Source organism: Paramormyrops kingsleyae, unplaced genomic scaffold (assembly GCF_048594095.1).
Source record: "Paramormyrops kingsleyae isolate MSU_618 unplaced genomic scaffold, PKINGS_0.4 ups44, whole genome shotgun sequence".
Lineage (NCBI taxonomy): Eukaryota > Metazoa > Chordata > Actinopteri > Osteoglossiformes > Mormyridae > Paramormyrops > Paramormyrops kingsleyae.
In genome coordinates this window covers 71548-143636 of record NW_027325982.1, presented here as the reverse complement: position 1 = coordinate 143636, position 72089 = coordinate 71548, and the positions used below count along the sequence as shown (strand labels likewise).

The following is a 72089-nucleotide window of genomic DNA, read 5'->3' as shown; positions in this document are numbered from 1 at the left end:
CTTCTCATGTACAATCTGTGACTGCAGCCGACTTTGCTAGTAATCTGGCAGCATGAAAATCCATGAAAATTTGTTGTTCCAAGGAATATTTCTTAAATAATAGTTTATTTTCATTTTTAATTCTTCATTCTGCAAATGCAGATTTGTTTGTTTAATAAATGGTGTTGTTCACAAATCTACTAAAAGTCATTTGAGAACATGGCAATTCACTACTTTTCATGGTTCAAGGGCCTATAAACATGCACTTATCTAGTTGAAGCTGGATTTGAACCAGCAACCTCTGGATTACAAACCCACATACTTAGACTACTGAGCTATACACTTACACTGAACTAGTCTAAGTTGTAACTTTTCAAGTGGAATGAATTGCAATGTACCTGACTATTATACTCATTAAGGTCAGTTCATTTACAGTTCCTACTTTCAAGAGCCAGCCACCAATCTAATTAATTTTTAAGTACACCTCCTGTAATATGTAATACACGTTTAAGTTCATTTCCAGGTAAGCATTTCAGGCAAGGCAGTGCTCATTGACACAGATTATAAAGTTTGTTTCACTCTGCAGCTCCTGGACCTGCCCACTCTCCTGAAGACCAATAGCTCTGATGTATATTTGCATAGCATGACAGGGTACTGCCTTTGTTTTAACCTTTCACCATGATGGTGTTGAATAGGGCAACCGTATAAATACCCAAGAAACTTTAAGTAATAACTGCATTTCCAATAGTGGATCCTAGTAGGATCTATTGGTTTCTGTTTTGTTGTGGGTATTTGGGTGGTATCTTGAAAGATGTATGTCCATGGAAAAATGAAAAAAAAAAGTGTTTGCTCAATGCTTGTTTTCCTGCTGCATCCTCATAACAAGCCATCTCAGGCACAAGAACTATGCACAGTTTATTTCTAGCAGCTGGAGTGATAATTTAGCCACTAACCACCCAATTTCCCTGTATATTAAACCTCCTTACCAGGCTAGATGAAAATTAACATCACACCCAAAATAAAGCAACTGCTCAAGTACCTAATAGAGTAGGACTTGTCATGGCATTCACGTAATTAAAACCAGCAATAATTCCAATTGCTGACACAGATCCCTAGCTGAAAAGCTATTACTCTGGGCCAACAAATAAGTACTTCTACATGGAAGAGACTTATATCTGTGGCATTCCATTTTCAGTTGCGGTGGGTTTCTAAATTTGGGCTTCCAAAAATCAAGCCTAATAAAAAAATTTAAATATTAAATGAGCAAATTGATTTGATTTGTCCTTCTATCCCACCTTGTGATCTAAAAAGCAATGAGGCTGCCACACATAATATCAGCTCTATGGAAATACAGTCCCATAGCCACTACGGGAGCTCTCACCTTCTTTCACAATTGTGTTGTGCAGTCTAACAAATGGCCCTTAAGCCATGAACAGTAGTGAATGTAGTGAATTACTATGTTCTCACATTACTTTTTGTAGTTTTGTGAACAACACCATTTATTAAACAAATAAATATGCATTGGCAGAATGAAGAATTACAAATGAAAATAAACTATTATTTAAGAAATATTCCTTGGAACAACAAATTTTCATGGATTTTCATGCTGCCAGATTACTAACAAAGTCGGCTGCAGTCACAGAGCAGTTGTAAAGATTCTACAAAAGAAGAAAGCGAGTTTGGTGGCAGACACGCCTCGGTCTGGTCATCCACATGCATCAACATCATGCTAGGATCATGCACTTTGACGCATTCCATTGAGCAATCGCAAGTTGACCTCACCTCAGCTACTGCGTGAGTGGTCAGACAGCTGCCATGTCAGTGTCACCTCATCAACAGTTTTGTCTGCGGGGTTGCAAGGCACGCAACAAGCCACTGATGACTGATGTCCAAAGGTGCAACCGGATTGACTGGACACGGAAGAAGTCACGCTGGACATGTGAAACGTGGGAAAAGGTGCTTTCCGGCGATGAAAGCACTTTCTGCCTGTTTGGTAGCCAGGCAGACACCTACAGTATGTGAGGAGGTTTCCTGGAGAGGAGTTCAAGCCTGAGTGGCTGAACCTCACTGTGAAGCATCCTTTGAAGGTCATGGTCTGGGGCTGCATGGCTGCCAGTGGCATCGGACATCTGCACATCGTTGACAGCATGGTCAGTGGGACCAAGTACATCACAGTACTGCAAAAGTGTATGGTGCCGTCAGTGCAGCAGCTGTTTACAAGCTGGTTCCTGTTCCAAGATGACAATGCACCGTGCCATTGCTCCAAACAGGTGATCAACTGGAAGCGTCAGAACAACATCGATCAATTGAGTGGCTTGCTCAATCTCCCGATCTGAATCCGATTGAGAACTTGTGGCACAAGGTGACTTTGGAGATATCCAAGAGACATCCAAAATCAAAACATGAGTTGATTGAGTCACACTGTAAAAAATGTCCGTAGATTTAACAGTAAAATACCGTATAAATGCTACCGGATAAAACCATATTCCACAAAACATGCGATAACCTTAGAATTTACAGTGAAAAACCGTAATAAGTTTTGCAGAGTAAGACGTTACATTTCACAGTTAAAAACATATGAAAATATGGTTTATTGCAGTAAAATTAACAATATACTGCACTGTAATCCCGAATAAGTTGGCAAAACTCAAAAAATTTGAGGTAATCAGTTGCATCAAATTTTTTAAGTTATGAAATTTCCAGTTTTAAGTAAACAGAAAAATCTAGTTTTGAGTTTGTTGTACTCATGCAAAATAATTTGTTCTTACTTAAAATACCCAAGTTACCCTGTTTATACATTTTGAGATCAATTAACATTTTTTTTAATATCTCCCAACATTCACTTGTTCACTTTTTTTAAGTGTGCTTATATATTTAAGTTAACTCAACATGAAAATGTAACTTAAAGCTGTTTAACAATGTTCTTATATTTGACTGCAAGTCCCCATGGGGAAACTGCCTTTTATGTCTCCCTCAACTTGCTCTTTGTAAGTAAGTTGTCCATGAAGTGCAGCCACTCATGGCTGTGCCCAGGAAGCTGGGGGTTAAGGGCCTTGCTCAAGGACTCACAGACATGCTGAAACTGGATTTGAACCGGTGACCTTGTGATTATTGGCACACAGGCTTAGCCCACTGAGCCATACAGAACACATGGACCCTGTTGCTTGAGTACAAGAACTTTTATAAATAAATTACAAATATCAACTCTAAACACAGAAAGCATACAATAGGTATTTTAGACATCCAGAAATTGTGCAAATGTTGCAAAAGTAGTCAAGTAGAAAACAATTTGAATAGTGGAATATAATCGTGTGCATTATATGTGTGTATGATCAGCAGGGTTTAAATATGAGTACAGTCAATCAATTTCAATACATCTATATTGTACAGCACAATACTATATACAGTACTATACGCTATATACAATATCTATACAGTATCTAAGTAGTATTGCATTTGTAAAATGCAACTAGAAAACCGCTTGTCTCATGCTGTCTTGCCATGCTTCCCCAAAGATAATACTTGTTACAGTTCGCATCAGTTAGCATAGCACTGCGCTAGCAGACCATAGCTGCTCTGGGTAAAATTGTTCTAAAATACGTTACACAGCAAATGTGGAAGTGTTAAATTAACACTGCATACTGTTTATATTGGCCCACAGCATTCAGTGTTACCTATAATATTTTACAGTGTGCAGTAAGTTTTGTTTTTACAGTGTTAATATTTATTAATTCATATAGTGTTCAATTGACAACCTAGACTGTTAAGTCATCAGCTCCACATATTAGCCCCATTTCAATATGCACACAAGAAGTCATAAGGATCAGAAGAGCCACCCCAGATTCACCCACCATAATGAGAAAGACTCTGACCAAAAAAGACCAGCTTTTTCTTGTCTTATGTTAAAGTGTTGTTGGCTAAGTTCTGTCTGATCTTGAAGATTTAAGAGCTGTGGTTCTGATGGTTTTCCCCTGATTTGTGGTTTTATATATGTTGGTGTCTGGTCAAAGAAAGTTTTGTGGAGACGTACAGGACGTGTCTCTAGAGTGATATGTATTTTAATGGGGTGGGGGTGCATTTGATTGCTAGTCTGGCCCTTGGATGATTAATATATGCGGAAAGGCGTTAGGACAGTTGTGATGCCCTTTTCTTTGCAGCTCCTGGTACCGCCCACTCCACTGTAGACCAATGGTACTGGATGTATATTTGCATAGCATGACACGGTACTGTTTTTGACTTAATAGATTTTTTTTTTCAATCCACCGCGATTGTGATGAATAGGGCAAGAGAATAAAAACCACAGAAATGCCACTTGTGTGCTTGCCAATGACTAAATGAGATTAATTAGCCTATATGGTTTGACTAAAGGCAGCACTAGGTGGGAAAGAAAAGGCTATGGAAAATCAATATATATTTTTTTCCTCCTTTTCTAAGCCTGGGCTCTCTAGGTAAAGTATCCAGATCACATGCACCACTACACTTAAGATTGCAGCACAAATACACCGCTCAGACCAACTAGCATACACAAGTAGCACAATGTGGTGAAGACTAATATCAGTGCCATACCATCCTCAGTCGTGGTGGGTTTCAAAAATTAAGCTTAATTAAAATCTGAATATTAAATGAGCAAAATGATTTTATTTGTTCTTCCATCACAAGTTGTGGTCTAAAAGCAATAAGGCCACCACCCATTCTGGCTGCTTTAGCTGAAACACACTCCAACCATTACCGGAGCTCTCACCTTTTCGCAGCCCTGTTAAATAATTGTTATGCAGTTGAACACAGGCAAGTTTTATAATCTGTGTTTGGTGGCTGGTGTTATACATTTCACACACATTAATACCACAAGCAGTTCATAGATGAACTTAACTGGTCCTTTCTTATACAAATACAAAAAACCTACTAGTCATGCTTAAATGAGAAAAGGCAATGTTGGTCTAAGTCTTTCTTATTATGGTGGGTTAGTAAAACACAGCAGCTGAATGCCCAAATGAGTTCAAATGAGTGCATATTAAAATGGGGCAGACATGGGCCACCCATTTTGTACTTGTGTGCCACCCATATTGGCTTGCAATCCAGGAAGAGGTGGCGACTTACTGACTTAACAGTCTATGTTGTCAACTGAACACTATAAGAGTTTTAAGAAATATTAACACTGTAAAAACAACACTCACTGCACACTGTAAAGTATTATAGGTAACACTGAATGCTGTGGGCCAATATAAACAGTATGCAGTGTTAATTTAACACTGGCACATTTGCTGTGTAACGTATTTTAGAACAATTTTACCCAGAGCAGCTATGGTCTGCTAGCGCAGTGCTATGCTAACTGATGTGAACTGTAACAAGTATTATCTTTGGGGAAGCATGGCAAGACAGCATGAGACAAGGGGTTTTCTAGTTGCATTTTACAAATGCAATACTACTTAGATACTGTATAGATATTGTATATAGTGTATAGTACTGTATATAGTATTGTGCTGTACAATATAGATGTATTGAAATTGATTGACTGTACTCATATTTAAACCCTGCTGATCATACACACATATAATGCACACGATTATATTCCACTATTCAAATTGTTTTCTACTTGACTACTTTTGCAACATTTGCACAATTTCTGGATGTCTAAAATACCTATTGTATGCTTTCTGTGTTTAGAGTTGATATTTGTAATTTATTTATAAAAGTTCTTGTACTCAAGCAACAGGGTCCATGTGTTCTGTATGGCTCAGTGGGCTAAGCCTGTGTGCCAATAATCACAAGGTCACTGGTTCAAATCCAGTTTCAGCATGTCTGTGGGTCCTTGAGCAAGGCCCTTAACCCCCAGCTTCCTGGGCACAGCCATGAGTGGCTGCCCTTCACGGACAACATACTTACAAAGAGCAAGTTGAGGGAGACATAAAAGGCAGAATATTACAATGTAAACCCTGGAATTTGACAGCTATAAACTGTTTTTATAGCAACATAAATATGTTAATTAGACAGTTATAAACCGTAAAAAAAACAATTAAAATCCGTAAAATATACAGTACAGTGGGTGCAGACCTGTAAAACCAATAACGTTGCTACCGTATTTTTGACGGTAAAGTTCTGGCAACCACAGCTGCCAGTTTTTTACTGTAAAATTTACGGTTTATTTTTTACAGTGCACTCATTACAGCCTGGAATCATGTTATCACCCATGATCACCTCATCAAACTGGTTCACTCAATGCCAATATGGTGCAGGCAGGTGATCAAGAACAAAGTGTGGCCCACCAGATACTGAGCCATCACTGAGACACAAAAAGTCCTTTTTCAAGGCCACCTACACGAACATGAAGAAAGCTTGACGCATGTCTGTTCTACTATATATGAAGTATACACATTTATTTTGCACCTTTAGCCAGAGAAATACATTACGCATATTACTCAATAAGACAACTGACATGGGAGCTTTAACAAACAAACTCAGAAAAGTAAATCCAAGCTAGAATAAAAACTTGATTTTTATTACTGTGTCCCCTGTAACACTGTTTTCAAATAAATATATTGGCTCAATGAAGGAGTTAAAAGTAAAAGGTCAAAAGTTGGAAAAAATTCTAAATTAACAAGCGGTTGCAGACTTTTGCATACCACTGTAGTGTGGCTGCGTTTTTATAAAGAAGACTCCTCTTCACAAGCTGTGCAATACCATTTAACATTTGTTATGTGTTTGAATTGGCTCTTGGTCATGCCAGTACAGACACGGTGTTGCCACCTCTGGCATCCATTACAGAGTATCTACAGAGGGATTAACAACATACAGTATAGGACAAGTAGCCATATTTTCACATCTATCAAATGACTACAGTAATTTCCCTCACCCAGTCACCATCTTTATTTTGAAACTGTCCACACCATTGGCAGGCCTCCTCAAGAGATACTGTAAGGAAATAAGCATAAACTTACTGGTGAGCAGGCATTCATCATTATACTTATCACCCAGTTTGCCAATCATGTTCACACACCCTTCTGACTGACTTTGCCTGAGTCACTTGCCCTTTATTGTGCTGTTGTGTTTTTTTTCCACTGTAACACAATTCAGTCTTCAAATGACTTCACTAACACTGTTTTCAAATTAGTTGTACTCTTGGCATAGCAATCTGACTTTTCCGGCTCAGATTCTATGAAAACATAGCTATAAGGCCATTTTGTCAAAAGGGGCTGACAGACATTCGCTATAGTCATGTTATTTTAATATAATATAATATAATATAATACAAAATTCTTTAAAACCTGTTAAGTCTAAAACTGTAAGAGTAGGTGTACTTGTTTACAAAACAAAAAACAAAAGTTCTCTTACATAACTTTTGTAGTATTTGAAGGATTTTATACCCCCATTTTAAGCACAACTGTACAATTGATTAACCCTGCCCATAACAGCCTTTTACCCCTAACTAGCACCGGATCCCCACAGGGCTGTGTGCTGAGCCCCCTCCTATACTGCCTCTACACCCACGACTGTAGTCCGACCCACAACAACAATCTCATCGTCAAGTTTGCCGACGACACTACGGTGGTCGGACTCATCTCTAAGGGAGACGAGGCAGCCTATAGGGATGAGGTCCTGAAGCTGGAGGCCTGGTGTTCAGAGAACAATCTGACTTTGAACACCAAGAAAACTAAAGAGATCGTTGTTGACCTCAGGAGGCACGGCACCGACCTAACCCCCCTATACATCAACGGTGAACGCGTGGAGAGGGTCCATACTTTCCGGTACCTAGGGGTCCTCATCTCGGACAATATCTCATGGACCGAGAACATCACAGAGGTCGTCAAGAAGGCACAGCAGCGGCTCCACTTCCTGAGAGTCCTCAGGAAGCTGAATCTCAACCAGGATCTGTTTCTGACCTTCTATCGCTCGTCCATTGAGAGCCTCCTGACGTACTGCATCACAGTGTGGTACGGCAGCTGCACCATGGCAGATAAGGAGAGGCTTCATAAAGTTGTCAAAGCTGCCCAGAAGATCATCGGCTGCCCTCTCCCCTCTCTTATGGACATATACACCTCCCGCTGCCTCAGCAGAGCAAGGAACATTATCAAGGACACATCCCACCCTGGCTCTGATCTATTCAACCTGTTGCCCTCAGGAAGACGCTACAGGTGCATCAGGACTAGGACAGACAGACTCCGGAACAGTTTTTTCCCTAGAGCCATACTCACACTGAACACACACTGAACACACACTGTACACACACTGAATACACACAGAAAACAATCACTCCCCCTACTATGGTCTTCCTCCCCTTTCTCCCTTTCACACACACACTAAAAAATCTTACCACATCTATTTATTATATATTATCACTGTGTAATAATCCGGTCAATGTGAAATTGTGCATTCGTTCACTTTATATACATATGCTAGTGCAATAAGATATATTACACTGTCACTTTAATACTTTCTATTTGTTTACATTGCTTATTTTTATACATATTTTATACATACTTTAGATACTACTTCTCTTTTTATATTTTATATGTATATGTTTGAGCACTGACCCAAGGAGATGCTTTTCATCTCATTGTATATGTAAAAAATGTATAATGACAATAAAAGGCATTCTATTCTATTCTATTCTATTCTATTCTAACTGTGCAGTATCTGTACAAACTGGACACATCTGGTTTGACCGCCCCAAAGAGCTTTGGTAAGTTAAAGTTTACCTTGCCTTATGTTTCTATTACAGTTTTTCTGAATTGCTAAAAGACTAAACCTCATTCTTGGAACAAAACTTCCAATTGCCAAAACTAATTTATTGAATCAATCACTCTTTTGGTGAAACTTTAAACACAATTTGCAGATTTGAGCAAAACTCTAAACACATTCCCATTCATCAAAACACATTTTGCACTGTGGTGAACTTTGATGCAAAATAGAAAACACAGGCTGCAGAAGTTCAGCACAGCCACCAGTCATCATTTAAACACAATGACTCAAAACTGTTCACACATGTTTCTAAACATGAGAAGAAGGCAAAGAGTGACTAGAACATACAATATGTGCTAGATGAGAGTGCAAGTGCCACTGGTGAGTTGAAGTTTGACGTCAACGTACAGATGGGTCACACAGAGGATTCTTCCCGCATCACCCAGCAAGGTGTCCCTATTGCTCACTACCGACAGTTACCGTACTTATGACCAGAGACCCACACAACAATTACGTTTCAAACATTTTCAGACAACTTCACATTATATGTGATCGTAGAGCTAAATTATTCCCTATTAGTTATGAAAGATTATACAATTTTTTACTTACACGGTGACTATACCCTTATTAGACTGCATTTTCCACCATCGCTGACGTATTTACCCGGGACTAAGCTTCTAACTACAGCTCGTGAGTTGTTTGAAATACGCAACTTAAGGACAGTGTTTGCGAACGTTCCTTCGAACTATGGTTTTGGGAAATGCACCACAGAACGGAAAGGTTAAGGAAGAGCTTTTTCCCCCAGGTCATAATGCTCCTAAATCAGGACAATACTCAATGCCTCTAGGTGCTGCTTCACCCTGTCCAAATCATTGGCACATTCCTCAGGCCTCTTGCACATTTCACTTATGTATAAATTATGTACAGCTGAACATTTCATTTTTTATCTTATTATTTTTCTTATTTTTTCTATATTTTGTTACTCTCTTATCATGCACAGCTGCTCAGAGTGACCAGGGTTACATTCCACTGCATGTTGTATGTGTACAACTGTGTACGTGACGAATAAACCTTTTGAATCTTGAATCTTCAATCTTGAATTTTCGTAAAGTACAAATTCCGACCTTCCTGGCAATATATCACATGTGCTGGGGCCTCACTTCTACGTGCCACTTCCGTGGACTTTTAGTTTAAGATTATAGATAGCAGCTTTCACATGGTTACAGTGTACAGGGCGAAGTGCACATTTAGAAATCTTGCCCCGGGCACTTTCATGCATTTTCGTATAGTACAAATTGCCAGCTTTCCGGCAATATATCACATGTCCCAGGGCAGGATTTCTACGTGCCACTTCCGTGGACTTTTAGTTGAAGATTATTTATGGCAGCTTCCCCATGGTTACAGTGTACAGGGCGAAGTGCACATTTAGAAATCTTGCCCTGGGAAGTTCCATGCATTTCCGTATAGTACAAATTGCCAGCTTTCCGGCAGTATATCACATGTCCCAGGGCAGGATTTGTACGTGCCACTTCTGTGGACTTTTAGTTGAAGAATATTTATGGCAGCTTCCCCATGGTTACAGTGTACAGGGCGAAGTGCACATTTAGAAATCCTGCCCTGGGAAGTTCCATGCATTTCCGTATAGTACAAATTGCCAGCTTTCCGGCAATATATCACATGTCCCAGGGCAGGATTTCTACGTGCCACTTCCGTGGACTTTTAGTTGAAGAATATTTATGGCAGCTTCCCCATGGTTACAGTGTACAGGGCGAAATGCACATTTAGAAATCCTGCCCTGGGAAGTTCCATGCATTTCCGTATAGTACAAATTGCCAGCTTTCCGGCAATATATCACATGTCCCAGGGCAGGATTTCTACGTGCCACTTCCGTGGACTTTTAGTTGAAGATTATTTATGGCAGCTTCCCCATGGTTACAGTGTACAGGGCGAAGTGCACATTTAGAAATCCTGCCCTGGGAAGTTCCATGCATTTCCGTATAGTACAAATTGCCAGCTTTCCGGCAATATATCACATGTCCCAGGGCAGGATTTCTACGTGCCACTTCCGTGGACTTTTAGTTGAAGAATATTTATGGCAGCTTCCCCATGGTTACAGTGTACAGGGCGAAATGCACATTTAGAAATCTTGCCCCGGGCACTTTCATGCATTTTCGTATAGTACAAATTGCCAGCTTTCCGGCAATATATTGTAATAAATCCTCTGTGGGTATTAAGGATCTATCCTTTAGCTATCCTAGCCCGCTCCCCACAGGTTACCCACCCAGCAAGCCCAAGGGATACACACCACCAATTTAGGGATCAAATACTTTATTTAATTAATTCATCACCCCTCAGCACAATACAACCAGCTAGGGAGCAGATAAACAGGCTGTAACCCCGCCGCCAGAGTGTGTCACACAGCAACTCAGTAGGTTCACCAGCACCCCCCTCACAGAAGCACAGCAAGCCAAGCAAAATCGTAATTCACACCCGATTACACCAAACACCCCCCTCCGAGGCGGCAGCGTACACCATCCCATCCAGCCCTCCCTTAACCCACCGTATTGCACAGACCCGATCGGCTGACCATCCTAAAAACACATACACACACACACAAACATACACAAGAAGAATCTTAAAAAGGACACTTCCCTTTCCTCTACCAGACCCACCCACGGGGTCTAATCAACTAAGCCCCAGGGATTAAACAAGGCTGGGAACCAACTTCCTCCTGGAATGACAGTAGTCTCACCCGCCGGCAACAGTCTCGCCCTAATAAATCCGCGCAACCTCTACCTATTTCACCCCCCTACCTATCTTCGCCGGCAGCGATCCTAATGACCGCGACCAGCACTAATCAGCCCCTCACGCAACACTGACCGGCATTCCTCTCCCTCGTCTCCAACCTTTCCCCTCTTATCACCACACTCCGCTACATGCCCCTCCCCCACTTAGTTATTGATTTCACCTGTGGCTAATCTCCTTATTACTCCTGGACAGTCTCATCCATTCACCACACTTCCCCCTTGCCAGGAAAAAAAGACTCGTCCCCGAGTCAGTCCAACCCCAATTCAAAATCCTTCGTCCACACCGGCCGCCGCTTCTCCCGCCGCAGATGTCCTCGTCCTGAGAGGAGTGGCCGCACCATTTCCTCGGCCTCCATGTTGCTGTCCTTTTCACTCTGGTCTCCGACTCTCTCATCCCCACCAGTGATCCAATGTCCCTCTGGCTGGCCCTCTGCTGCTTGTAACCCTCGATCAGCTCCCATTACTTCCACCTCCTGCAACCTGGCCGCAGCTGCTGGTATACACGGTGGTACCTCCCTGTCCACCTCCACCGGCTCGGACGACCTTGGCAGGGGTGTTGAATCCATAGATGGGTTACTGTCCAGAGGATCCTCCTTTTGCACACTGGATGGTTCCCCTGCACCAGACAAACAGACAAAAGGTTTAAGCCTATTAAAATGCACTATTGTGTCCGAACCCCCTTCAGGCTGGCCCACTCTATAAAGGACATCAGAAATTACTTCCAACACCTTAAAAGGGCCCTTATAACGTCTCTGTAGTTTGGGACAACGGCCCCTCTTCCTCGCTTTATTCTGCACCCATACCTGCTCTCCCACAACATAGTGCTGATGAGTTACTCTAAAATCATAAACCGCTTTTTGCTGTGCAGAGGCCCGTTCCTGGTGTCTCTTCACTGCCCCCACCACAGTAGACAACGTATCAGTGAGTGCCTGCACATACTCTGACACCGCTGAAAACCTCTCCTGATGACCCATATTCCACATCACATCCACAGGGAGAATGATCTCCCGACCAAATAACACCTTATATGGTGTGAACCCTGTGGACGCATGCACACTACTCCTGTAGGCCATAAGGACATACGGTAATAGAACATCCCAGTTCATCTGGTTGTCCTCCACGAACAATGCCAACATAGACAACAGGGTTCGATTGAATCTTTCCACCATCCCATTAGATTCAGGATGGTAGGGAGATGTTCGCGTCTTCTGTATACAAAGCAACTGGCACATCTCTCTGAACAATGTAGATTCAAAATTTCTCCCTTGGTCAGAATGTATACTGCGTGGAGCCCCTAACCTACACACCCACTGCTCTACCAGGACTTTAGCCAACGATTCTGCTTCCTGGTTTGGCACGGCATAAGCCTCCGTCCATTTTGAAATATTAGCTTGTAATTTCTGAATTCCTAAGTGCCCCCCTGTGGCAGTACTATGCAGCATTTGCAAAGCTGCCGGTACCAAGCTCCTAGGAAGCACCACCTGGGCCCCGGGGGCTGCATCAGAATAACTCGGTGGGACCCGGACCAGCCGCTGGCCTTGTAACTGCAACTGGCCCCACACACACTGGTATTTCTTCAACTCGGGATACTGCTGCCATATATCCACCCCACTCTGCAACCCCTGTATTAAACTAATAATTACACTAATCTCACCATCCTCCCTCTGTGCTTTACTTACTTCATCCTCCAACCCAAATTCCACCCCACCAGTCTGAGTTTGGGCCTCCACCCTTACTACACAAATACTGTCAGAGGGCCCTTTCTGCCCTGAAGAGGGGATAGGGGAGCTAGCCACAGCCACTTCCTCTGGTAATGCCTCAGGTAAGGACAAAGGCCTACGGGACAAAGCATCTGCATTAGTATGTAATTTCCCAGGGCGATGAATGATTTTATACTGGAATGCGGCCAGCTGCTCCACCCACCGAGCCAATTGTCCTTCTAGGCCCTGAAAATTATGTAGCCATCTCAGTGAACTATGGTCAGTACGCAAGGTAAATTCCTTCCCCAATAAGTAATGTTTAAAATGCTTTGTGAAAAATACCATGCTCAACAATTCCTTCCTAGTGGCTGCATACTTCCTCTCCTCTTTTGTCAGTGCCCTACTCGCATAAGCAACAACCCTTTCTACACCCTCCTCACCGTCCTGGCATAACACTGCTCCAATGCCAAAGTCACTTGCATCTGTATCAAGAATGAAACGTTTATGAGGGTCAGGGTACGCCAAAACTGGTGCTGTGATCAAAGTAGTCTTTAATTGTCGAAACGCCTCATCACACAACTCATCCCATTTAAATTTCCGTCCCTTTTCAGTTAACTGATGCAATGGCCTTGCCATGTCCGCAAAGCCCCTAACAAAACGGCGATAATAGGAGGCCAGCCCCAGAAAACTCTTAACATCTGTTTGAGTTTGAGGAACCGGCCAACTCCTCACAGCTTCCACCTTATCCTGGTCGGCCATAATGCCCTGAGCCGAAATAATGTGCCCCAGATAACGCACTTCGGTTGCAAAAAGGTTACATTTACCAGGCTTCACCTTTAAATTTGCCTGCCCCAACTTCAAAAGCACCTCATCCAGCCTATGTAAATGTTCCTCAAAAGTCCGACCAAAACAAATAATATCATCCAAATACACTAAACAGGTTGACCACTGCAAGTCAGCCAGAACCAAATCCATTAAACGCTGGAAGGTGCTGGGTGAGTTACATAGGCCAAAACTTAAAACATTAAACTCAAACAATCCCTGCCTAGTGATAAATGCAGTCTTTGGCCTGTCCCGAGGGTCAACCTCAACCTGCCAGTAACCACTGGCCAGGTCAAGGGTTGAAAACCATTGCGCATTGGCTAAACTGTCTAGGGCATCATCAATCCTTGGCAACGGATAAGCATCTTTCACTGTAACTTCATTAAGCTTACGGTAGTCTACGCAAAATCGGAGGCTACCATCTTTTTTCCGTACTGGCACTACCGGAGCTGCCCAAGGACTACATGAGGGTCGTATAATGTCATTCTCAAGCATCTGTTTAATATGGTCCGCGACCTCCTGCTGCAAATGCAGAGGCACCCGACGGGGGTGCATTTTAATAGGCCTAACACCCCCCGTATCAATTTCATGACGAGTCAGGTGTGTCCTCCCCAAATCACTATCATTCCAGCTAAATACGCCACTATGGCGTTGAAGTAACTCTCGAATAGCTATCAATTCTAAAGATGAGAAACCCTTTTCTGCCAACCCCAGCTGTGAAACAACATCTACAGGCCACTGTACGGTCTCTGCAGATATGGTATCCTGTTCCACAGTGACGTCCGTATAAAGGGTGCCCACCTTCATACCCTCCTTTAAAACACAGGGCCCCTCGGTCACATTTATAACCCTGACAGGTACCACCCCTTGCTGTGCGCTACAAACCACCCGCGCCACCATCAAGTCACAATGTGAAGACAGGGAGTCAGACGGTTCGAGCAGGCCTACCGCACGGCCTGCCAACAACCCTTCCACAACCCCAGCAACAATGGCCTCCGTGCGTGGCCCTACTACAGTATCTGCCTGTACAGTAACTAGTTTTGGTTCATTAGCCTCAGATGATGAAATTAGAGGCAATTCCTTCCCCATCAAACTACAACATTTATTAGCAAGGTTAATCACAGCCCCATATTTTGACAGGAAATCAATCCCCAGCAAAATTTCGGTAGACACATCAGCCACTAAGAAATCCACAACCAAGGCCAAAGGTCCAAATTGACAAATGGTTTGCCACCTCCCAACCACCTGCATATCACCCCCATTTGCTGCTGATGCTACACCCTGATACGCTGTTAACTCCCCCATCCCCTTCGTAAACTGTAACCACCTCTGTTTGGGGATGATAGTAGATACAGGGGCGCAAGCCTCTAACACATGAGAAAAACACCCACCTATTTTTGCATTAAGGTAGATACCGGAGCTATCCGGGGAATTGTGAGCCAGTCTGGCCAGTCTGCAGAAAGGGGTGGGCATTTGGCCCACTGTGCCCACCCCCTCTAGTTTCCCTGCACATAGGGACAGTTACGACGCAGGTGCCTAGTGCATCCACACTCCCAACATGCATCTCTAGCAGTTGCTATTGCTGCCCGTTCAGGTCTACCTTGCTGACCACGCCTCCTTTCCTCACTATTACTCCCCCTGCTCATCTCAGTCACGATAGGGGACGGCAAAGACGCCACCGTCTGCTGCAGCGTTCTAACCTCTTGCCTTAAACCCTCCACCACCCCCAACAAGAGCTCCATCTGTTGATCCCTAGGTGATTTTTCCGTAACAGCACACACCCGGGCATCATAACTAATCTGAGACCTTTCCAGACTCTTTATTAATTCCAACTCGGCAGCTATATTAATGGCTTCTTCTAATGTATTAGGCTTCCGACCGCGAAGATATATTCTCAAATCGCCACTCCCAACATGTTCTACAAAGTGGTCTCGAGCAAACATATCACGCGTCACATTATCGGCAGAAGGATAAGCTTTATAAATAAGCCGGCGCAATGCCATACCAAAATCCCGAGCCGATTCGTCTGGCAATCGTCTACGGGACAAAAAATTGGCTCTGTTCCAGTCATCACTATCACATGGTTCCAGACATCTGCCTAATGCCTCTTTTAAACTTAAATAATCACTGCGAGCAGCCAAAGGCAACCCGGAATACAACTCTCTTGCACGCCCCGACAAGAGAAGTGACAAAAATTTCATTTTTAAAGAATCATCCCAACCATTCACTTCGGCAGCCACTTCAAACTGGGCAACCCAATCAGACCATTCCCGATTAGTACCAGTAAACGTTTCGGGCATAAACACCGGACGAGTTGCTACTGGCAAACCCTGAACGGAGCTACCCTCCCCCCTCGGTGGCTGTTCCACTACTTCTGGGTCAGACATCATCCCACCACTGCCACCAGTGTAATAAATCCTCTGTGGGTATTAAGGATCTATCCTTTAGCTATCCTAGCCCGCTCCCCACAGGTTACCCACCCAGCAAGCCCAAGGGATACACACCACCAATTTAGGGATCAAATACTTTATTTAATTAATTCATCACCCCTCAGCACAATACAACCAGCTAGGGAGCAGATAAACAGGCTGTAACCCCGCCGCCAGAGTGTGTCACACAGCAACTCAGTAGGTTCACCAGCACCCCCCTCACAGAAGCACAGCAAGCCAAGCAAAATCGTAATTCACACCCGATTACACCAAACACCCCCCTCCGAGGCGGCAGCGTACACCATCCCATCCAGCCCTCCCTTAACCCACCGTATTGCACAGACCCGATCGGCTGACCATCCTAAAAACACATACACACACACACAAACATACACAAGAAGAATCTTAAAAAGGACACTTCCCTTTCCTCTACCAGACCCACCCACGGGGTCTAATCAACTAAGCCCCAGGGATTAAACAAGGCTGGGAACCAACTTCCTCCTGGAATGACAGTAGTCTCACCCGCCGGCAACAGTCTCGCCCTAATAAATCCGCGCAACCTCTACCTATTTCACCCCCCTACCTATCTTCGCCGGCAGCGATCCTAATGACCGCGACCAGCACTAATCAGCCCCTCACGCAACACTGACCGGCATTCCTCTCCCTTGTCTCCAACCTTTCCCCTCTTATCACCACACTCCGCTACATGCCCCTCCCCCACTTAGTTATTGATTTCACCTGTGGCTAATCTCCTTATTACTCCTGGACAGTCTCATCCATTCACCACAATATCACATGTCCCAGGGCAGGATTTCTACGTGTCACTTCCGTGGACTTTTAGTTGAAGATTATTTATGGCAGCTTCCCCATGGTTACAGTGTACAGGGCGAAGTGCACATTTAGAAATCCTGCCCTGGGAAGTTCCATGCATTTCCGTATGGTACAAATTGCCAGCTTTCCGGCAGTATATCACATGTCCCAGGGCAGGATTTCTACGTGCCACTTCCGTGGACTTTTAGTTTAAGATTATGGATGGCAGCTTCCCCACGGTTACAGTGTACAGGGCGAAGTGCACATTTAGAAATCCTGCCCTGGGAACTTCCATGCATTTTCGTATAGTACAAATTGCCAGCTTTCCGGCAATATATCACATGTCCCAGGGCAGGATTTCTACGTGCCACTTCCATGTTTCAATATAACAAATGCTTTAATTGCAATATCCTTTTTATTTTATTTATTTCGTGTATTAATTCTGATAAAATGGCTTGTAGAGTGGCAACCACGTTTCTAGGTAGATATTTCACAGGAGTGCTTTCAAGCTGTACAGTATAGCTGTACTTATATGAGAAAATTTAATCAGATAACACCAAAACAGTTCAATAGTGCTTGGATGTGAGATCTACAGAAATACAGAATTACAATAAAATACTGACATGTTTGGTGAAAGACATATTTATTTATTTATTTATTATGATTTATTTTATTCGTCAGGAACAGGCATCCATGAACAGTGACGTTGGTAGCCATGGACATCCACATCTGTCTGACGGGACAAGAGAGGGGAAAAATGCAGATTATCCTCGACCAGAGAACGCTCAACAGATAATATATAGAACATTTTCACATGTTTAACAAATTAACAATGAAATTAATGTTAACATTAAGAACAATACGATTTCGGACATCCGTATTGTACTGACTGCGCAGTTGCACCGCAATGCTGAGCTCCTCCTTTTGTTTACGTTCGGCGGAGTCCGGCGGAATCCGCATTTTACCCTCACCCGCATGAAAACAACAGCGAAACCGTGTACTAATCAGCGCGCGACAGGGGAAACTGAATTGCCCAGAACACCGGCGCTGGACCTTCTTCCCAGCACAGCTTCCAGGGGTGACCATGCCCAGCGACTCCCACAGCCAGGCTCCCTTCTCCGGGGACACACAGCGCATGGGGCTGCTGGAGACTTCCGGCAGTGCGGCCTCCTCCTAGCCCCGTAATCGTAATGCCGCCTCCGCTGCCTCGGCTAGCCACCCCTGGCGGTCGCGCTAATTCTCCCAGTTGGTCAACTCACCGCTGAGCTGCTCCAGCTCCTCCGCAGGTTTCAGCAGCCGCTCACGGTCACGATGGTCCCGCTCCTGCTGCTTGTCAAGTCCGCGGCGCTCTGCAGCCAGCCGGGCCTCCCAGCTGCAGCACGTCTCCTCCCGCTCCAACAGAGCAGCCCCCGCCCGCTGCGGATTCTCCTCACTGACGAGCAGGGAGCTCTTGACGGCCAGTGAGTGGCAGGAGCGTCTTCAGGGCGCGCTGCGCGGGTCTGGTGCATCCTGGATCAGGGTTCCCACAATTCTGGCACAACCGACTGGCTAAGCTGTTTCTAGCGCCGAGGTGGTTAAAATGGTACGGTCCACATTAGCGGTGTCTGAAATTGTTTTACATAGAAATTTTCCTACAAGGTGAAGTTAGCTTTTGTTTTTTTCTTTACAGCAAAAGAAAAGTTTTAAGACCCCCCAAACTGCTATTTTTGTCTCTTTGGGGGAGTCTGGGTCTTGGCGGGGGTTACTGTACCCCCCAGTTCCCCCCGTAATTCGAACCATGTGTCTATGCTGCTGAAATGAGCCTTGCATATTGCGAGTTGGACCGAAATCATCTTAGTGAAGTTTAGTTTGGTATTTGTAAAGCTGGCCTATCCAGTCATGCAAAAGGTTAAACTTAATTAACTATATGCAGTGGTGTAAAATTCAGCTTTCTTACTTTTGACATGAATTAACTTACTTTAATTAATTAAGCTACATATCACCCATCCATGTTTCCTAGCATTTACAGCACTGGAATGAAAATGATGCAAAATTTAATTAAAACACTGAACAGCTGTTGCCATCCCACCAACAGGGGGCAGGGCTGCCCTTCATCATATCAAGCAATGCAGTGTGAGGCTTCCTATGCATCTTGCTCCCTCCCTCTCCGCCTTGGCTTTGTTCAGCCATCTTACTTTGTGTTTCTGTGCCTATGTGCTTTGCTTGTTTCAACTGGTTTTAGGATCTAAACTGGTTAAAGACCATGGAGTGGCTGGTTAAGGAGGCTCACCAAAGCCTACACTGTCTGTAGTCTACACTGCCTACCCCTCACCCAACAAATCGTCAGTCTCATGACACCAGGCAGATAACATAAGAACTATACAAACGAGAGGAGGCCATTCGGCCCATCGAGCTCGCTTGGGGAGAACTTAACTAATAGCTCAGAGTTGTTAAAATCTTATCTAGCTCTGATTTAAAGGAACCCAAGGATTCAGCTTGCACTACGTTATCAGGAAGACTATTCCATACTCTGACTACACGCTGTGTAAAGAAGTGCTTCCTTAAATCCAGTTTGAAATGTTCTCCCGCTAATTTCCACCTATGGCCACGAGTTCTTGTATTTGAACTAATGCTGAAGTAACTATTCGGTTGAACAGCATCCAAACCTGTTAGAATCTTATAGACCTGGATCATGTCCCCCCTCAGTCTCCTTTGCTTGAGGCTGAACAGATTTAGCTCAAATAACCTTTCCTCGTATGACATTCCTCTAAGACCAGGAATCATTCTTGTGGCCCTACGCTGCACCTTTTCTAAGGCCGCTATGTCCTTTTTAAGATATGGTGACCAAACCTGTACACAATATTCTAGGTGAGGTCTCACCAAGGAATTGTATAATCTTAGCATTACCTCCCTTGACTTAAACTCCACACACCTGGAGATATACCCCAACATCCTATTGGCCTTTTTTATTGCTTCCCCGCACTGGCGAGAATGAGACATGGAAGCATCAACATACACACCAAGGTCTTTCTCATAATCAGCTACCTTTATTTCAGTAGGTCCCATAAAATACCTGTACTTTATATTTCTGCTCCCTACATGGAGTACCTTACATTTGTCTATGTTAAATTTCATCTGCCAGGTGTCAGCCCAGTCACTAATTAAATTAAGATCCCGCTGTAGCTGCTGAGCCGCTAGTTCAGTATCTGCTACACCACCCACCTTGGTGTCATCTGCAAATTTCACCAGTTTACTGTATATATTGGTGTCTATATCATTTATGTAAATTAGGAACAAAAGTGGTCCTAAAATTGAACCTTGCGGTACCCCACTATGAACGCAGGCCCACTGTGACATCGAGCCTCTTATAACTACTCGCTGCTTCCTATCCGTTAACCAGTTATCAATCCAAGTCGCTACAGTTCCTAAAATACCTGTCGCTTTGAGTTTAAGTGAGAGCCTCTTGTGGGGAACAACATCAAAAGCCTTTTGGAAATCTAAATAGATGACATCATAGGCCTTCTTATCATCAACTTCCTGAGTAGCTTCCTCAAAAAACTCCAACAGATTTGTTAAACAGGATCTACCTCTCCTAAATCCATGCTGGCTATCCCTCAAAATGTTATTTGAGTCCAGGTAATCTACCATTTTCTCTTTGATTATAGCCTCCATAACTTTACCAGTTATACAAGTTAGACTGATTGGCCTATAGTTTGACAAATTACTTCTATCCCCTTTTTTGAAAATGGGCGTTATGTTGGCATGCTTCCAATCAGAAGGTACCACACCTTCAGATAAGGATTTTTGAAACAGTAATGTTAAGGGTCGGCAAATAATATCCCTCATCTCTTTTAACACTATAGGTAAGATGCCATCAGGGCCCTGTGATTTATTTATTTTGAGCTTAGCTAGGCTTTGCAAAACATCAGTTTCAGTTATATATATATTAGTTATAGACGATGTTGCATTAGTAATAAGAACTGGTAAGTTACTAGTGTCCTCGACAGTGAATACCCGTGCAAAACTATCATTGAACTCATTTACTATGTCAATGTCGTTTTCAATTATAAGACCCTTACTATCCTGCAGATTAGTAATTTCAGCTTTTAGAGCTCTTTTAGAGTTAAAATACTGGAAGAAACTTTTAACGTCATCCTTAGCCTCCAATGCGATCTTCCTTTCGACATTCCTTTTAGCTCGTCTAATGTCATTTTTTAATTCAGCCTGTAGATTTAGATACTCTTGATTTATTATGTCATCATCAGTTATTTTCCATCTCTGGAACAAAGCCCTTTTCCTCCTTACTTTATACTTTATGTCCCTATTAAACCACCTAGGTTGCAATTTCCTAGATTTATTCTTGCTAGAAACAGGTATGAAGTCCTCTTGTACTTGCAATAAAGTGCTTTTAAAAAATTCCCATGCCTCTTCAACAGTTTTGTTATTTAACTCCATCCAGTTCACAGTTTCTAGTTTTAATCTCATACAATTGAAGTTAGCCTTCCTAACATTATATATTTTTGATTTGGACTTTGCTCTTCTGGCACTAAACTTAACCTCAAATTTAACCATGTTATGATCGCTACTGTCAAGTGGTTCTAAAACATCTAATTTACCAATCCTGTCCTGGTTATTAGACAAAACAAGATCAAGAATGGCATCTCCCCTGGTAGGGGTGTTAACAAACTGAGTAAAAAAACAATCCTGTACTAATTCCACCATCTCAAGTTCATTTTCTGAAGAGCCAGCAACAATGTCCCACTGCATCCCCGGTAGATTAAAATCACCCATAACTACCACATCATTTTTATTGCTCATAATCCTAATATCACTGTATAACAATCTGCTTTCCTCAGCAGCTACATTGGGTGCTCTGTAACAAACACCGACAATTAGGCTATTTGAGTTTGTAGCATCTAATTTTACCCATATAGCTTCCGTACTTTTACTTATATCAGTAAGCTCCCTTGCCTGCAAGTTTTCCTTTACATATACTGCAACACCACCTCCCTTCTTACCTATACGATCTTTACGGAACAATGTGTAACCATCCATATTATATTCTTGTCCATCCTTATCACTCAACCACGTTTCAGTTATTGCTATAATATCATAAGAGTCCGATGAGATAAGAGCCTCTAAATCATGAATTTTATTCCTAATACTCCTGGCATTTAAATACAGACAACAAAGGGTAGGCCTATTACAGTGCCTACTTATAATATGAAGTTAAACATACCTTTACCTATCTTATCCTATGTTATCTTACGTTATGTGAAATGTCGCTATTTACATCTGACAGATAGCCCATCTCCACAGCCATCTCCAGAACCCCAGGGATGTCACTCAGCTGGTCCAGCACATCACTAGGAAATCTGACCTCATCTTCATCAAGTCTCGGTCGCAGGGGCACCCTCATTATCCCCGTACGAATAGTGAGCCTCAGAGTTTCCATTCCTCTGTTGCTTGCAGATGTGAGCTGAGCTCATGAAGTCGTTCCAGAACTGCTGGCACCAGTAATGAGCATAGCACTTGGCATCATAGGTCATCTTATTGTAGTTGCTTATATCGTAATTATTGAATTTTTCCATTTTTTCAATAACAAGAGAAGGGGACAAAAACGGTGGTGTTGGACCCATGACCAGCTGAGATGAGGGGGCCTGCACCAGAACGTGAGGCAGAGGGGTGGGATGAACTACGGCTGGGGCTGAAGATGGTTCTGGAGCTGGGCTAACTGGTGAGGCTACGCATGGGGATGAAGGAGGGGAGTCCATAAAAAGAGATGGAGAAGGAGGTAAAACAAAAGAGGATGGGACTGGTGAGGGAACTAAGAAGGAAGTTGATGATAAGGCTGGTGAGTAGGGCTCAGGGTGCGACGTTGTTGGGACTCGATGCAGGATGGTAGCGATCCCACATGGGTTGAATCGAAGGGGTTACTGGAGAATAGCAGCTTTTGTAAGTTCTTGGTATATGGCCCCCTTCCGTCCTTTAGGTTTCCTCCTTCGTCCTGATAAAAGAATGACGGTACAATTATGCAAAATAAAGTGTAAAAATACAAGAGTCAAATCAATTGATGGCTGTTAGTGACAGACAGACAGCACACTTGGCAGTCAGTACTGCACATTGAGAAAAATACTGCCGTCTCATTGTCTCATTGGAGACAGGAAACGAATGCTTGGGAGACTTACGCGCTGGTCTCGGATTGGGCTGCCTGCATTTCCGTAGGGGTACTTCACCTATAAAAACACACCAGTCAGTGCACAGATTGCCTGATATGCAGAACAGCATTTACTATAGAGAATAGCAACGCTGGAAAGGTTCATGTGCACCAAGGCTAACAGCCCACTCAATCCAAATGCTGGCATCAGGAACTGACTATTCAATCAAATCATTTACTGTATATAAGTAAGTGAACTTTATTGTCATTCACACCATACAATAGTACAACAACGGAAGCATAGCTGAACAAAATTGCATACCTCCAGGCTCAATGTGCAGACATAAAAAGACAGGTGCACATAGTCAACATATGGATAACACAAAGAAAATTTCACTTCTTACACAGAATTAAGACTGTGTAAGACAGCATAAGGCAGCACAGGACAGACACTAAATATACAAACCAATATACATATATCTTGCGCCTTCCATAAATTCCATTATTTCTTTACTCTCAGGGTACCTAAAGTAAGAATTCTGCCTTTTCTGATTTACATTATGGGGACATATTCACCTGTTATCTTAACTATTTCACAATGATTATCTGTGATGTTTAAACACATCACAGCAGCAGAATTTACCGATTCCATTATACAATACAGTAACCATGTGGATTAGAGCCCCGTATGTTTACCGTTTCATGGTAACAAACACGATCTATTACTGTAAGTAAAACTCCATCCATCCCTTATGAACATTTTATTTTTAAGTATTCCAAGACACACACTTCCAAAACAAGATGATTGTCACAGAATACAAGACTCAACAACACCAGACAGCCCTATTCTGACTTTCATTCTTCAAGTGTTGAGTTACTCTGGCCATCGTTTTGCCATTCTTACCGGGGCTAATGGAACCAGGGTTGTTTTCTGGAGCAATCCACACAAGTTTCGGGGTGACAATGAAACAAGACGGACCAATTAGTGCTGGGCTGTTTATCGGATATTTACGGAATATCGATATATTATCAAAACCAGATAAAGGAGGACACAATACAGTTTATATCGACATAATTTGGTCGTTTGTTAAAATCGGGCGCTATTAAAGACTTTGAATATAATTCCTTCCCCTTTTAGAAGTAACGCGAGAGCTGCGGTCCCGACGTTGCACAGACTCCCAGAATTCACAGCGAAAAGCGACCCATTCAGTTAGGATTCATGGGGGTTTGATGGAGGGCTTAATGCAATGGGACAGATAATATGTCACATGTGGTTTTTATTTAAAACTGAATATTTACCACACTTGAAGGAAATTTTCATGTATTGCTAATCTTCCTAAAAATACAGAGGTGGGTCTATGCACTTATGCCGATATTATGTTTTGTTTACCCATGTTTACAGTTTTATCCTTAACATAGCCTCCACGGGTTTGCTCTAAAGACATCTCATTTCATTTACACAATGACAATAAAGCTATCTTTATCTTATCTGAGAGTGGAAGAAGCAAAATGACGCAATGCTAACGTTAGCATTAGCAAACAGCTGCCTAGTAATCTTTGGAAGTAACGTTACTATAATTCCACTACGTTTGGCTGTAAGGAGTAATATAGCTAAATACCCTTTCAAGTTAAAAAACACAATTAACAGTACCGAAATTTAAATGGACTTGTTACTTTTGTCTTTCGTTAAAATATTAAGTTACAAATGCGTCCTGTTCCGCTAATTTCCGGTTTATGATCTAACGCCATCCGACCTTACTGACAATTTGTCAGTTGTATTGTTTCGCACTGTCACAGCTGCAACACTAAAATGATATAACTACCAGGCATTGGCATTGTCTCCGCGATCCTTGAAAATCCATCGTCAAAGCATCTCTGTTGCAGAAACATCGCTACCGAACATTGATTCGACATTCCCCCGATGTCTGCGCCATGTTTCTCAACAGCGAGGCGACGTTAATGTGCTCACTATGCTACCTATAGCCCACTGTTATTTTTCCTTATTTGGCTTTATAACCCACAACAGGTTTATAGTATATATGTATTCCTATAGGGTAGATGTGTTCTGTTAGCCCCACATGCAGGCATACTGTTTAAAAGCACATATATAGAAACAATCCATTACAACGTTTACTGTTTGATATTGACAACATGACAGAAACAGAAACACTAGGTTTAACACTTATGCTGAAGTGATTATAACACAGCAATACTGTCCGATAGTGGTGGGCGGATCGATCCAAATATCGATAATAATGTTGGTATTTATATTGATCAATACCAGTTTAATGAGATCGATACTTATAAGTTTCAATCTCTCTCCCGAATGCACCGCAGCTGTGTGTTCGCGCTGCTGCTCTCAATTGCTGCTCCCAGCTGTCACATGACTCAGCGGCGCCAGGCTAGCAAACAGGCGCGGGCGCACACACATACACACACACACACTATAATATTTCTAATAAAGTATTTTAATAGTGGGTCGCTGAGCCATGCTCACAATAATTAACCCTCTGGAGCCTAGGGGTAGGAAACACACTTTCACTGACTGGGGCATGGTCACACATTTCTTCAAATATCATAAACTTAATTCATGACAAATAAATTATTTCTTATATATTTGGTTTGGCAACAAACTCATCTCAATCTTAGTGTACTTTGTAAATATGTCAAATTTATGTGAAGTTTGTAATTTGACATTCAAAGTATAGACATTGCAAAATGCAGTTTGGAACACTTGCAGAAACATTATAAAAGTACATAGTAAGCAATGCTGGCAGTTTGTTTTGATCCCAGATATCTGATCACCAAAGTCTTGGCTACATGAAGATGACTAAATGGTGTAGTTGCAACATTCATTTGGATAAATAAATAAGAAAAACCTAACTCATGTAACTATTTCTGGCTCCTTTCATTGAATATGTAGCAACTTTAATGTGTATGAATGAACCATTGTCACCTGGCCACGTCCCTACCCCCCTTTTATGGCGCTGATGGGGACGTACAGTATCTGGATCGCGTTTCACCATTGCGCTGTTAATCAAATTACCATGCGAATGCGATTTGAATACGCGCTACACGCCCCCGATGCAGGTAAAACAAAGTAAGGTGACATGGTTTACTTTTTTGCCGATTCAACCTAATTTAAAAAACTTTAATACTTCCGTCAATGGATGTTTTGAAAAGAAGACAGATTACGGATTTTTCATGATTCTACATTAAGATTTGTGGGATTCAATAGAATTATAAAGAACATACAATGAATAGAGGAAAAGGAGAATATAGCTTAAAGCAGGGCATGATGAAAGGAGGGGGTTGATTCTAAAATAATACAACTAACAGAAATCAGGAACTGACAGTGTGCGAGCAGGGCAGGGTGACCTCGTCCCAGACAGTTGGAAAAGAGGAACAGATGCTTATTTTAACTTTTGCTTAACAAAAGGGGGCTGCAAAAATGCTGACACAATAAGATGCTGGGAGGGGGAACATGTGCTAACTGACAAACAGAAGCAAATGTAAAAACATGTTGATGTCACGTAGCTGGGAAAATACCAAAAGAGGGGGGAACACGTACCCGGAGGGCTATAAAAAGACAGCCGATAACTATTGTTCGAGCTTCTTACTGTACATGCTGAATGTATGTCAGATAGTCGCTCCCTGATTGTAATCAGTCAGAGAATAAACTGGTGACTTGCAACTACTCCTCGTCTCAGCTGTGAATCTCTTCTCATCCACGGACCCGGTGGAGATTACTTACTCCAACAGATTTCAGCGAGATATAAACTGAAATAGACGCGAAAAGTACGTTGCATCGCCGACGATGCACTCGACCCCAGAGGGTAAAACAGCAGGGATAGTTCGGGGTTTAATCATCAGATGCATGCGTTAATTACAATTGCACTACTACAACCCACACACCGGCACTGCTCACCGTGCACGTCGCCCCGTTTACTCCTCATACACACGGTGGGCGCACGCACACATACACACACACTACACACAACAATAAACATTAACCACTATACATGACATAACACACAGCACATTTATAATCACACAAGCGATTACTTATAACTATTTATAAGCTATCATCAGTCCAAGGAGTGACGCCGATGTTTCCGTTCTGCCTTATTTGCTGTAACTGTAGTTCCGCTTTTTGCCAGCAGGCTGCGCACAGACAGCGTTTCTGTGGGCTGCACATGGTATGTAGTTAGATTAGTATTTCATAACTGCACTGCAGGACATTGCGTAAAATCATTTTCTGCAGTAAGTATTGGAGTGTTTATAAATGATCTTTTAAATAATAATAATAATAATAAATCAGTTTCTCACAAACACCTCCATTCATGACTGACTGAAATATCAAGGATGAAAGTGATTAGGATCAGCTCAGAGAGCCCATGCCGAGCTGTTGCTAAAGTAGCAGCAGTCAACTTTAAACCAATGTTAAACAAATACTAGTCTGAAAACAATCAGTCATTAAAATTAATCAGCTTGCTAAGTTGTGTTTCCTTTAATAATATAAATGTTATAGAAAAATGGAAACCCCACGCTCTCCGCGAATATTAATCACCAAGATTTATAAAAACCGCAACTGTACTGAAAAATAACGTTGCTTATGAATGTTGGCAAGTAAAAAGTATTTGTACTTTGTGATCAAGTGCCATTCTTGGCACATCACACAACGACGAAATGTGTCCTCTGCATTTTAACCCATATGTGACATATTAGTGGGCGGCTATATTATTTAGCTTCATTCTTAAAATAATAATACTAATACCAATAATAATAATAACAAAACCAAATATCCTGTAAATTTTAGAATGTGAGATGGTCGGCTAAGTTGACCTCGAACGGTTCTGCGTACTCATTGTTTTTTTTTTTTTTTTTTTTTCGTTTCTTGTTTTAAGAAACTGAAGCCACCCAATCAGCGTGCCAATGGAGTGACGTCAAGCGAAGGTTCAGAGAGATTCTAGAATTTATAGTTATTGCTACGTATATCTGGAAGCAGAAGCTGTAATTTTTTTTATTTCTCTCAGTCTTGATTTGGGCTTGGTTGGTGATTACTGTTCCTGTTCAATTCCTTTAAATAACTTCGGCAATGGCTCCTTTCAGTCGCTTGCGTAGTTTTCTACGCACTTGTCTGAGAAGCTTGAAGCGTTCCAACTTTCGTGTGGGCAAATCCACTGCACCATGCTCAAGTGTTGCAACGGGGGTTGCTATAAATGGCAACGCCCCTGCAACGGTCGGGAGTGGCATCCACCTCCCCAGTGGACACGGGGATCACGGGGATCAGTGGGCGGCAGTTTGGGAGAAAATTACAGCCCTCGAAGACGAGGTGGGCCGTTTACGGTCCGAGATCTCCCAGCTTGCCGGTGCCCTGACTCACCCAAATATGCCCCGGAGCAGTTCGGAGACCACTCTTATAGTCCCCACTTCAGCTCCAAGCTGTTTCCCGCCCCCTCCTCCTCCTCCACCGCCTCCTCCTCCACCGCCGCCTCCTCCTCCTCCGCCTGCTAATATCCAGGGCCCGAAGCAGAAGAGGAGTCATCCTCAGGGAAGTGGCACAGGACCCACCAATGGCCCCAGCGTGGTGGATGTTCTGGCGGAGCTGCCGCACATTAAACTGCGCCCAGTGCAGAGGTCGCCAGGTGGGACGCCAGTGACCAGGAGGGGACCGACGCAGGGGACGCCCATGCCCTCAGAGGACTTTGCTGCCATTTTAGCAGAAGCACTTAAGAAAAAGTTTAAGCATCAGAACCACTCTGATGAGTAAGAGCAGCAGTCCTCTGAGGCCTTTAAACCTTTTTTACTTAAACTTTTTTTACTTAAATTTTTTATACTTATAACATTTTTATACTTATAACATTTTTATACTTATATCATTTTTATACTTAAGATTTTTATACTTATATACTTTATATACTTAAACTTTATATACTTATACTTTGTGTACTGATTCTATATACTTATTAATAAATAATATATTTATATCACTATTATTTTTAAAAGAGTTGCTGATTTTGTAATACTGCTGCAGCATTCTCCACATGCTAATCACTGCCCCACATCGAATTGGCACTTTGATCAGCCACGAATCACTTCACTACCCCCTGTTGAATGTTGCATCGTATGTTGTTAGATATTTCGTAGTAGTAAGTACTTCATTATTAGGCTGCACAATATTGGAAAAGATGTATTTCTGCAATGAGTATTGCAGTATTTATTTAAATTGAAAATGCTTAAAACAAACCAATTTCTCACAAACACATCTATTCATGAGTGATTTAAACGGCAAGGATGAAAATGATTAGGATTACCTCTTATGATTAGCTCTTGCCAAAATAGGGCTTGTAAACTTTTGTGGTACTCAGAATTAACCCAAACAACTATGACTCTATAATCCTCTATAATCACTCTCACTCTGTCACACTTGAATCAAACTCCAGACCTCGCATGTAATGAGCAAAGTTTTCTTCTTTATTCAGCAATCCAGCATAGTGTTCCAGCCACACTCGAGTACAATGCGCAATGCACCCCGCACCCAGAAATCAGCAGGTTAATATACTATAAGACGGATTCCTCTATATGGACTTCTAAGTCCTGATTGGTTACCAAACATCTGCAAACCAGGTTTCGAACATACAACAAACATAATACGCCACCTCTATTGGTCTACTTCAAGGATGTTCAACTTCCAATCCTCGTTAGGCCTAGGCCTCCTATGAGTCCCACACATAAGCCTGTCTATCCAGCCTAGGAAGGAGGGCAAAAACCCTAAACATTAGGGAAATTCCACTCCCAACCCAGCAAAAAGGTGCAACCCCCCCTTCGGTGTCCATGGCTGGCATGACTCACAATGCTATCAGTAAGGGAAACCCCAACCCTATATTACCTAAATAAAGACTTCAGAGTAAACATATACAACCCTTATGGGTACATAACTTGCTTGTGTGTTCAAATGCTACCATACAACAAACTGCGTCTAGCATAGTACAGCAGCTACATTTACCCTCCTGCAGGTCCCCTTTCTCCCCCCGGCGATGTTCCCTTCAGCCCAGTTCTACAAGGTCTGTGGCCTGCAAAGCTGGTTCCGTGCAGGTGGCTGCGAGGCAAGGACACACGGCACCATCCCCAAAACAACAAAACCTGAGACACAAGAACAATCCTACAATGCCTCCCAACCCTGGCCTACCATCACTTTAAATTTCCCTTCCACACTTTGAACTAATGTTAAACATATACTACATAATCCTGAAAAGGAGTGGTCACTAAAATTAAACAGCGAAGAGAAAGCGAAGAACAGTGAGAGGACACCACTGTTTATGGTGTCCTCATCGACCCTTCGCTTGACCCTCTATAGCACAGGTGTCAAACTCCAGTCCTGGAGGGCCGGAGCCCTGCACATTTTTGGGTTTCCCCTCATTTAACACACCTGATTCAACTCCTTGTGCTAATTACCACACAGCTCTTGAGCTGAATCATTTGTGGTGGAACAGGGAAAGAACTAAGCTACACAGGGCTCTGGCCCCCCAGGACTGGAGTTTGACACCCCTGCTCTATTGTCTGCCTACAGAACCAACAGACCTGTGGACGATGCAGTTAACACTGGACTCCATTTCTTACTCCGACACTTGGAGTGCCCTGAGGCATATGTTAGGATTCTGTTTGTGGACTTTAGCTTTGCATTTAATACTATTCTATCAGAGCTAATGCGGACTGAACTCTCACAACTGTCTGTGCCTGATCCAAAATAACATATTATAACCACGATGGCCCAGTTTTACGCTACAATCATTGAGTCCATCCTCACCTGCTCCATCACAGCCTGGTTTGGATCAGCCACTGAACGAGACAAGGCCAGACTGCAACACATCATCCACTCAGCAGAGCGAATAATCGGCAGTAACCTGCCTACCCTCCAGACACTTTACATCACCAGAACCAGGAAACGGGCATACAAAATCTTTGAGGACCCATCTCACCCTGCTCACCACATCTTTCAAGCCTTACCCTCCATGAGAAGACTCATGGCAATCAGAACCAAGACCACAAGACACGCCAAGAGCTTCTAAGTTCCTTAGTCCCTCAGGTAGTCTCTCTCATTAACCAAACCAGTCTCTGAATGGACGTTCAATTAATCGTCAGCTGCAGTGAAGTATCCACCAGCATAACCAGTGAACAACTGATAAACTTCCTCTATGATTATATTCTGCACTCTTGCACATTATGCACACATACTGCAAACTCTGTATACATATTGCACTCTTGCACATATAGTTGACTTGGCTGCTAATTAATAACGGCACCATTTAAGAGCCCTTTAAATTATTATGCCATTTATGTAGTTTATATTCATACTACAATTATTACTATGTACACACATATATAAATATCATAATACCATCATCACTGCCATTTATAAAATTAATTATCATGTAATTATCATATTACCTAATTGCCAATCTATTGTTTATTACCTTTCTGCATATGTCTTTGCTAAACGTGGTATGTTCTTTGTAATGTCATGTAAAAGCACCACCAAGGCAAATTCCTTGTATGGAAACATATCTGGATTCCGATTCTACATCCTTCATCAGTACTAGAAAACTTCCATCCAGCGTTGCATTTCACTTTGACGCTGTCGCTTTTGAAACACTTTTCTGTGATCTAGCTCTTGTTTTGGTCGCCGGCTATCATCCAACAAAAGGTTCATTTCAGCTCTCCTAATCTGACATAAACCACACTCACAAACACTTTCGGGTTACTGTGCCACCGGGAAGGGATGGACTCCGGTCAGGATGGGTTTCCAGCATTTCCTATCCTGGCTGTTCTCTTTAGGGACAAACACAAGAATGGAGTCTACCCAGCTGGAAATTGTACGTTCCCTGTACGTTCAGAGAACGTACCCATTGGTGTAAAGGACGTCGCTGTGTAACCTTCCCAGAATGTTCCCGGGATGTCACGATGTGGAGTTCTTTAGACGTTCGGGGAACATCATTTTGGGAAAATTCGGGGAACTTTCAGGACGTGTTGGTAACGTTTCGGGTCCTATGTGGTCTTTTCATCACTTTCCCAGGATTTTTATAGATCTTGAGTGACAATTACAGTAACCTTTAGGGGACCTACCTGGAATGTTATTTTTTTTGCACCACCTTCTCAAAGCTAGGGCTGTACGATCACATCACCATATGTGATCTTTCCACGAGTAATACTGAGATTTTTATGCAACAGAAAAGGAGAGATTACCCAAAATAACCTGTAATGAAATAGGACTTGTTATTACCTACCAATTAACATAGTGTGACAAATAGGTTAGTGGTGTTACCCCGAGCTGCAACAACAGACACAAAACAGTACCTAATCCAATGAGTAATATTGTGCATGCGCACATCGCAATGATGCGGAGGTGGATTTTTCGTACAGCACAACTCAGATCGTTTGCACAACTTTAGTAACATTACAGGGACTTTTGCACAACATTTAGGTGACTTAAAGTTTAATATATGCAATACCAAAACGTGTTTACACTATAAAACAATTATATCCAATGCATTTCAGTTCTTATTATTTCTTTTATTGTTCATAATTCGAGTGAGAGAGAGAGAGAGAGAGAGAGATGTTTTGGTTTTGGACCAAAAATGATTCAGATTATGTAAAACAATTATTTAAACAAATTATTTACATGAAACAATTACTTCAGTCACTGTAGTAACATCTAAAATGTTCTTTTCTCAAACTGAGCTGAAACCATCCAAAAACACTATCAATAAAAAAGAAAGAAACGTTTGAGAGAAAACTCCGTCACTGTCTTCAATTTGATATCGTGTAGATGGCCCAGGTTCTTCTTCCGCTGCCTGAAAATCATAAATAACAATATTTCCCAGTCACTTCGTTTACTTTTTAATTGCTTTTGATTACCCTTAGGTGTACAGGCTATGAGGTAACTTAGCATATTAACCAAATGTGTTTGCCATGTAAAGTGTGGAAATATAAGACAAAACTGAGATTATTAGTGGTTAGACTATGAGTAGGTGTCCATGAATTTGTGACAGAAACAAAGGTTTAATAGAGAGACAAGGTGAAGGGTAATTAAAGTAACCAGTTACACTAATATCTTGGATGTCCTCCTGTGTTGCCATAAAATGTTACAGCACCTTTGTCACGACCGGGTGACGGGCGAGCGAGTGGGATGCGGAAAAGCAGGAGCAGGGAGACCGCAATCCAAGGGCAACGGGGTTTATTATGGAGAACAAGCAGACAGGGGAGCACTCGGTTAACAACGTCAATGACAGACCTGGGGAAACAGACTCGAACGCGGACTGAAACACACAAGACAAGCCGAAATAACAGGAAATAGGTGATCACAATCAGGGTAGTGCACGTGAGTAATGAGGGGACGTGGCACACATGAGGATCGGACGAGCTGGGCGTGACGACCTTGGCTTGTCCGATTTAAGTGAACAGGTACTACGAATTTAAAAATGGCATCAATGTGCAGTGCAGTTTTAAGTGTTAACTGCTCCGAAGAAAAACAAAAAAAACTTACAGGTATTGGGTGGATCTTTGCACGGTGAGGTGCGTGTTTTAGGGTATCCCCTATATAATTTTCAATGTCCTTCTCGCTAACCCTCGGAAATTGTGCAGCACAAGCTCCTAGAAAAAATGCAGTATTTAATAAATATTAAACAATGGGTCTATGCAATGTAATGGACATTTTGTGAAATCTAACCGTTTAACATACTAGGTAATTTAAATCAACATGGTGGAGTGCTGTTCCCAAGAAGGACAGCTTTCCTTTTCGGCCTTTCAGGCTGTAACTGTGACCAGACCTCGTTTGTAGCCATCTTTCTGAGGGTTCTCCTCACAACGTCCCCAATGCTGCAGCCTCCCATCAGACTAAAAAAACGGATCTATACAACATATGAAGATAAATACTTAAAAACAATTCTTAGTGTTGCAATTAGACAAACCCTTTTAAACAGCAATATAGCATATCAACATTCCATCTTTTGTTTTTGTTCTGGGCCCTCCAACTGCAATTTGAATCCCTCAAGCTCTTGCACTGTCCTGCAGGGCTTCTCAAAACACATGTTCTCCATGGACGCCGGGCCAGGGGGATTTTTTTGAATGGTCTGGACCAGGTGTTCAATACTGTTTCCAGTGTCTGCCTGCATCCTTTCAATGGCCATCATGATTCTTTCATGGATGGGGTCTAGGGGGCTTAACAGGGTTGCCAACTAACGCATCTGGCGTGACACTTAAGGCCAATTGATGCTTCACTTTTCCGTGTTCGTTTTCAGATGCGGACAAGGGGACGTCACGTAAATTTCACAATTTCTCGCGTTCGATTTTTACAATCTTATCCTAATTTTATCATATCCTATGTTATCTAATGTTATACAACCTATCCTATCCTTATTATATATTATTTTATGCTTATCGTAAGCTATCCTAATTTTATCGTATCCTATGTTATGTTATATAATGTTATCTTAACCTTATCTCTACTTATCATTATCTTAATCTTATCCTTTATCTTATACAATCTTATCTTAAACTTCTTCTTTTAACCTATCCTATCTTGATTTTATGGTATCCTATGTTATGCAATTGTTTCTTTTTTTTGTCAATGTATTTTTTATTGGTTTTTTCAGACATACAAAAACCCCCCACAGGTACAAGCATTAAGACAAATAAACATAACACCACAAGACAAAAAAAAAAAAAAAAAAAGTAGTCACTCAGTTACTTTGTACACATCACACATTATCGAGAGTCAAGGTGCATTGTCAGCTGTTCTATATGAGAAATAAAAGGATGTCATACCATATCAAACTTTCCCACTGATCCATGCAATGCATATCTAATCTTTTCAATCTTAAGGAAAAACATGACATCACATATCCATCTAACAAAGGAGGGGGGGTTTCTCATTTTTCCAATTTAAAAGAATGAGTCGCCGAGCCAAAAGGGAGGAGTAGGCTATACAATTTAATTGTGTCTTTCGTAATGGGAGATCATTCAATGGTACGCCAAAAAGTCCGATAAAAGGACAAAGGTCAAAGGTTACCCCCGAAATCACAGAATACACCTCAAATATTGAAGACCAGAATGCAGTCATACTTGGACATGACCAAAAAGTGTGAAAGAGAGTAGCAGGTGCTTGTCTACATCTGTCACAAATAGGATTAACCCCCGGGTAAATCTTGGATAACTTAACCCCAGACATGTGAAGTCTATGTACAATCTTGAACTGAATGAGGCAGTGCCTCGCACAAATAGAGGAGGAGTGGATTCTTTGAAGTATGTTAGACCATTGACCATCATTAATAGTTGTACCCATATCCTTCTTTTACTATTGTCAGTGAAGAACCTTCCATGTCAAATATATTTGTCTACAGCTTTGAGACGGTTCCCCTAAGCTCTGGCTGACTTTCTATGATTGAATCAAGAAATGATGTCTGAGGTAGTGAAGGAAAATGACTGACGTTATTCTGTGTGAAATGTCTAACTTGTAGGTATCTGAAAAAGTGATTTGCTGGCAGAGCAAACTCCTGTCTAACCTGATCAAATGACATGAAGACGCCATCCTTATATAACATCTTAATATTCAACGCTCCATTTTTAAACCATTGTCTGAATGCATTATCTAATAGAGAAGCTGGAAATAGCAGGTTGGCCATGACAGGGGCGTAAACAGACATGGAGGCTAGGCCATAATGTTTACGAAACTGAGACCAGATCCTTAGTGCAGGGCTTAAAGTATTCCGGCACCGTGCCGGATCTCCGGCGTGCGGCCGTGAGGGAAAAAAATAATAATATTTTAGAGCCTGCGCATGCGGTTTAATATTTTCGAGCCAATTTATTTCACCTACCAATCATATGAGAGGAACGCAGCTTTAACTAACGTTACAAGCCTATCAGAAGCAGAGAAGGGCGGGTCCTTGCAACACGGTATGATTGACACCCATACGTCAATGTCACGTTAGCGTTGTCGGAGAAAAAAAAATGGAGCGCAAGTTTATGAAGCCTGGGGATGATGTCCTAGCAATAGATAAAGGACTCAAAAATAAATGGTGCTGGGTGTGGATTGAAGAAAGTAGAAATGGCGAGCCTTTTGGCAGTTGGTGCAAGAAACTGAGAGAGCCTGGGGCTTGTTTCTGCACGATTTGCTGGAGGAAGCTACTGTATGCCAGCAGCGGTAAGAAAGTGCTTGCTTGTCATGATTTAGACTCCGGTCATAGAGCCGCTGCCCGTGCACTCAAACTTACCACGACGTTGCCGGGAGCAACTGTTACAGCTGACACACCGTTGTCTATGACTGACCGTGTCTGCGATTTAAAAATACGTTTGTGCACATTTATAGCAGAACATGATTTGGCATTCAGAATTTCGCATCCACTGGTCACCCTGTGTAAAAAACTGGCAGAAGACAAAAAAGCGTTAACTAGCCTGTCGGTTTCAAATCAACATGCGAGTTACATGAACACTCATGGAATTGCATTACAGTTCAAAAAATGTTTGTCTGAGAAGCTAAAAAAATGCATGTTCTCACTCAATGTTGATGAAGCAACAACCTTGAATATGGATAAAACACTCAATGTGCTTGTTCGCTTTTTTGATAATGAAAGCAACAGAGTAATAACACAACATCTGGCAAGCAGAAAAGTCAACATTGCAAATGCCCCAAACCTTATGCTGGAACTTAAAGATGTCATGCAGACTTATGGTCTTGAGTGGAGACAAGTTACCAGCATCCTCCTTGACAACTGTGCAGTCATGAGAGGAAAAAAGTCTGGCCTTGAAACTCAAGCAAGGAAGGCGAACCCATACCTCCTTGATGTATCTGGAGACACCGTGCACATGGTTTCCAATGCTGCCAAGGCCCTCATGAGTCCGTTCAGCACAGAAGTGGAAAATTTCTGCTCCGATGTCTATTATGATATTGAGAAGTCACCAAAACAGAAGGAGATTTTCTCAGACTTTCAGAGTCTGCTCCATCTTCCTTCCAAGAGCTTGATAAGACCTATTAGCAACAGATTTCTTCAGATGCTGGAGGTGTGCACCAGGCTGAATGAACTCATGGATGTACTGGTGGTGCATTATTACTATGTGCTGGATTGATTGATTGATTGATTCCCTTTATTGCTGTTGCAATTCACCATGTCACTAGTCACAAGTACCAGCGAAAAGCAGGCCATCAACCCGACCATACATACACAAACATTATAGGGGGGCAGACAGGTCAGGAAGACAGGGGACTGTAGGAAAACTCAGAGAAACAGATTACGTGAGGAGAGTGGAGGTGAATAAAAAAAACAGCCCCCAGACTGTACTCCAGTAGGAAGTACAACATAGGAACAGAAAAAAAACACCTCAGCAATAAGCACATAGTCACCACATCTCACAACACTAAAGTCGAGACTTGCAACAGGGTAGGGAAGGGAATCCAAATGAAGAACACAAATACAGGTAATGCTAATCATTTTGTAGTATAAATTAAGTATTTTTTAATGTGCTGTCTCTGCAGTTAACCATTTTTATTGTATTATATTGCATGTAGAGTGATGTGCTAGTTTAGAGTGTTGTTAGGTTTTATGTAGGAATAAGCAATGAAAATAGCCACAGTGGTGTGTGTGTGTGTGTTTGTGTGATACAGAAGGCTTCTTAATGAATTGCTGACGAGATATGCACTAACAGTTGAGGAAAAGACCAGAGTAGAAATTCTTCAACAAGAACAAGCCACAACATCCCGAATGGGAACACAAGCCAACCTTGACCGGAAGGCACGAATCTCTGTGCTCTTTACAGAGTTTGACCGATTCAAAGTCATGGTCGACATGTTCAGAGGTATCTTGTAGCAGGCTAACTTGTGTAGGCAAAAACTTTAGGCTAAATGTAATGAAAGTTAATAACAGTTGTTGTTTTTTACAAAGGGAACAGCCAGGTCTCTACTACAGCAATCATAACCAGCTTTAGAAGTTATGCAGAGTTATATAGAAGTGTTCAAATAAACAGCAGTTTATTGTTAAAAAAAAGTGAATAAAGTGAAATTATTTTTAATCAGTATGTTATTTCCATATTTCAAATGTAATGGAAAGATTAGACATTCAATTCCAAGGCAAAAAATGTAAAATACTTTATTAAGTGTGCATTTTTTTTTACAGGAAATGAAGAGAAGGAATATTTATCTTAAGAAAAAAATATAGCAGTGTTGTGAATTTTTTCTTTTCTCTTCAGCCACAAACATTCACATACACTTAAAACATTTTAAAGATTTAACTGATGATAACATCTGATTATGATCTGATTAACATCTGACAAAAACAATGATTATGCACCAAAATATTACTTCAGTAATTTAAAGTTAAGTTAAATCTTGAAAAATGTCTTAAGTTTATGTCAAGTGTTTGAAAAATCTCAACATTGCAATTTTTTTTTTTTTTTTTGGGAACAGATTCATATTCCATTTCCTTTGCTTCCAGTAAAAAAAACTGCAGACCTGGTCAAATTCGTTAATAATTTGATTTGGAGTAATTTTTCCATTACATCTGATATATGGAAATAAAAGCTATTAAAAGTATTTATACTTTATTCACTTTTTTAAAACGCACTGCTATTTATTTGAACTGTATGCAACTTGTCTTTAATTCTGTTTTCTTGTTGGGTTTTTTTTACGCATGTGAAAATGTCAAATAAAATTTTTTTTTTTTTAATGTTTGCAGGCATACTTTCAACATTTCAGGGATTTTTGAAAAAAATGCAACATGAAAAACCAATGGCGCACTTGCTGCACGTGGAGATGGTGGCCCTAGTTCGAGAGCTCCTCAGCAAATTTATGAAGCTGGAAGCCATCCCACTGAGTGCAAAGGATATCATCAAGGTTGATGTCCGGAGTAAAGATTTGCAACTTTAAGACAAAAGGTTGTCTGTTGGAAGATACTGCTACTCTGCACTAAACAAGGCCCGTGTGGAGAGGCTGATATGGGTGAGAAACATTTACAACTCTCTCAGAGAAGGGTACATGAAGTCATCAGAGTTCCTTCTCAAAGACCTTCCTCTGGACAACAAGATAATCACCTCACTTTCTGCACTCACTCCCTCTCTGATTCAAGATGACTCCATCTGTGGGGCTTTTATCACATTAGGAGAGGCCTTGCCTAATGTGGTCGCACCAGAAGAGATTGGTCAGGTGGAGGAAGAGATACGGGCGTACCAAATAGAGGTGGACCTGGTAACGTGTGCCCAGAACTACATTGAAGAAGAAGGCCGAGTTGATGTAGATTGGTGGAGCAGAGTTGTATCCATGAAAAATCCAGAGAGAGGTGTGAGATTTCCCATTCTGGGTCAGCTGGTCAAAGCACTACTTAGCATTTTCACAGGCCCCCTGGTTGAGGGATCATTTAATCTCATGGGTGATATTCTTGAAGCAGACAGATGCTCCATGAATGTGGAAACTTATGAGAGCCTTGCAATTGTAAAATCCACGATTAAAGCAAGGGAGTGGACAGCATCGACAATGACAATAGACCAGCCATTAAGGTGGTCTTGCCTGTCATCGTATCAAACATATCAAAAACATCTGCAGAAAAAGAAAGAGGCACAACAGGCACAAAAGAAGAAAAGGGTGAATGAGGCAGCAAGGATTCGGCCATCACAGATGGCAAACAAACTCATACGGCAGGCCAGGAATATCGCTGGATCAGCCAAAGCCTCCTCTAGACGAGTCAAACACTCATCCTCGTCCACTGGACCATCCAGACCTTTTTCAACCTCCTCTGGACCAGCCAGACCCTCACCAACCTCCACTGGACCATCCAGACCCTCACCAACCTCCACTGGACCATCCAGACCTTTTTCAACCTCCTCTGGACCAGCCAGACCCTCAGCCTCCTCCTCTGGACCATTCAGACCATTTTCAACTTCCAATGGACCAGCCAAACTCTTTCTCTCTCCCTCTGGACCAGCTAAAGCCTCATCTTCATCCTCTGGACCAGCCAAAGCCTCATCTTCATCCTCAGGACCAGCCAAAGCATCATCTTCATCCTCTGGACCAGCCAAAGCCTCATCCTTATCTTCTGGACCAGACTCTTCTGGACTAGCCAAACTCTTTCTCCCTCCCTCTGGACCAGCCAAAGCCTCATCCTCATCATCTGGACCAGCCAAAGCCTCATCCTCCTCCACTGTACCAGCTCCATCTTCTGATCCAAATGTCTTAAAAAGAAAGAGTTTGCAGGACTTTGCTTACAACCCAGAAAAAAAGAAAAAATAAGTGATAATGGCCTTGATTTCACTTCTAATCTTCAGTTTAGCAGTTCAGTTCTTTAGCACTTTGAGCACTTGTTATTTATGCACTTTAAGCACTTGCTATTGTTTAGCAGTTTTTTTTGTACTTTATTTTTGTTATTATTGTCAATATTTGAAGTAAGTCCTTCAAATAAAAAAGTCCCCCCCAAAAAAAAGTTCAACTGTACTGAAAAATAACGTTGCTTATGAATGTTGGCAAGTAAAAAAGTATTTGAACTTTGTGATCAAGTGCCATTCTTGGCACATCACACAACGACGAAATGCGTCCTCTGCATTTTAACCCATATGTGATATATTAGCTATATTATTTAGCTTCATTCTTAAAATAATAATACTAATACCAATAATAATAATAACAAAACCAAATGTAGCCAGGTCTATAAAGCTACCATAAGGCTTTGAAGCTATTATAGAGCGTAATTTGTAAAGAGGGAGACATGAACCTTACAATAAGTGTGTGTATACCAAAGTGGGCAGCTGTCTCTTTAAGACGTTCCTGAGTGCCGAAAGGTAGGGTGGGAGTTTTTTTTCCGGTGGGTTTTTCTAGACTGAGGAAGGCGGGTAAAGAGAGCGGAAAGAAGAGTCAACGGCAACTTAGGGAAATAAACGTATATATACATATATATATATTTGTGTAGATGTCAATGTTTAGAGCACTGTTTATTTTTTTTGGCCTAAGCATACAATTGCAGCAATTAGTGGATAGAAAGATTTTGGTGCAAGTGCTCTCTTTTGGATATCCTGGTAGGTCAATTTACCTGTTTGAAAATATAGATATAGGGATCATTAGTGTGAAGGAAAAACAGTCAGGATATGAATGTGAACCTTTGCTGATTGTGTGGTTGATTATTTTCTTTACTAATGTATCATTTTTTGTAGTTGTATGTAAAATGCTAAAGCTACCTATAAGGCTACTTGCTAATTGATCGGAATACGTTGACTGTGATATGGTGTTATTCAGTTTAGCCACCCTGTTAGTACCATTGCAGGTTGAAATGTTTATAATGTGCATATATAAGTATATACATGTATATGTGTATATTAATGTTATTCAGGAAATCTGTGTATGGCCTAATGTGAATCTGAGATTGCGCTGTATGTTAATGGATGATGGAAAAAAATATAATTTTGTGTGATGTTTAAGTAAGACATCTAACTCTCTGTACTTTGTGTGCAGACTGTTTTTTTTGGATTTGATTCCGTTCCGAATTCAGTATTTTTTCGGCCAAGGAAGATCGCTTGTTTCACAGAGTCGCTCCCTCTGCGTTGAACTGCGCAATGTAACAAGTTTTTTGCAACTGGAGATTTTTTCTTTCCCAGCGCTTTGTGAAGAAATCCTCAAGTGTTGCAACGGCATCCACCTCCCCAGTGGACACGGGGATCTCCAGCATGCTGCTGTTGCAGCAGAGGCAGGGTCCGAGTGGGCGGCAGTTTGGAAAAAGATTGCAGCCCTCGAAGACAAGGTTCCGGTCCGAGATCTCCATGCTTGCTGGTGCCCTGACTGACCCATATATATCCCGGAGTAGTTCGGAGACCACTGGGACTCCTTTTGTAGTCCCCACTTCAGCTCCAAGCTGTTTCCCGCCCCCTCCTCCTCCTCCTCATCCTCCACCGCCACCTCGTCCTCCTCCACCTGCTAGTATCCAGGGCCCCAAGCAGAGTCATCGTCAGGGAAGTGGCGCAGGACCCACCAAAGGCCCCAACATGGTGGATGTCCTGGCGGAGCTGCCCCGCATTAAACTGCACCCGGTGCTGAGATCGCCAGGTGGGACGCCAGTGCCAAGGAGGGGCTGACACAGGGGACGCCCATGGCCTCAAGAGGACATTACTTCCATCTTATCAAAGGCTCTGGCGGGTGTGGGCGGCCTCCTCTCTTGGGCCGCGGGCCGGGTGGTGCTTGGCTCTGCTGCGCCGTGGTGGGGCCCTGGCGGGCAATCCGGGGGATCTTGGGACACTGGGGGCCTTCTAGGCGGATTGGGGGGTTCGGTTTGGGCTGGGCGGGGGGGCTCGCCGCCCGTCCTCCCTCTGCGGGCCTCCCTGTACGGGGGTTGGCGCCCCTTTAGTCCCTCGCGGGCTGCTTCCTGGGTTGGGCGGGTGGTTATCTCCGGGGCACATGGCCGTGGGCCCTTGTGCTGGGGGGGCGGCAGGGTGGCCTCGGTTGCCTGGTTTCTCCTGCCTTCGCCTTCGGCCTTGTGGGGGGGTGGGGTGCTGTCGCTTCCCCCGACGGCATCATATGCCAGCACATCCAATGACAAATCAGTTCACACCTACACTTACACATACATATAAGAATGGTTGAGCGATCAGTATCATTATTATTGTTACTTTTTAGCGTGTGTTATAGACATAGGAATTGAAATATACATGTATAAGGGTAGGATCAAGTGTGTGTATGCTACATAAATATATATATATATATATATATATATATATATATAATACCTATTTGTCACATTATTAATTATAATTATTATTACTGATGTTATAATGTTTGTTGTTTGATGTCCTTGTAATGAGTGTTATTTTTCTTATGGTTGTTTGTATTCTGTATTCCCCTACACTTCATTTTCTCCGTCCCACCTACATTATTAGTTTTATTTTTCCTGTGTACCTCTGTTTCCTTTTTTTTTTTTTCTTTTCTCTCCCCATGGTGATTAATGTCTGTTCTCGTTACGATTGTTGTTTCTGTATCCCCCGTTTTTTTTTTTTTTTTTCCTTTCCTCCACGGGACAGGTGAGTTCGGAGCAGCCACACTCTTTGCTCTTGAATTTAGTGTAAAATAAAGTTGTCCTCCGAAGAGGGGGGGTGGTGGTGGGGAATTTAAAAAAGAAAGAAAAAAGGAAAGGGAAAAGAGAAAAAAAAATAAAAAAATCAAAGGCTCTGAAAAAGAAGTTCAGGCACCAGATCCACTCTGATGAGTAGGAGAAGCGGTCCTCTGAGCCCTTAAACTTTTTATACTTATATCATTTTTATACTTAAGACTTATATACTTTATATACTTAAACTTTATATACTTATACTTTATGTACTTATACACTCACCTAAAGGATTATTAGGAACACCATACTAATACGGTGTTTGACCCCCTTTCGCCTTCAGAACTGCCTTAATTCTACGTGGCATTGATTCAACAAGGTGCCGAAAGCATTCTTTAGAAATGTTGGCCCATATTGATAGGATAGCATCTTGCAGTTGATGGAGTTTTGTGGGATGCACATCCAGGGCACGAAGCTCCCGTTCCACCACATCCCAAAGATGCTCTATTGGGTTGAGATCTGGTGACTGTGGGGGCCATTTAAGTACAGTGAACTCATTGTCATGTTCAAGAAACCAATTTGAAATGATTCGAGCTTTGTGACATGGTGCATTATCCTGCTGGAAGTAGCCATCAGAGGATGGGTACATGGTGGTCATAAAGGGATGGACATGGTCAGAAACAATGCTCAGGTAGGCCGTGGCATTTAAACGATGCCCAATTGGCACTAAGGGGCCTAAAGTGTACCAAGAAAACATCCCCCACACCATTACACCACCACCACCAGCCGGCACAGTGGTAACAAGGCATGATGGATCCATGTTCTCATTCTGTTTACTCTACCATTTGAATGTCTCAACAGAAATCGAGACTCATCAGACCAGGCAACATTTTTCCAGTCTTCAACTGTCCAATTTTGGTGAGCTTGTGCAAATTGTAGCCTCTTTTCCTATTTGTAGTGGAGATGAGTGGTACCCAGTGGGGTCTTCTGCTGTTGTAGCCCATCCGCCTCAAGGTTGTGCGTGTTGTGGCTTCACAAATGCTTTGCTGCATTCCTCGGTTGTAACGAGTGGTTATTTCAGTCAAAGTTGCTCTTCTATCAGCTTGAATCAGTCGGCCCATTCTCCTCTGACCTCTAGCATCAACAAGGCATTTTCGCCCACGGGACTGCCGCATACTGGATGTTTTTCCCTTTTCACACCATTCTTTGTAAACCCTAGAAATGGTTGTGCGTGAAAATCCCAGTAACTGAGCAGATTGTGAAATGAGCAGATTGTGAAATACTCAGACCGGCCCGTCTGGCACCAACAACCATGCCACGCTCAAAATTGATTAAATCACCTTTCTTTCCCATTCTGACATTCAGTTTGGAGTTCAGGAGATTGTCTTGACCAGGACCACACCCCTAAATGCATTGAAACAACTGCCATGTGATTGGTTGATTAGATAATTGCATTAATGAGAAATTGAACAGGTGTTCCTAATAATCCTTTAGGTGAGTGTATACTTTATATGCTTATATTTATATACTTATACTTTGTGTACTGATTATATATACTTATTAATAAATAATATATTTTTATCACTACCCCCACCTAGAATACTGTGTGCAGGTTTGGTCACCATACCTCAAGAAGGACATTACTGCCTTAGAAAAGGTGCAACGAAGAGCTACGAGAATGATTCCTGGTCTTAGAGGAATGTCTTACGAGGAGAGGTTAGCGGAACTGAATCTGTTCAGTCTTGAGCAAAGGAGACTAAGGGGGGATATGATTCAGGTCTATAAGATTCTAATGGGTCTGGATGCTGTTCAGCCAAATGACTATTTCAATATTAGTCTAAATACTAGAACTCGTGGCCATAAGTGGAAATTAGCGGGAGAACATTTTAAAACAAATTTGAGGAAGCACTTCTTTACACAGCGTGTAGTCAGAATATGGAATAGTCTTCCTGCTATTGTAGTGGAAGCTAAAACCATGGGTTCCTTTAAATCAGAGCTAGATAAGATTTTAACAACTCTGAGCTATTAGCTAAGTTCTCCCCAAACGAGCTTGATGGGCCGAATGGCCTCCTCTCGTTTGTAAATTTCTTATGTTCTTATGATTTTGTAATACTGCTGCAGCATTCTCCACATGCTAATCACTGCCCCACATTGAATTGGCACTTTGATCAGCCATGAATCACTTCACTACCCCCTGTTGAATGTTGCATCGTATGTTGTTAGATATCTCGTAGTAGTATTGCAGTATTTATTTAAATTGAAAATGCTTAAAACAGATCAATTTCTCACAAACACATCTATTCATGAGTGATTTAAACGGCAAGGATGAAAATGATTAGGATTAGCTCTTGCCAAAATAGGGCTTGTAAACTTTTGTGGTACTCAGAATTAACCCAAACAACTATGACTCTATAATCCTCTATAATCACTCTCACTCTGTCACACTTGAATCAAACTCCAGGCCTCGCATGTAATGAGCAAAATTTTCTTCTTTATTCAGCAATCCAGCGTAGTGTTCCAACCACACTCGGGGACAATGCGCAATGCACCCCGCACCCAGAAATCAGCAGGTTAATATACTATAAGACGAATTCCCCTATATGGACTTCTAAGTCCTGATTGGTTACCAAACATCTGCAAACCAGGTTTCGAACATACAACAAACATAATACGCCACCTCTATTGGTCTACTTCAAGGATGTTCAGTTTCCAATCCTCGTTAGGCCTAGGCCTCCTATGAGTCCCACACATAATCCTGTCTATCCAGCCTAGGAAGGAGGGCAAAAACCCTAAACATTAGGGAAATTCCACTCCCAACCCAGCAAAAAGGTGCAACCCCCCCTTCGGTGTCCATGGCTGGCATGGCTCACAATGTTATCAGTAAGGGAAACCCCAACCCTATATTAATTGAGGGAATAATTAATAAAATAAAGGGAATGATTCTATAAGGCTGTAACTAATCAAAACAAGAACTGACTGGCGCGCCGGCAAGTCAAGGCTACCTAATCGGAACAGATAGGGGGGCGACAGAGAACATCAGCGGCCCCTACTTATCTTTTAGCCTTCCAGAAGGCCAAGAACAGTACGAGCCGGCTAGAATCACACATATGGTTGTCACGTACACGGAAGGTACCGAGAAAGGGGGGGAGATGCCCAAAGGGCTTTAAAAGGGATACAGCTGATACATATGGCAGAGCCTCCTCCTGTACATGCTGAATGTATGTCAGACGGCCGCTCCCGGATTGCAATCTGTCAGACAATAAACCGGTGATTTGCAACTTCTCCCCGTGTCAGCTGTGAATCTCTTCTCATCCACGGACCCGGTGGAGACGCCGTGCTCCAACATACCTAAATAAAGACTTCAGCGTAAACATATACAACCCTTATGGGTACATAACTTGCTTGTGTGTTCAAATGCTACCATACAACAAACTGCGTCTAGCATAGTATAGCAGCTACATTTCAAGGCTTCCTGCAGGTCCCCTTTCTCCCCCCGGCGATGTTCCCTTTAGCCCAGTTCTCCAAGATCTGTGGCCTGCAAAGCTGGTTCCGTGCAGGTGGCTGTGAGGCAAGGACACACGGCACCATCCCCAAAACAACAAAACCTGAGACACAAGAACAATCCCACAATGCCTCCCAACCCTGGCCTACCATCACTTTAAATTTCCCTTCCACACTTTGAAGTAATGTTAAACATATACTACATAATCCTGAAAAGGAGTGGTCACTAAAATTAAACAGCTCGCAGATCTTCACAATGCAAGAAATGCAAAGATGGAGAAAGCGAAGAACAGTTCACAGCCGGCTGGGCACATTGTCATCATCAAAGATTTTAAGCATGTTTATTTATATAGCACAATTCGGGCACAAGGCAATTCAAAGTGCTTTACAAAGACAAGGATACAATCAAATTAAAATGTCAAAATCACATTTCAAAGATAAGTAAAAGAAATAATAATGAAAATAAATAATTTTATTAATCAATTACAATGAACACATAATAATAAGAAAAAGCCAAAATAAATAAATAGCTAACTGAAAAGACGTCACATTTTAATGACAGAAAATGACTGGTGCTGCACTAGGAAACTCTGACCATGCAACAATTCATCTAATTCCAGCATACAGACAAAATCTGAAAACTGCTAAACCTGTTGTTACTAGAGTGAAACACTGAACATGTGGAGCAGTAGAGCAATTAAAATCATGCTTTGACTCGACAGACTGGAATGTTTTCAAAACTGCTACTAACAGCGTGGATGAATACACGGACACTGTAACATGGCACATAAGCTTCTGCGAGGACTCTCGCATTCCCAAATAGTCTGTTGTCAGCTATAATAACGACGAACCATGGTTTACAACTGAACTCAGGCAGCTTCCTAAAACAAAAGATGAAGCTTACAGGAGTGGTGACAAAAACCTGTTCAAATTCTACTGCGGGTTTGAAAAGCCACATTCGCGCATCATACAGCCCTCACCTTTTCAATGGCCTTCTTCACACCTGGGTACCTTCACACCTCGCCCACACTATACCCAGCTCACCCCCCCCACGTCCAGCCACCTCCCCAGGAGAATCAACGACAGAGATGTAAACAAGATCTTCAGTAGCCAGAATACAAGGAAAGCTCCTGGTTCAGACTCTGTCTCCCCAGCCACTCTGAAGCACTGTGCAGATCAATAGTCACCTGTCTTCACAGATATTTTCAACCAGTCACTGAACCAGTCAGTGACTACAGACTGGTGGCTCTCACATCGGTGGTAATGAAGGCTTTTGAGAGACTTGTGCTGTCATACCTTAAAACCATCACAGACCTATCGCTTGACCCCAGGCTACAGTCTGCCTACAGAACCAACAGACCTGTGGACGATGCAGTTAACACTGGACTCCATTTCTTACTCCGACTTTTGGAGTGCCCTGAGACATATGTTAGGATTCTGTTTGTGGACTTTAGCTTTGCATTTAATACTATTCTATCGGAGCTAATGCGGAATGAACTCTCACAACTGTCCGTGCCTGATCCAAAATAACATGTTATAACCACGATGGCCCAGTTTTACGCTACAATCATTGAGTCCATCGTCACCTCCTCCATCACAGCCTGGTTTGGATCAGCCACTGAACGAGACAAGGCCAGACTGCAACACATCATCCACTCAGCAGAGCGAATAATCGGCAGTAACCTGCTTACCCTCCAGACACTTTACATCACCAGAACCAGGAAACGGGCATACAAAATCTTTGAGGACCCATCTCACCCTGCTCACCACATCTTTCAAGCCTTACCCTCCATGAGAAGACTCATGGCAATCAGAACCAAGACCCCCAAGAGCTTCTCCCCTCAGGTAGTCTCTCTCATTAACCAAACCAGTCTCTGAATGGACGTTCAATTAATCGTCAGCTGCAGTGAAATATCCACCAGCATAACCAGTGAACAACTGATAAACTTCCTCTATGATTATATTCTGCACTTTTGCACATTATGCACACATACTGCAAATTCTGTATACATATTGCACTCTTGCACATATAGTTGACTTGGCTGCTACTTAATAATGGCACCATTTAAGAGCCCTTTAAATTATTATACCATTTATATAGTTTATATTCATACTACAATGATTACTATGTACACACACATATATAAATATCATAATACCATCATTACTACCATTAATAAACTTAATTATCATATAATTATCATATTACCCAATTGCCAGTCTATTGTTTATTACCTTTCTGCATATGTCTTTGCTAAATGTGGGTAACTCTCGCCAGTGTGGGGAAGCAATAAAAAAGGCCAACAGAATGTTGGGTTATATCTCTAGGTGTGTGGAGTTTAAGTCAAGGGAGGTGATGATACACTCATATAATTCCTTGGTAAGACACCACCTAGAATACTGTGTGCAGGTTAGGTCACCATACCTCAAGAAGGACATTGCTGCCTTAGAAAAGGTGCAACGAAGAGCTACGAGAATGATTCCTGGTCTTAGAGGAATGTCTTATGAGGAGAGGTTAGCGGAACTCAATCTGTTTAGCCTTGAGCAAAGGAGACTAAGGGGGGATATGATTCAGGTCTATAAGATTCTAACGGGTCTGGATGCTCTTCAGCCAAATGACTATTTCAATATTAGTCTAAATACTAGAACTCGTGGCCATAAGTGGAAATTAGCGGGAGAAAAATTTGAGGAAGCACTTCTTTACACAGCGTGTAGTTAGAGTATGGAATAGTCTTCCTGCTAGTGTAGCGGAAGCTAAAACCCTGGGTTCCTTTAAATCAGAGCTAGATAAAATTTTAACAACTCTGAGCTATTAGTTAAGTTCTCCCCAAACGAGCTTGATGGGCCGAATGGCCTCCTCTCGTTTGTAAATTTCTTATGTTCTTATGTTCTTTGTAATGTCATGTAAAAGCACCACCAAGGCAAATTCCTTGTATGGAAACATATCTGGATTCCGATTCTACATCCTTCATCAGTACTAGAAAACTTCCATCCAGCGTTGCATTTCACTTTGACGCTGTCGCTTTTGAAACACTTTTCTGTGATCTAGCTCTTGTTTTGGTCGCCGACTATCATCCAACAAAAGGTTCATTTCAGCTCTCCTAATCTGACATAAACCACACTCACAAACACTTTTGGGTTACTGTGTCACCGGGAAGGGATGGACTCCAGTCGGGATGGGTTTCCAGCATTTCCTATCCTGGCTGTTCTCTTTAGGGACAAACACAGGAATGGAGTCTAGTGATCACACCGGAACTTGACTTACCTGAACGGAGATGTATGGAGCAGACTCTCATATGCGCAGGGATGCTCTGGAATGCAAGGTCTTTACGCCCCACCGCTATAAGCTACGCCATCCGACGCCATTTCGTCAACTCTTCCACTTTTGCTCTTGTCTTTTCCAATCCAGAAAAGAGAAGAAACCGAAGAGAGACCCGAGTCGATATGGGGCTGCCGCTTAGCGGGTCGCCGTTAGCCGGGCCTCCGTGACGCCCCCGCGCAGAGTAGAATGCCCAGGGGCGTCGCAGTCACCGGCGTCCTCCCTGTCCTCCTGTCCTCTCAAAAAACAGCAATCATTTAAACAAACATGAGGGAAAATTCAAAAGGCAAAGATGAAGTCATGCCTTACCTCAGCACAGCTGCCCACCGCACAAACGACAGCGTGTCACCTTACTTTAAAAAAAAGAAAAAAGGCGGGAAATTGGGGCCGCGCACGGACAGGGCCCCTCCCTCGCACCACATGCGGCTAATTAGTTGGCCATCCAGAGGCACTCAGTCTATTAGTCACCCATTCAGTCAGTCAGTTCTGCCTTTCAACAACAGGGGGCAGTAGAGGTGCACCGTTCCCGGAAGCACTGCAATACCGGGTCGATGCCTGTAGCAGACGGGGCAAGCCCCACTTCCGGCTCCCTGTTCCAAAAATCCGTTTAATATGTGGTCCCCTCCATGGGGGACGTATCAAAATAACCTTTTCATACCAAAACAAAATGTAAATCAGCTCAAATACATGAATAATAAATATTATGCTTGTACTACTTACATTAACACATAATCACAATCTATAAGGCTGAAACATTCCCACACTATGCAAATCATGCCAACACAGTACAATAAGACTTTCAAAGATAATATTAAACAAACACCCACAGAGTGTTCCAAAGTGCATTTTGCAATGTCTATACTTTGAATGTCAAATTACAAACTTCACATAAATCTAAAGTACACTAAGATTAAGATGAGTTTGTTACCAAACCAAATATATAAGAAATAATTTATTTGCCAGGAATTAAGTTTATGATATTGAATGAAATGTGTGAGCATGCCCCAGTTAGTGAAAGTGTGTCCCCTACCCCAAGACTCCAGAGGGTTAAAAAGGAACACATCCGCAGACTTCCAAGCTCTGCACTAGGGCTGAACGATATTCTGTTTTGACATCGACATCGCGATGTGCGCGTGAGCGATAGTCACATCGCCGGAACATACGATGTGAAGGGTAGAAGCCCATTGTGTATTAAGAGAACGGTAGCACACAGTAAACACGAGTTTGTTGTATGGCTTGTTGCTGGGGTGACATGCACGTTCCGCGTGCCTGCACAGTGATTGGTTCGCTGTGTCGCTGCTCACCGCTCACAGCCAACATTCACTGCTAAAAATGCGCGACGAAGAGGATCCGCCGCAAAAAAATTATTTCGTACCAAAAAGAAAGTCGAAATCATCTATTTGGGACTATTTCGGCTACAAAAAGGAGGATGTTGACCAAAAAGAGGTACTTTGCATGGAGTGTCATAAAGTTGTGGCCACAAAACATGGAAACACCACCAATTTGTCTGATCACTTAAAACGGCACCACAAAGCTCTTTACAACGAATACAAAGCCAAATCTGGATGTCAACCAAAACAAACAAATGTTTGTGATGCCTTTGCCAGTGTGACACCTTACCAGAAAGGCTCTCAATGACAGAAAGAAATAACAGACGCAATAACGTTTCATATCGCTAAAGATATGTTGCCATTAAATACCGTCGCCAAAGAGGGATTTAAGAAAATGATCCGAACGCTTGACAGGCGGTATGTTATACCATCCCGCACATATTTTTCCCAAGTTGCGATAAAAGAGCTGTATGAAAAATGCAAATCTAAGATTGAAGCAGAACTGTCGCACGTGGAATACTATGCAACTACAACAGACTTGTGGTCCAGCAGGACAACGGAGCCCTACATGAGTCTGACGGTCCATTTCATCGCAGAGGACTTCGAGCTAAAAAGTCGCTGTTTGCAGACGGCATTTTTCCCGGAAAGTCATACAGCCGAGAATGTCGCAGAGGCCCTGAGAGAAGCGGTGTCCGCTTGGGGCTTAGATGAGACATGTCAAGTCTGAATAACAACAGATAATGCAGCGAACATGGTGAAAGCTGCCGATCTGAACAAGTGGACCAGGCTACAGTGCTTCGGCCACAGACTGCATCTTGCAGTTGGTGAGTAATGACCATGATCTTTATCCAAAATAAAAATACATTTTTACTCAGCTGTTTTACTTAATAACCTGTCCTGAACCTGACAAAACTTGTAAAATGAATTTGTTGCATGTGTGTACGTAGAGCTTTAAAACGTAAGAAAAAATACAGACACTAAACATTTAATTTTAAACAAAAAATAGTTTTATGAGCACATTTGAGGAGCTCTTTTCCAAAATGCGATAACTCCATTTCAATAGTTTTCAGGGAAATTAATTGTTTTACCTAGACCCACACATTTTGTGAATATTCAATTTATCCTGTTAAAATGTTTTTTGCTTAGTCTGAACATGTTGAATAATGATTATTAAATCAAACAACTATATTGTTGTTGAAAAATTCAAAGTAATTTTTTTTTCTTTTCAAAACGCTATAAATCCATCCATTTTTCCCAAAAATTGATGGTTGTCTTTTTTTAAAAGTCTTTTGTCTTTTATTTTTCATGTTCGCAGTTATTAATAAACAATTAAAATGTCTCATTGCAATATTTTACATATTCCTAATCATTACTTTTGCTGGTTCTTTGTGACAGCTTTTAGGTGCCGTTTACATGAACGCGTCCTGCATCAGCACCGAAAACTTAGAGAGAGAGAGAGAGAAAGAATAAGATTTTTTTACTTATTTTGAGGAATTATAGCCTAATGAACAAACATCTGTTAGGAGCGCAGCCACGTTGGATTGCGAGAACGTTCACTAGGCTAAAATTAAGTTCGGTGCTTATTGGGGTTTGGAAAGAAACTGCATCTTGCAGTACATTTTAAACAAGGAAATTATTATTGCCGTTTATCGCGTTTTGGAAAAGAGCTCTTCATTTATTGTTTGAAATAAAACAGTGTGCTTCAATAATTAAAGTTCGCAATGTTTTGTTTGTTTTCTCCGCTTAGAAAATGCAGTGAAAAAGGATGGCCGCAATGATCGTGCTACAGGAGTCTGCAAGAAGCTGGTGAGCCACTTCTCTCACAGCTGGAAGGCCAGCGATGCCCTGGCAAAAGTCCAGAAGGAACTCAATCTACCATCACATTGTCTCATCTCAGAATGCCAAACAAGATGGGGTTCCAGACAGATGATGATCAGCAGGATATTAGAGCAGCAGCAGGCTTTAACTCAGGTCCTGTCTGCAGACAAGAAGCTGCGGCATCTAATTCCAACCTGGCAAGATATAGATGTGCTGGAGTCTGTAAGCAAGTCACTGGGCCCAATGCTGGATTTCACCGATGCACTTTCAGGCGATGAATACGTCAGTGTCTCCTTTGTAAAGCCAGTTCTTCAGCTCTTCAACACTTCACTACTGGAAATGCGAGAGGAAGACACAGACCTGACCAAGAACATAAAGATGAAGATGCTGGACTACCTCAATGAGAAATACGAAGATGATGATACTCAGAAGCTGCTAGATATGGCATATTTTTTGGACCCCCGGTTCAAGATAGACTTCATCAGTGCAGACAAGAAGACCCAAGTTAAGGCCAGAGTGGTATCACAGATGATGGAATGCCAGGAGAAATCAAGCTGCAGCACTGACGTGGAGCCCAACGTTACCAGTGCACCCCAGGCAAAGAAAGCAAAGAAGTCATTGGGAAGCTTCTTTAAACAGAGAGAAACTGAAGCAAAGGGTGATTCCTCTCTGACCCTAAAGGATGCTTTGGAAGCAGAGCTAAACACTTACCTGCTAACACCTCCAATAGACAAAGAGGAGGATCCACTTGCATGGTGGAAAGTACACAAACTAAGCTTTCCTCATCTCGCCAGACTTGCCCGCAAAAACCTGTGTATTCCTGCGACAAGCTCGCCGTCAGAGAGACTTTTCAGTACTAGTGGCAACATCGTCACTTGCCAACGAACCTGTCTCAAGCCTGCAAAGGTTGATAGTAGAGGTCGACCGATATGGGTTTTTCAATAGCCGATGCCGATATTTAGGAGTCAGGGTCAGCCGATGGCCATTATATGCTGCCGATATTTTTTGGCCGAAAATTGGACGTTTTCCCCTCTATTTGCATGATAAAATATCACATTAATAATAACAAACGATACACAAAATTTCTCAACTTAGCATTTACTGAATACTGACTTGTGTAAATTTAAATATAAACTTAAATAACAAAAACACAATACAACTTATAAACAACTTAAACTTATAAACAATAAAGATAGCAGCATCAGAATCTCTTTAGCAGCAAACTCATTCTTCAGCTCCCAAGCTCACCAGTCTGCTGCAGATATTGCACCTGGCTTTTCCTGGTGTTGGCTTTGTGAAATGCTGCCATACAGGATTAGATTTTTGTTCAGCCATCAGACAGCAATTACTAAAACAGAAGAATAAATGCAAGGTTAGAATTTTTATTATAGTACCTTCATCTTCAATTCATTCTACAATTCCAGTATTCCATGCACATTAAAACAATTACACTCTAATACATTTTGAAGAAAAAAAAAACACTAAGTGCATCATGGTATGATGAGTAGTGTACACTAACATGTTGTTTCTGTTGTTAGCAGACAGATAGCTTAAAGCCAAATTCACAATCAGAATCTAGTGATCCCGGAAAATAAAATAAAATAACTGTCGTATTGCACAGCCTTGTATGCAAGGACAACATAAGCCCCTAGTGATTGTGACGTTGTCTACGTATAAGCCCGTATAAAGGACAGACATGTTTAATGAGGAAACTAACTGCGCAAAGTCATGCACTTTTTATCTAGACGTCTGACAAATTGTTTGAATCTCCGGTCTCAAATGAAAAAAAGTTGCACAGAAGGACCATTGTCAGCATCAGCTCAAGTAAATGGTAACCAGGCTTTCGAACAAACACTTTTCTCCGCCATGCATTGTTCTTAGCAGCTCTGTGTCTCCCGAGGACGGCGCTGTCTGTGATCAGGGCAGAGTAACGCAACTCTCACACACGCTGCAGTATTTGAGAGCTGCCTGCTCCGCCCCACACACTCACAGAGTGAAACTCTCCGACACAAGAAAAAAAACGTAACTGATAACATCGGGCAGATATGGTAATAATTAAAATGTTAACAACTAAAATGATTTTTAACGATTAAAAAACGTCTGTGAGCCCACCAATAAGCGCACAAAACGAACTCTATTAGAATCAATGATCCTTAATGTTACCTGTAAGCTACAGTTGGTTGAAGGCTCATTATCATTACCCCAGTTCCCAATAGCGTAATTCGCGTTTTCTTTTAAAGCAACATTTCATAGCAAACTACTTAAATAAACAGGTCATTGAAAGATCAGAATTTAAGCCTTACCGTTTTATCCCAGGACTCTTCCAAAACTTCTGGCTGTGGCCCTGCACAAGGCAGCATGGGTCACGTGTTCCACAGCAACAATAACACTGGGCTGCCCGCAGACGTGCCTGTCTGAAAATCGGCGTAGTGCACTCGGATATCGGCCGATGCGGATACATTAAAAAATGCTAAATATCGGCCCGATATATCGGTCGACCTCTAGTTGATAGACTTGTATTCTTAGCTGAAAACCTTGAGTTAGCAAAGCAAATAAAAAAATATATATTTAAGTTATGTTATGAACCAATCAGGGGGGTTGGTGTTGCAAAGCTGCTGTTTAAATGTGTTCAGCTTTTCTGTTTACAGGAATATGTTCTCTAATCTGTTTAGAAGATTTAATACAAAATATATAAAAATTTTATTTCATTTTGTTTATTTCATATATTTAGCCATGATTATGATGACCAACACCAACACTGTTTTACTTTGGCACTTTGGCTAAGAAAAGTTGACTTAAAAGATTGTGAACCAAAATGCTTATAAGTTGTTTTATAAAAAATATATTTATTTTAAGTTATATTGTTGTAAATCAATCAGGGGGGTTGGTGTAAAGCTGCTGTTTTATTTAAAAATGTGTTCTGCTTTTGTGTTTACAGAAATGTTCGAATTTTGGAATAAAATATTAAGTAACCTTTTTGTCACTTGTAATGAAGCTTGCTTATTAGTGAAATTATTAATATGTAATTATTGGTAATTATTGACTTTAGCCTGGATTGATGGCTCTCAATATCGCAATATATATCGTTTGGAAAAAAATATCGCAATGTAATTTTTTTCCAATATCGTGCAGCCCTACTCTGCACAAGGGTCGGGCTAAAACGGCATCATACACCTTCCCAAAACACATAAAATCAGTAAGCTTGGGAATGAAATAGGTTAATCGCACAATAAACAGCACAACAGATCAAATAAAATGCTAATAAATGTTAATAATGTTAATATTGATGAATAAGTGCTACAGTGATCAACCAAAACAGTGCTCAATAAAATCTTTACGTGCCATTAAATAAAATCCATACCAAATAAAACACACACACAGAAAAACAAAGCACACTTACCTAAAACCCGAAGTGTCCTCTGTGTGCTTCAGGAAAGTGCATCACGTGAACCCTGTAGGATGGAGTGTCACCACCTAGACGTACCGGGGCAGCTTTCGCCTAGGATCAAGGCAGTTGGATGGATGTCAACTTACCTCTGGGGGTAGGTCGTTTAGATAGATGGCTGCTTCCTTCTGGGGGCTGGGGGTTTGGGTGAATGTCAGCTTACTTCTGTGATCAGGGTCTTTGGGTGGAAGTGAGCTTACCTCTGGGGTCAGGGGGTTGAGTTGAAAGCAGCTTGCCTCTGGGGTTGGAACATTTGGGTGGATGTGATCTTACATGAGGGGCCTGCATTTTTGGGTGGACAGCAGTTTGCCTCTGAGATCGTCTGCCGCCGCCCCCCAACTTTCACAGCCAGGACCCCCTCCCTTCCCTAAGGTAGAATAATTCAGACATCCCAACCTGCAAAAACTCAGTTCTGTGAGGTGCCCCCAACCGCCCGACAAGGAGTGAGATGTAACTCCAATAAACTTGATTTCACAGTTTAATTTCTTCATTAATTTCCTCTAGTCAGCGCACTAAATTACGAAGGTCAATATTATGTATTATTTTGACAATAATATAAGTAGATTATTTTACCATTTATGCAAATTCCTTAATTATATTCCATTGCTACGTTACAAAAGTGTTCAAGGAGTCTTTCATGACAGCATTGGCAACTAACCAAGTATCTAACTAGTGTAGACCTGAATAATACAGCACATGAAATGACACTTGTTAAACTCACCTCAACATGCATTTTACAGTCGTTTAAACCGTCATGAGCAATGCTGAAATCACTGTTGCTAACAGTACAGCACGCAACACTGTCATTATTTTCATCCTTATTAAACATGGATACACTTTCTGAAGTGAAATGCGTTTTATACTTCCGTTTTTTGGGGCACTCTCCGTCTGTCATGATGCTCCACTGAACCGATAACTTCGGTCCTCGAGAAGTTAAATAGAAGCCCGCCCACATTGAAATCTGAATGGCTTAATTTGCTAAGTAAACCAATCAGGATGCTGTCTGTCTAGCACGGGCTACAGGCACACACGCAGGGATCCACACATATATGCACGTTCTCTCTTTCTCTCGCTCATTCCGTCGTACGCGCGCGTCTCTCGAGTGCGCGATGCACACACTACTGTCTCGCGTGCATGCTCTTGTTTACTTCCTCTTCTTTCCGGGATATTTTATTCAATTTGCGGGTATCAGGGAGTCGCTGTCAATATGTGGGAGACTCCCGGAACTTCCCGGAGAGTCGGGATGTCTGGATAACTGCTTATTTGTACTATAATGATAGCTGTTAATTTTCAGGGAGCTGTGATGATATTCGAAATTGTGCAGGGTTATATAAGTACTGTGAAGCTGTCGTTATCCAGTTAAATGTTTAAAAATATGTATTATTTTATCATATTTTATGTATACTTTAAGCTTATTCACAGGTCTCTCCTGCGTCCATGCCTACTTCAATGTAAAATCAGACAGATTGCTTAACTTGCAGCTGTCCAATTACGCGTACATATTTTATTGCTGCAGATAATTAAGGTAGGTAATACAACGCTGAAGGTTAGATGTATAGTACGATTACATATGTACAACATGTGGTCATTTCAGTCAGACAAACGTTTAAAATGGAAAACCAGCTTTCCGTTTTTACCGGCAATTTCCATAGCACGTCTTAGTCGAAGTACTACACTGCCATCTATTGGACAAGTCAGGTTACTGAATCGTGAAATGTGTCTACTAAAATGGATAATATCTTCAGTCATGTTTTCTTTTAGGACCACTACAAGAGGATTATCAGTATGAAGGTTTATCAATAAAAATAATTTATTAAACTAAATATTACAGGGCTCTCCCTGAAAATAAGACGCTCTTAGCTTCCAAAGGCAAGGACACATTCTAGTGATTTTCCAGGAGACTGGACCTAACTAACCTGGGGCCTTATTAAAAAAAACAATCAATCAATTCATGTTGAAGCTCACAAGGTGTGGAGAACAAGAAACACAAGTAAGGGAGAAAGGCAAGGTGCAAAGCATACACAAGCAGTGTAACGACATATCAGTTACAATGTATGATTAAAAATACATCATTTCTCACAGTATGAATAGTGGCCCGTTGCTCCTACTATAGCCTCACGCCTCCAGGGTCATGGGTTCAATCTGCACCCCTGCTGTAATAAACAGTGACATTATTACAGTAACATACTGTTTAAAATAGTACAATACTGTAGAAAAAACGCTTTCTGGGCAATATTTATGAGAACCTTGTTGATAAAATACTGTAATGTACTGTAATTCTGTACATGAACTGGAAAAAAATAAACTGTAGAATTTACTCAGATTGAATGATGTAACAATTTGCACTCACTTTTTTGGGTTGACTTTATACCAATTCTAAGAAACATTTTAAATAAATAAAGCTATAGTCTACCCACTGTCACAGTACTATCCTATAAGATTTACTCAAATCAATATTTCAATATTAATATTAATAAATTTTAATATTAACATTAATTAATATTTCAAATCAATATTTGTACTCACTCGTTTGGGTAAATTGGGATATTACTTTTTATGAGTAAAGTAAACCCAAGTTTAGCAAATAACATACCTAATGTATTTAAAGGGCCCTTTTCAGCATTCAACGCAAAGTGATACCAGGTTTGAAACAAGGGTCTTTGCCAGCATGGCCTGATACAGTTTTCTGTCCCTTTGGGAGTAAAGGTCTTTGCTCAAGAGCTCATTAATATGGCTATTCTGCCAAGACTGGGCTTTTCTGCAGCTGTGGTATATTTCACCCACCGTCATGAAGGAAACTCTCCCAAATACTGATCTTGCAAGATGTTCTCTGTTGAGATAAAAAAAAAATGGAATAGCTGTGATTGCTCATGTAATGCTTTTTGGGGTGATGTATTTGTTAATGTAAGGCCATTTTGATTACCCACACTTGGCCTTGTAGCCTTATATTTGCAGAAAAGAGCCTGAGCTGTATGTATATGTATATTTGCATAGCATGACATGGTACTGCCTTTGATGTAGTAGATTTTTAATTCACTGTTATGATGTTGAATAGGACAAGTGCATAAATCCCCAAATATATTGGCTACCACAGCTAAAACGGATCTTGGTGGGGTGTGTTGGTTCGTGCTCCATGGAGTGATCTTGGGTGGGTGGCTAAGATTGGATGTACATAGAATAAAAAACCTCAATGTCTTCTAACATCCCCACCATAAGAAAACACATTAAGTCCTGCTCATACTAATTCTGGTATCTAAACCATCAGCTTTTCAGGACTCTTTGGCAATTATACATCTCAAAACACACAAAGCCAACTGATACAGAGCAATCAGTTTAAACAACCAAAGGAATCCTGAAGTAAAACAAGCAATGATATGTGGTGGAGACTAATATCTGTGGCATTCCATTCTCAACTGCAGTGGGATTCTAAATATTATGTAAACATGGATATCCAAAAAGTAAACCTAATTAAAATCGAAATATTAAATGAGCAGAATGATTAAATTTGTTGTTCTATCCCAATGTAGGAATTATTAGCTCAAATAAATTTTAATATTCTCCACCAATATGTTTGAATTAATTAAAGTTTAATGAATTATTATTTAATGCTGATTATTAATCAATTGTTATGCCGAATGGTCGGCTCCTCCAAACTCAATTGCGGCATCCCTGTGAGTCTGTTAACCCTTTCATGCACAACGTCCACATTTGAGGACTGTAAATTTAACTCCATTTCCTATTTATTTATCATATTGATATACTCCAAACCACTTGAGGGCAGTGTTAGTAGATTCATCGCTATATATTAACAATATGTATAATCTTGTATTTGGAATATTGACTGTTTGATTACATCATTAATTCAACATGGCTGACCGTAATGGCCATGTGCTAAATGCTCCAGGCATTTCTGTAAAAATGTTCTACTCAAAAAGGCAAAATCAGGTAAAAAAAAATATTATGATGTACAGGATAGTATGTTGGACAATTCTATGTTTTTAGAAATGAAATTTGAGGTAAAATATAGTTTGCAGACCTTAAAAACCAACTGTCCACATATGTGGACGTTGCGCAACAAAGGAGTTAAATGACCAAAAATCTGATTTTGTAATTAGGGAGGTTTTTTTTATTTATATTGTTCAAAGATTAATTTAACTACTTTATATTACAAGAAAACAAACATTTATTAAACATACTGTATAAACATAAATAATGATCTCACTACATATTATAAATTATGTGTACTGCCTTTCAGTGACAACATTACAGAAATATATAGAGGTGTGCATGTTCTCCATAGAGAAATATACTATGACATTAGATAGTGATTTTATACATACACACAAACAAACAAACACACACACACACACACACACAGACAGAGAGCGAGACCAATGAGACCAATCACATTTTCCCTTTCAACCAGGAACTACCCAAATCATCTCAGTACAGAGTAGTTGAGGAAATCCCAGAGGGCAGTGGAAGTGATAGTGATGGCAGTGATGACGATTACCTACCACAAGCATCTGGCACAGATTCAGAAAGTGACACAGAAGGACCACCAGAGAATGAGGCAAAGGGTGATGAGGGAGCATCAGAGAATGAGACAGAGAGTGACACAGGCAGACAAGAGGTTGAGATGGTGGACGGCAGAGGCAGAGGAAGAGGACGAGGCAGAGGTAATGGTAATGGAAGCGGTCCTTACAGGAGAAGAGGTAGTCAGAACAACAGAATATGGGCACGTAGGGACAATCTGTATCAGGGAAATCTCCCTGCCTTTACTGGGATGGTCAATGTAATTGCACAGGGTGAGAAGCCTTTAGAATTTTGATACAGTTTAAACATGATATGTTACACAGCGTGTTTAAAAAAATCATTTTATGAGCTTAATAATATATCCAACACATCCTGTCATTATATACTTGAAAAATCAGTTGTTTTTTTACATTAAAGTTATATAATGGTCCATATTTTCTGACGTCTCTCTTTATTCATTTTTACCCCTTTGTTGCGCAGTGTCCACATACGTGGACAGTAAAATAACTTCTATATAAAATTATATTTTTAAAAAATTAAAAATGATTTTCAGTTTTAGTCTCATTTAGAGTAATAAAATCAATATAAAAAAAATCTAGACAATTTTTTTCATAGTGCGTGCATGAAAGGGTTAATGTGAGACTTAAATGGGATTCACTAATTACCAGTATCGCTTAGTAACCTGGGTTAGAAGGCTCGTCCAGCGAGCTGCATCACCAGGTAATGTACACGATTGGTAGCGAAGCTTCCCCCACGGCCAATGAGAGAGAGTCTCGCGATGTTTCAGGCGAGTTTGAGGTTCAGAGCGTGTAGCAAGATCACACAGAGGCAGGAACTTAGTGTGAGTACTCAATGACGGAGGCTGAAGTTGTGTAAAAGACATGCATTTATTCCTAACTAACACTACAACTAACATAAGACAGACATTACACCTAACACAAACAACAAACACGAAATAACGGAATAAAACAAACGATGTAATTATGAAAATGCAATGACCGGATTTAAATGAGTAACCTTAAATGGGAAATACTGTTCTGCAAAGCAAGCATAGTTTGTGGAAACACGACCCTAAAGTCTTATAGCAGGTTAAACAGAACAGCTTAAGTTGTTAGAATGAAAGGAAGTTGATTTACTTGGTTGAAGAGTGGGGGGGGGGGGTCTTGGCAGTTGATGGCAGAGCTGCTGAGCTGATGGCACTCAGGAAGGCGCGGCGTTTGGAGCAGTGGAGTGGAGTCCCTTTAGATTCTCTCTCCTGGTGAAGCTTTGTCTTGGGTGCTGTTCTCTGTTCAGCTGGGCCTTCACCGGAGGGCTTCTTGTGGGCTTCTCTCCTCCCGGACTGATGTTCTCCTTCGGGCTGGCGGTTATTCTCTGCGCTGGCTGGCGGTTGTTCTGCTCGCCTTTGTTCTGAGGTGCCAGGATTTTATGCTGTAAAGTTCATGAATAGGGATGACCAGGAATTCGACTCCTGGCCCAATGGCTGGCCATCCATTTGGCGGGCTTTCGGAAGGGGGTCTGTATCAGTCCTTTTGAGATTTATGGCCCGACTGATTCTCCCTTTACTGATGATTTTCATTAAGCTGTTATAACTTTTGATACATCCACTTTTATGGTAATCACTGACCAGATTTGCAATCAGGGGTGATTAACAATCAGTTTGACACCAAACATGCCATACCAGCTTCACAGGTACATACCTCATACCCTCTGTATTAATTGATTAAACAATTAATTATTTTATCTATGTGACTGATTCACATCAGGATACAGGTGTTTTGGGTTGCACCTCAACAGATGTTACACTTTGTGCGGATATTACATCAAATATTCATATTACAAACAGCACATCTTATCCATAGATAGGCGTGGCCGTTAGTTTGTGGTAATATCAATATAAGTTGCACATCTGGAAACAACATATTTTGTTTGGTGTGGCTTATGCCAATTCATCTTCTCCAGAATGGATAAGATACACCTTAATTCAGTTCTTTTAACATAGCATGGTAGAAACAAAGAAACTTGGTGACTGTCCACCAAGATCAGATAAGGACCACAGAGGAATGTTGGAAGAGAAGGGGGGGGTTTTAACAAAGTTAGGACACATTGGTTACACTAATTTTCCAGATTCTTCTGGTATACCATGAGAACATATATACAATGGTAGCTATACCTATCTATTTATTTAAATTTATATGTGTTCAAGTACAAAGGGGTAAAATAGGTGATACTCCGTGAACATGGTTATAAGGGTGGCACACAAAACACTAAGATTGTCTAAGGACACATACAAACATAACGTATCTGTAGATTGAGACTAGTAGTCGTGAGTAAATCAATATACAGGGTATACAAAAGCCAAACTTAAATGAAATTTCCTTTAGGGTGTTCGTCTGTTGGGTGAGTGAGATGTAAGGCAGAGTGTATGTGGAGGGGGGTTGTGTGCCAAGTCAAGGGCAATAAAAGTTGGAGTACTGGCCTCCCTTGTTATCTGTGTGTATGTGTTCGTGTGTGTAACCCCCCTTTGGTGCCTCTCGTACCAGGCTCGGCCTTGTCTCAGGCCACCTGGAATTTAGGCCCTGTGATATGTGCATGTGTGATCCTACATATCCCCCCTTTCGGCTGATGATGGCATTGCCATCATTCAGGCGACGGAAGTTGAAACAGGATCACCACCATGCAACGAGGCATTGTTGACATCCCATTGTTTGGCACTCTGGGTGGCACAGTGACAGGATGGACAGGGAGGAGGCTCAGGGGCTGGCGCCTGGCTTCTGGGACCGCGAGGAGTGGTGAATCCTATGTCGAACAGGGTGCCAACGGCTGCTGCAGCTCCCAGCAGGGTGCTCAGGAGCCTCTTGGGCCGTCGATTGGACTCAGCTTGGGTCTCGGTCGTTGGGTTACTGCTCCAATCTGTGGGTAGTGTCAGCGGCAGCATGATGCAGGGCCTCCTGAGTCCATCTGACACCTGTCCCACTAGTTTGGGGTCTCTCGGGCAGGTAATGGCTCAGTTGACATCGTCCGACGAATACTCTCTCTGTGTGAGTACAACAGTTGGTAATCACGAGACCGGGCTGTCCCCGGAAGACGGTGCCAGGCGGAGGCCCAGGGAACGCCGTGTCAGACTGGAGCCTCAGCCTCCTAGGCAGAGTAATGCTAATAGCGGGGGCAGCATCATCCTAGCAATAGGGGGTAGAAAATAAAGACCAGATTAGGAGTGAGGTGGTGAGTCGAGACTCTGAATGTTGTGCACACCGGTGCAAAAGAGAACAGGAGAAAGAAATAGTGGGCAACAATTCTTGGCCAGAGAACAATTGCAAAGAAACAAACGGGACAAAGAAAATTGCAAAACTGGATCCTCTTCAGTAATTTCCCGGGCACGCGTGAGCCACCCCAGGTCCTTACCAAAAACAACAACCAAAATAAAATGAAAAGCTATCAAAAGAAAGAAACAGATAAGTACAGCAAAAACTGAAAAGGTCACCCAGATATCAGTAGTCAGGCCCACCACCTTAATCTACCCTATCTGTGACCATCTTTCCTCCCCTTTCTCTTTGGTCTTTCTCCTTGGGAGTTTGGGGAGATTTCAGACTGAAAAGATGTCTTTCTTTTGGTTGGAATGTGGTTTATTCCAAGCTGCTGGCTTCATCTTGAGAAGACTGGTTGGTGGGTGTTTCAGGCTTTCTCTGGGCTTGGTATTTCTTGATTTGATTCCGATGAACCCACTTGAGGCATGTTTCGTGGGTGCCTTTGTTGGTTCGGATTCGGTAAGCCACAGGTGACAGTTTGTCCACGATCTCATGTGGTCCCGACCAGCGTGGTAGAAGCTTCCTGGAAAGTCTTTGTGCTGAGTTTGGTTGCACAAACCTATAGTACCAGATTTTGTCTCCCACTTGGAGTTCATCTTGTGAGGTTTTCTGGTCATTGTAGGCTTTCCTGCCCTCTGCGGTTCTTTGCAGGTTTTGTTGGGCGAATGCAAAGGAAGCTCTCAAATGCTGGTGCAGGCTGTCCAGATATTGTTGTGTGGTGTAGGCTGTGATGAGATTGTTGTCACCAGGTTGGTAGAGCAGGTGGAGAGGGAGTGTCATTTGTCGTCCTGTCATCAGTTCGAAGGGGGACACTCCTGTGGACTTGTGGGGTGTGGCTCTGATTGCCATGAGCACCAGAGGCAATTTCACATCCCAATCTTTCTGATTGGATGCCACATATTTCTTGACCATACCGACGACGGTTCGGTTGGTCCGTTCTACTTGGCCGGATGCCATAGGATGGTGGCTGATGTGGAACTGGGCTTTGATCCCCAACAGTTTCCAATTGTCCTGCATCACTTTGGCTGTGAAGTGGGTGCCTCGGTCTGAGTTGACTTTCAGTGGGAGGCCAAACCTGGAGAACACATGGTTTGTGAGCAGATATGCCGTTGTCTGGGCTGTGTCATTGGGTGCCGGGAGGCATTCTACCCACTGACAGGTGACTGTGAGGAAGTATTTGTTTCCGCGAGCTGATCTCGTCAGGGGTCCTACCCAGTCAATCTGTAGATCTGACCATGGGAAATTGATACCCCGTCGCTGCAGAGGGGCCTTGTGGTTTGGGTTTGCTGGTTGAAATTGGCAGCAGACCAGACATCCTTTCACATATTCTGTTACATCCTGTCGCATGTTAGGCCAGTAGGCTACTTGACTAAGTGTCTCGTAGGTTGTTTTGGCATTGCGGTGTCCTGCACAGGGTGCATCGTGGGCGTACAGTAGCATGACCCCCCTTTGTGCCTGAGGGACCACGAGCCGTGGTGAAGTGTGGGCATCAGGGACATCAAGAGGTACGCCCTCGGCAAGATGAAGAAAGGGTAAAGCCATCATCAGGTGATGGAGGTCAGGAAGGGATGCCTGATCAGTTGTGGAGATCGAGTTAGCAGAGAGGTCGCGGAGGTGATCGCAGACCTTGTTCAGCACAGCATCAGTGGGCTGGAGAGAGATGATGTCAGAGTTGGAGACCTGAAGGGAAAGTTCTAGCAGTGAGGCCTCTGGCATCGAGGTAGGTGCTTGGCTGTGGCTGCAGGTGACAACCTGGACGACATGGGTGGGTGGGAGGGAGCAAAACTCCCACGAGTCACCGTGCAGTGGTCCTGCTTTGGTGAGTGCATCCGTGTGGTCATCGTATGTCTTGTCCAGTCCTAGGAGTCTGGAATGACCGCTGACCTTCTTCCAATAGATCTGCGTGTTGCGTGCGGTAATCAGAGCATCGCACGTGTGCAGGAGGTCTTGGTGTTTGACTGGCTTGTTCCCTGATGTCTTGAAGCCATTTTGTGTCCAGTGAGGGAGATGGCACATGAAGCTGAGACGTGCATAGCTGAAGTCTTTGCAGATCAGCAGGTCCTTTACTTCACGTTCGGAGGCCATCTCCAGGGTTATTAAGATTGCTGCCAGCTCTGTGTACTGCGATGTGTGAGGACCAAGCTTGAGCTGTTGTGGTGGGACAGGGTCGTCATTGAGCCACAGAATGCCAGCTCCAGCTTTCAGGGTACCCTGATGTTTGAATGAGCACCCATCTACATAAATGGTGATCATGTCTTGACAGACATTTTTCTCAAAGTAGTGGTGTCGCGACAGTTCCATTGGTGTGGGCGTGTCCAAAATGTTGGGTGCTGCTGGTCCCTCCTGAGAATAGCTGTGGCAGCTGGGTGACTGTACTGCGTCAGGCTGGGCAGTTATAGCATGGATTGTCAGGTGTTGGTCATCAGCAAGCTCCACGTGACATACAGTTCCTTTTGTCACTGGTGACTCTTCTACTTCCATGGTCATTACCACATCTGTGACTTCCATGCCTTGGGGCCACATGCCTTTCGTGATCTTGGGGCAGAAGGATTCCAGGGTAGGGTCCTGCCTGCACAGGAAGGAGTCATGATGCTGGTATGGGTCTCTTGTGTCAAGACACTGATCTCCTGCTGCGTTCTCTCCATGGTGTGGAGTGAGGTCTGAGGAGACAGCCAGGGTTTGACATTCCCATGTGGCTGTGTCAGGTGTCCACAGTGGCAGCGGTTCTCTAACTTGAGCCCAAATTTTCTGACGTTGGAAGTCTAACAATGGCTCGAACCGGTTCAGCAAATCTTTCCCAATGAGGAATGGAATGGACTCAAGTTGGGAAATGTAGGTCCTCAAGGTCCGGTGTTGGGCAAGGCGGTACCTTGTCCCAATGAGAGGTCCCTTGAGCGCGGTCTGAGTGCCTTGGGGGAGACAGCATTGTTGGAGAGGAAGTCGGTGCCATCACTGAATCGTAGGATGTTCCAAATTCTGACTTCACCTCATATGCTTGCTTCAGTCCCCGTCTCAGCTGGTCAATCTCTTCTGCGTCAGCCCAATGTTTCGTTCTGGCCTCGGTGAGCTGTTCTTGGGAGCTGATCAGTTGGTGATTCAGCTTGTGCAGGCGTCTCTGTGCCTCGGCCAGATGGTTTTCCAGGGCCTGGATCCAACCATCCTTTTTCTTGAGCTCCGCGTGGGCTCTGTCCAGCAGGGTGTCGGCCTGGTCCAGTCCGGCTTCGAGGTTTTCTCTGGTGGCTCTGGCTTGCTGTTTTTGCTGGTCAGCTTCAGCTCTGAGCTCTTCCAGGGTGTGTTGAAGCTTTTTGCTGGTGTGAGGCCTCTCGCCTTCTTCCGTCTCCTCCTCCTCATGGGGTGGAAAGCTTCTCTTTTGGAGTTCTTGCTTCAGGTTCCCAATGTGATGTTGGGCCTGGACTGCATCTCTCTGTGCCTCTGCCAGTAGTCGTTGGGTGTTTTCCTCCTGCTGTTGGAGTGCTTGCACCCTTTGCTGGAGACGGGACGTTCCCTCTTCATTCAGCTTCAGCCTGGCTAGGAGTTTGTGTGCGAGGGAGCCGAGTATTTTGGTTAGCTCTTTACTCCCGCATTTCTGAGTGGGTGGCATGTCCATAAGTTCGGCAATGTCGTCCTCAATTTGGTCAGCTTCTTTGGACCATGTGAGATCGACATGACCAGGCGGCAAGTTGGGAGTCACATCTTCAGGCCAGATACCAAAGTCTTTCCACTGGTCCAGTGGGCTTTCCATGTGGGTCATTGTGACTCGGTCAACAGGAGGGTGGCCGCAGAAATCTGTTACTCAGGCTGGGTGTTGCCTAGGTGGGAGGCCTAACACCTAAATCTGGGCAAACCAATTAAACCAACAAAATAAAATAAAGTAGAACTGGGGCCTGTCAATGGGTAACTGGAAGGGTGTAGTGAACCACGGGAATAGTTACCCACGACAAAATAAACAAACAAAAATTGTTCCCTGGGAGAAGTTGTTGCAGGTTAGAACAGTGTGAGTTACTCTAGGGCCTGAGAGATGCCCTAGTGAGGGGGAAAGGATAAAGCCTTATCCTGGAAAGTGCAGATCTGTGGCTATTGACAGTGTCAGAAGACCACAGGAGAAGTTGGGAACAGGAAATGAGAAATAACAGCTTCAAACCAATAGGACTGCATTCAAACGTAGCTTGCTGTTGCAGATCAGATTACCCCTGGGTTGGGCTCTGTTGTACAACTCCGCTTTGACCAGAAGGGGGACCACTAGCAGGTTCTGCTTTATTTGTCCCTATATGAGGTGTTGCGGTGTTAAGCTAGTCATGCAGTTAGAGAGGTTTGAACGCTGTCAGGTGTCCCTTCTGTGTAGGGCACGTCCCACAAGCTCAATCCCAGCCAAGCAGGCCCAAGTCCAGCTCCCACTCCCCCGATCCCCAGCAATGTCAACTCGGAAGGGGGTGTTCTGTACGCACAAATGAGACAAGCCAGGTGGGGCTCAGCTTATCGGCTGCACTGCCTGAGACCTGACTCGACCAAGGCTGGCAAAATAGCCTTCAGGTGTCACCCACCCTAGTGAGAGTCCAAGCTAGGGCCGTTCTCAGAACTCACCCTAGACGAGGTCCTGCTCAAAAAGTTGTAGTGACTGCCTGAGGTACCTGTCAGCCTTGCCCTTAATGAGTCAGCGGGTGCAGCCGGGCTGGCGCGCTTTTGGGCGTCCAATTGCTGAGAACTCCCCTTCGGTTCTGACAAACTGTACGATCGTAAGCAGTGACAGCAGAGCCACAGGCAAACTCAACCAACAGAGAGCGAATGGTAAGCACCCAGCACAGGAAAAGCTCAACCGATCACGTCCAAAACCTCAACGACTCCCTGATGTGATTGTATATGTAACTGGTTTACTGTTATTAATAATGGTTGAACTTCTATGCAAGTCTCCTTGTTGGGGGAGAGGGAGTGAATGAAAGCATAAAATGAAGTAAAACCTAAAATAAATCAAAAAGGTAAAACAGAAATCAAACCAAATTAATTGTTTCTTATTGTTTAATTGTAAACATCAATTAGTTATGCAGCAATAACCTAATTAGATGTTAATGTGTTGTGATCTAATCGATTTGGTCTGTGAAGTTGATTCCTGCATTCAGGCAAGAACCTGTGTGTCCAATTATGTGTGTTGGTATTACCGGTGTTGACCACTAGAGACCCAACTCAGATGTTGTTACACTACTATGGCTGACCACTAGAGACGCAATTTCGAAATGGAGTGGTAGTTCTATGCCTGACCACTAGAGGCGCACTTTTGAAATGGAGTGGTAGTTCTATGCCTGACCACTAGAGGCGCAATTTCGAAATGGAGTGGTAGTCCAATGCCTGACCACTAGAGGCGCAATTTCGAAATTGAGTGGTAGTTCAATGCCTGACCACTAGAGGCGCAATTTCGAAATGGAGTGGTAGTTCTATGCCTGACCACTAGAGGCTCAATTTCGAAATGGAGTGGTAGTCCAATGCCTGACCACTAGACGCGCAATTTCGAAATGGAGTGGTAGTCCAATGCCTGACCAGTAGAGGCGCAATTTCGAAATGGAGTGGTAGTTCTATGACTGACCACTAGAGGCTCAATGGGACGTTGCTCCCTTTGTGGGGGGGGGGGTCCCAGGTACGTGAGCCTAAGGGGTGGGGTCACTGGTGACCCAGGAGAAAAAAACAAATGGCGTCAGGCAGGCCTTCAGGGCTCTGACCTTTAAGTGGTTAGAGTGGCGTTCGCTGACTGCACTCGTAAACAAGACGGTTGCTAGGCGATTGCCGACGCTAGATGAGTGACATACACTTTTAACGTACGCACACGCCGCTTGCGGCTAACTTCTGTGTCTTGCGCAGTTTAAAACCCCTCAAAACAATTGCTGAAACGAGACAGCGCTCGCGTTACGGCGACGGATCTAAATAGCGAGTTCACTATATCTCGTCGCAAATGGTGCTTAACCACGGCGGGTCTCAAGCACTGGAGACTCCCAAATTCTAAATAACACACACACTTGACTCACAGCGCAAAGCGGTGTTAAACTTGCTTTGTCTAAAGCAGGCACACACATACGAGAAAGATCCTGATAGGTAGCTAAGCTATCGGTCTTATCTCAGAGAGTACAAGCGCAACAAAATTCAGGTTAGAACTCGTAACAAGAATTTCTGATCGCTAATAGAGAGAGAGATCTCTGCCAGGATATATAGAAACGGAGAAACTCGTCCGAATCTATCCTGGAAACAACGCGCTATACCTGAGAATCTCGTCAGATATAGGGTTTAAGTTTACTGCAGTTTAAAACGAATGAAACCTAAAATAAAATAACCGAAAATTAAAACAAAAGAAAATAACTACTAATAATAGAAATAAAAAATAATAAGCCCGTATAATCCCGTTTAAATGCCTTCGGACTGCCGTGAGTGCAATTAATCCTCAACTTTGCAACCTGTTCACAGTAGCGCTTATTCAACTGCATGTTCGGTCATAAAAAGTTTAAATTGTGTGCTCACAAAAAGTTTGAACCTTGTGCCCGCGTTCTTCACTATTAATGTAGGAATTATTAGCTCAAATAAATTTTAATATTCTCCACCAATATGTTTGAATTAATTAAAGTTTAATGAATTATTATTTAATGCTGATTATTAATCAATTGTTATGCCGAATGGTCGGCTCCTCCAAACTCAATTGCGGCATCCCTGTGAGTCTGTTAATGTGAGACTTAAATGGGATTCACTAATTACCAGTATCGCTTAGTAACCTGGGTTAGAAGGCTCGCCCAGCGAGCTGCATCACCAGGTAATGTACACGATTGGTAGCGAAGCTTCCCTCACGGCCAATGAGAGAGAGTCTCGCGATGTTTCAGGCGAGTTTGAGGTTCAGAGCGTGTAGCAAGATCGCACAGAGGCAGGAACTTAGTGTGAGTACTCAATGACGGAAGCTGAAGTTGTGTAAAAGACATGCATTTATTCCTAACTAACACTACAACTAACATAAGACAGACATTACACCTAACACAAACAACAAACACGAAATAACGGAATAAAACAAACGATGTAATTATGAAAATGCAATGACCGGATTTAAATGAGTAACCTTAAATGGGAAATACTGTTCTGCAAAGCAAGCATAGTTTGTGGAAACACGACCCTAAAGTCTTATAGCAGGTTAAACAGAACAGCTTAAGTTGTTAGAATGAAAGGAAGTTGATTTACTTGGTTGAAGAGTGGGGGGGGGGGGTCTTGGCAGTTGATGGCAGAGCTGCTGAGCTGATGGCACTCAGGAAGGCGCGGCGTTTGGAGCAGTGGAGTGGAGTCCCTTTAGATTCTCTCTCCTGGTGAAGCTTTGTCTTGGGTGCTGTTCTCTGTTCAGCTGGGCCTTCACCGGAGGGCTTCTTGTGGGCTTCTCTCCTCCCGGACTGATGTTC

General features: G+C 42.5%; 1 long non-coding RNA gene and 1 pseudogene across 1 annotated transcript; both read right to left on the bottom strand.

Moving 5' to 3' along the window:
- Positions 1-45893: 45893 nt before the first annotated feature.
- Positions 45894-55992, bottom strand: LOC140586358 (uncharacterized). Its single transcript, XR_011988188.1, has 3 exons — positions 55695-55992; positions 50189-54739; positions 45894-46770 (listed from the first exon to the last, which is right to left on the bottom strand). It is a non-coding gene; the product is annotated as an uncharacterized lncRNA (long non-coding RNA).
- On the bottom strand, positions 50753-50985 carry LOC140586366 (U2 spliceosomal RNA; annotated as a pseudogene).
- Positions 55993-72089: the final 16097 nt, after the last annotated feature.